This window comes from Channa argus, chromosome 18 (genome assembly GCF_033026475.1).
Source record: "Channa argus isolate prfri chromosome 18, Channa argus male v1.0, whole genome shotgun sequence".
NCBI classification, from domain to species: domain Eukaryota; kingdom Metazoa; phylum Chordata; class Actinopteri; order Anabantiformes; family Channidae; genus Channa; species Channa argus.
In genome coordinates this window covers 21,495,701-21,556,648 of record NC_090214.1, presented here as the reverse complement: position 1 = coordinate 21,556,648, position 60,948 = coordinate 21,495,701, and the positions used below count along the sequence as shown (strand labels likewise).

The 60,948-nt window shown below is 39.8% G+C and overlaps 3 protein-coding genes across 7 annotated transcripts in view; 1 reads left to right on the top strand and 2 right to left on the bottom strand.

The window, feature by feature from the left end:
* Positions 1–927: 927 nt before the first annotated feature.
* Positions 928–37,443, bottom strand: ajm1 (apical junction component 1 homolog). Its single transcript, XM_067484901.1, has 2 exons — positions 37,185–37,443; positions 928–8,337 (listed from the first exon to the last, which is right to left on the bottom strand). The coding sequence occupies exon 2, from the start codon at positions 8,282–8,284 to the stop codon at positions 5,006–5,008; it is 3,279 nt and encodes a 1,092-aa protein (XP_067341002.1). The 5' UTR covers positions 8,285–8,337; positions 37,185–37,443; the 3' UTR covers positions 928–5,005.
* A 6,050-nt stretch (positions 37,444–43,493) lies between these two features.
* LOC137103138 (major intrinsically disordered NOTCH2-binding receptor 1-like) lies at positions 43,494–48,521 on the top strand. Its single transcript, XM_067483159.1, has 3 exons — positions 43,494–43,654; positions 44,193–44,441; positions 46,522–48,521. The coding sequence occupies exons 1-3, from the start codon at positions 43,508–43,510 to the stop codon at positions 46,717–46,719; spliced, it is 594 nt and encodes a 197-aa protein (XP_067339260.1). The 5' UTR covers positions 43,494–43,507; the 3' UTR covers positions 46,720–48,521.
* Positions 48,522–48,714: 193 nt separating this feature from the next.
* Positions 48,715–60,948, bottom strand: part of LOC137103530 (solute carrier family 12 member 2-like) — a 69,076-nt gene continuing 56,842 nt past the window's right edge. For 4 of the 5 annotated variants that reach the window (XM_067483974.1, XM_067483975.1, XM_067483973.1 and 1 more), the window contains 5 exons: positions 60,716–60,827; positions 56,271–56,357; positions 55,182–55,317; positions 54,938–55,005; positions 48,715–54,235 (listed from right to left, as the gene is read on the bottom strand). In XM_067483974.1, the coding sequence (XP_067340075.1) occupies positions 54,100–54,235; positions 54,938–55,005; positions 55,182–55,317; positions 56,271–56,357; positions 60,716–60,827 (539 nt within the window). In that variant the 3' untranslated portion in view covers positions 48,715–54,099. Of the gene's footprint in view, positions 54,236–54,937; positions 55,006–55,181; positions 55,318–56,270; positions 56,358–60,715; positions 60,872–60,948 lie in introns of those variants that run through there. The other variant, XM_067483976.1, reaches the window with a different exon arrangement.

Below are 60,948 nucleotides of genomic sequence, written 5' to 3'. Positions count from 1 at the left end.
TTGTCTGCCATATGCTTGGACCATATGCTTCTGCTACGAGCATCATGAACAGACTAAGTAAAACTGTGTGCTGCTGGTGTTTGCAAATAGCTGAAAAAAGGATTAAAAAAAATCAGTAAAATAAAAATCACTGACTCTGGGCAGAAATCCTATTTTTTCTTTTTTACTGGGCAAACAATTCCCTAAACTATGAGATTAAAGCTACTTCACAATGCAAGGTTAAAATCTCACAGGCTGTAAACCTGTTACATGATCATTTTAATTGAGCTACATGAGCAATCAGGAGAAAGCTTCAAACTGCCACCATTCACATGGCGGGTTTTTTACTCTTATATGTAGTTTTGAATGCATTTCAAAGATTGGATATACCTGTTAAAATCAGAAATGCTTATGATTTCTCACAAACTAGATCAACAATATCTGCCTTTATAATAAAACCATCACTGTGTTTTTGTGGTCAGGTACTAAATTCACATTTCTTTCATTTGTCGCCCATCTATATATGATAAACTATGGGGTTTTAGTCTTTATTAAACTGTTTTACCACTATTTGTCTTAGAACCAAACAGAATAAGTATTACTTGAACATTTTATAATGCTAAGCTAAGTTCTCTTTGTATAAACAACATTTCCAGAAAAGCTGGGACAGTGTGTGTGAAAGTTCAAAAGATAAAAATATAATAGATCATTTGAAGCCTATTTTAGATTGTAGTATTAGTACAAAACAGTAGTACAAAGACGGCAGATCTGCTTATGATGAATTTGATGTTGGTGATACTTCTGATGCACAAGCAGTACACATCTGACAGTGCCCGGTTTAGAATCTCACTTCCTGTTCTCGCCACTTTGAAGAATATTTAACATCTGACTGTTTGATGTGTTTAGACACATTTCACGAGAACAGACAGACAGACAGACAATAAAATCCAGAGTTCCCATTCCATTTATTAGATATGGTTTATAAATAGACACACTCAGACACATAGGTTGAAAGTATAAAAAAATACAAGATTACAGGAATTTCTAGACATTTTAGTGAGGTCTCCTCTTCGTTGCCTTTGACACATTATTTTACGTTGAATAACTGACAAAAATGGAAAATTCATTTGTTATTTTCTTACACAGCATAGAGATTTTCACTTTCATCCATTCATTGAGCAAGTTAATATCATCAATGTGTTAAATGAGAGCATAGAAAACAGAATCACATGCAGCCACCAACCTTTCACCAACTCTGTACATAATATGCCGTCAGCCAAACCAGTGGAACTCAGGGATTTCAAATATATTTATATATGTGCTTCAAGTTTCATTGTACTTTGTCTTACAAACTCTATGGAAAGCTGAAATCCTGAAGGGACATCTTTAATGGGGAGAGATGATTAATGTCTTGGATAAAACTGCTTATTCAACTTCTTAAGGGATCAGATTGACAAAAACACGTGCACATCATTCAAATATGTTTAATCAGTTGTCATATGGAATCACTCAAACCCTTTGAAACATTTTGGCTAGACTGCGGATTTTTTTTTACCTCAACTGTGAGCTTTAAATCATGACAGGTTTGCTGGTAGGAAATGTGGGATTAAGTAGGCTAGAGAAACCAAAAATGCCCTGTATCTTAAAAAAAAGTTGAGGAAACATCGCTAAGTTGCTTTGATACATTTAAGCTTCTGCAACCGATGAGCAACGGTTCTGCAATGGACGGTATAAATCACATGTAATAAACCTAGTGCAGCACAAATACATACCTAATGTCTTCAAGCATTTACAGTGACTAGGAAGTATTTTGACCCCTTCTCTTTTAAAATACCTTGTGGATTTAATCCTATTTTAGCATTAACCTACACTCACTAACCCATAATAACAAGTTTTTTTCAGGATTTTTGAAGATTCTTGGGGGAGTAAGTTATTGTAAGTATTCAGACCCTTTGCTGTAGCAGTCTACATCGTTTAAGGGTGAATTCTTTTTGCGTTAATTTTAATTCAAACATTTCAACACCTTTTCCACGAGTGGTAAATGAACACTGACTATTATTATACAGTACTCACCAAAAGTATTGAAACAGCAAGACGAATTACTGCTGTACACTGAAGACATTTGAATTTCAGGTTGAAATATGGATATCAGATGAAAGTTCTGAATGTCATCTTATATTTAATGGTTTGCATGGTTTGTGATGAAGGTACAATATAGAAAACACTAATAACAATTTAGTGATGTCAATAAATCACAGGCTTCATGCCGTTATTGCAAACAATTTTTCCTTTTTTTAAACTTACGTAAGTACTTTTGCTAAAAACCATTCGGGTCATTTGATCCAAAAAGTGCTATTTTCTATGTTGTTCAGTGTATCAATGTGTAAATACCATTGAATAAAAGCTGGAATTCACCTTAAATGTCTTCAGTCTAGTAATAACAAATGAATTGGTGGTGTCATTCAGATACTTTGGTAAGAGACTGTATATGTATACAGTCACAAAGCTTTCCCCCGTATTGATGGTTTCACAGTTCACAGTTAATGCCAAGACAAAGATTAAGCCAGCTTCTGTTGACCTTTGGAACACGCATTTTGATGAGGCATAGATGAAGGCAAGGGTGGAAACACAACTCTAAAGCCCTGAGCACTTTCCAGGAGCACGGGGGCCACACTGATTGAGAAAAAGAATACAGTAAGCTGGGAACCACCAGGACAAGAAAGGTTTTGTTCAGGTGGAGGTGACCGGGAACCCAATAGTCCTTCTAATAGAGCTTCAGAAGTTCTCTGCAGGGACAGGGACGCTGATCTGTACTGACGAATGAATACAGGCAAATGCTAAGATCGTGTAAGAAAAACTGCTACTGATAGCATGTGATCTGAGACTATGCCAAGAGTTCATCTTTAAGCACAGGTACTATGACCTGAAGCACATACCTAAGACAATCCTGAGTGTCCTTCAGTTCCCCTCTAAAGCCCTCTTTCAACCCCAAAGAGACCAGAAGAAAAACAGTTCCCAGAGAAGTTCGAGAGGATCAGTGATAAAAAAATGGATTAAACTGCCCAAATACAGGTGCGGGAAGCTGTAAAGACTTAACTAAAAAGACTCAAAGGGCTTCTTACAGTACTGAATGAGTGATTACCTTTATACAGATTGAAGTTTTTGTTGTATAATCAATTTGCAAAAGCAAAAGCAAATAATCTAAAAACATGTTTCACTGTGTTATTACTGTGTAGAGAGTATAGATACTTTCAGAAAGGTAACATATCAATCCTCAGTATTATGCAGACAACAAAAGGGTCTCAATACTTTCTAAAGTCCATATAGCTACTGTGCCAAATGTGGCTCACCATGTTCTAAAGACAATAACTCCTGCTGCTGATTTATATATTTTCATTTGTATATCTAAAAATACAACTCATCAACTTCAGTGTTATAGGACATTGCATGATTTCTTGGCATCATACCAAGTTTTGTTTTTTTTTATTAGACAACTCTCACTATTCACAGTGTTTAGAACTGAACAGTACACGCCAACACCTACTGTGTGGCTGGTAAACTGGCACCATTTTACTATTCAGTGGGGAGGCTTCAATAAGAACTCCAGCACTCTAATAATTCTGCATCACAAAATAAAATACAAAATTAAAAGACTACTCAATTTCCTTTCTCCAAAGTATTTCATTATTCAGTAAAGCGGAAATTTTACCTGCACCATAGAACTCTTATAATAATGACATTTTGTACCTGTATAGATGTTTTAATTAGCAGAACTGTCTGATTTTTCTTTATAATTTTTTTATGATAAGGATTTATGTTGCCACCAAAAGTTATAACATTTACTTTTACTTACTTTACACATGTCTATAATAATATAATATAATACAATATAATATAATATAGTTCTGGTACAACTCCTTGTATGTGAATCTGGTACTTCACCCAGCAACTTTGCATAGACAGTATACGTAACTAATAAAATAATGGTTCATATTTTCCGCACAATATACCATTAAAGTCACATATGAAAAATAGTTATGTTATACTATTTCCAGAAATGGATGCCTCCGTTGCTAATCATTTGAAAAATCAAAACACCAGAATGTCAGCTTAAGTAATCCCTATCAAAGGGAATGTGTAACAGTACATGACCAAGATCCAGATAAATGATTTGTGGTGGATAAAAAGTAGGTACTTTTTTTACTTAAAAAAAATTGAAATACATAATGTACTTACTGTATTTATATTCTTATTCTGCACCTGATAGGAAGTATTCTGATGAAGAATAATACTGACCAAGCAGACATGAATATAGATATATAGATATATCTATCTTTTTGATAACAAAATACTTATCTACAAATGTTTGTAATTGGATTGATCTATAAATATGTGTAACAATATATATGTATTTCTATATATGCAATATACAACAAAACTGAGTACACCCCTGTGCAATATCACTAAAGTGATAAATGGCTCAAAGTAGTATCACCTCATAATAACTGTACAGTACAATAACAGTGGTGCAGTGTGTAGATGACTGACATAAATTAGTTTGGATCAGATGTGGTCCATCGTGCTGGTTGTGGACCTGACCAGGACTATCATAGCGGCTACATATTCTCAGCAGTAGATACATGGAGGTGGAAGTATGCCGATGTAGGGTTGCATGAGTGCAAAATGTGAAGGGGAGATGATATTCACAGATGCACTTTGAAAACAAGTTGAAAACCCCAATTACTAAATGAAAAGATGAATCAGTTTCAAGATGTCTGGCAGGAGAAACATTCTCCAATGTGACAGTGATCCTAAACATAATTGTGCAAAAAATAAAAAATAAAAATTAAGAGAAAAGATTTTTGTTATTCAAAGTAACTATCTTCATTCCTCTAGAAATTAATCTAAAAATAAAACATATTATATGAAATGGACAGAATTTGTAATTACTTAATATTTATTGATATTGCTCGGGTGTGTACTTTGTTTTGCTGTGTACTGCATATATTTACAACAAAAGTTGCACTTAAATAATGTCATCAAGGAGATGAGGAGTTCCTACCCAGTCCAAGGTTCTAGGCTCAGAGGCAGCCATAATCATGCACATAAACTGTTTGCCGGTCCTTTTGTCAATTGGATAGATTGTTGTGGGGGTGAACCTCCTGTTACTTTCTACAAATTCACAGAGCTGCTGATACACCTGTGGGTATTCGTGGCGTAGAAAAACCCCTCGAATCCTTAATTCACGTTGTATATTGATGAAGCAGATTTCCCTAGCCTTTCTGCCTTCCTCTCCCTCTTTGTCAATATCTGCCGTTCCTGGCGGCGGAGTGAGGATCAGTGTTTCCATGTCTCTCTCTTTCTTGTGAACCTTTCTCTCGGGGCTGAATGAAGCCAGTGCCACCTTTGCATATTTTCGGACAGTTGGAGCTTGGTTCCTTGGTGACGGCCCGTCTGGCAATTGCTCACCGACAGCAATGGAGACATTCAAGATGAAACATTCGTTTGGGTCATACTCTTTACCAGCTTCCTGCAGCTCCTTACAGTACTCCCCTAGGTTGTCCTTGAAGCTTTCAAGCTCTCGAAGGGACAGATATGTAGGGGACATAAGTAGACTATCAAGGCCATACTGCAGGAATTTACTGGATGATGCTGGGTTTGGAAAACCAAGGAACAGAACTCCTCTGCCTCGAGAAAGGTAGCCAACTTTGGCAATACGGGAGAAAGCTTTGTGGACTTCAACAGTCTCCCGACAGTGTTTGATAATATGGCGGCATGTGCTGCCAATTCTTCCATACAGGCAGCTTTCTTTGTGAATATCCCAGTCCTCCCTGCGACAATTGCGAGAGCAGTAGTAAGTGTAGCAGCTGTGGCAGGATTTAAAATATAGACAAGCATTAAACAGGGTTTCTGTTCTCCGACATTTGTTGTTAGAGCACATCATTGTATCATCCTCATCTGGGCTCTGATCTGGGGAGCACTCGTCTGCACTCTTCATTGTCTCACTGGTCCCGTCCATGTCTCGAAAAGCATCAGGATTAATTCTTATTGAGGTTGGCTGCTTGTCGAGAGGAGGTGGTTCTTCTGTACCAGCCTTTGAGCTCTTTCTGGATAGAGATACTGCTTCTTCCTCATCAATTAACTTTTTTAGTTGATCCAGAATGTCCTCACTTGCCCTTCTACTGGGGGGCTTGTAGTCAGTCACAAGGTCTGCCAGAAGCTCATCAAGTTGTTCAAGGCTTTGCTGTAGTGAGGCGTTGTCATGTGTTTTCTCTTTGGTTGAGCTTTCAAAGTCACGCTGAGACAATTCTAGACCCTCAGTGCTTCTGGAATCAAGAATGTCCCAACTGGCAGACCGTCCTTCAGCCTTATTAAGGCTCCCTGGTCTAATGTCATTATCAGTGATTGTTATCTCCGGAGTCACATACCAGAGTTTACTGGCAGTGCTCTTTGATGTCTCTGTTGGGCTTTTGTCAATCAGTGAGTTGTCAGACATCGACAAGGCTGCATAACGTCTTGGTGAACTGGAGAGATTGACTACCACCGGTTGCGGTTTGTCGCCTCTGGCCCCTGCAGGCTTCCTGCAGTCAAGAAGATCATCATAGCTCTGACCCCGCTGCACGGGAAGAGGTTGTTCCCTCTCTACACGAGAGTTGAGAATATTGTCCCAAGACCTTGAGTAAGATTTGGAGTCAGTGCCAATTCTTTGAGGCTCCACACATGGATTAGCATACCAAGGCGTTAACACAGGCTCTTGCCGAACTCTGGTTGGAGTAACTTGAGATGCATAAGAGGCGGGATTAGTGGAATAACCAGATGCATCTGAGCCATACCAATCATCCTGTTGTGCCTGAATGACCCTAGCATGTCTTCGACCTTCTGTGTAATATGCCCTTGCTGGGATGTGATGTTCTGGTGGCATTGCATACATGTCACTGGAATAATAAAACCTTGGGGGAGCAGTCTGGACTTGGTAAGATCTTGGATCATCTCCATAAAACATTCTTGTTGGTGGTGTCTGTATGATGTATGGTCCCGGTTCATTTGCTGCATAGGGTTTGGGATATCCTGTCTGCACGGAGTATGGATAATGTTCTATCTCAGGATAATAAGGTCTTGTAGCAACAGCATGCACCATTCGAGTCCTTGGATCTTGCACATATTGCACTTTTGGAGTATATGTTTGTACTGGTGTGTAACGTTCATCATGAAAGTAAGAACTTGGCTGTGGAGGAGTGGTAGTTACATATCTCCCTGGGTCATCTGCATAAAAGAACTTAGTTGGCACATTAGGACTGGAATGAGCTCGACGTTCTCTACCATAGTAATCACCTGATGAAGGCATTTTTTGCAATGGAATCTCCATGGGTTGTAAGTAACTATTTGGCATGCTGCGGGAATATTGATAAGCTTGCCTGCTCTCTGTACCCAGTGAGTCAGTGGGAGTTGATGTTCTTGAATAGGAGAAATGACGTGGCACAGTCAGACTTCTACTCCCACCACTGTGGTGCTTCTGCCAAGGTATTTCCACTTGAGGTGTATCCTGTTTCCGTCCTGAACTATGTAATGCTGCATCATCAGGTTTGATGTCCACCCTACACCTGACATGAGGGCTAGTTGCTGGTTTATCTAACCCTCCATCCTCAGAATTTTCAGCAGCATAGTGTGGTGAATACCTGCTGCTGTCTCCGATCTGAGGCTGCAACTTAATAGGATGTACTTCAGGCATATGAGCCCTAGTTGCTGCATAGGATGACTCCCTACGCGGTGACACTTCAGGTCTCCAGCGAGACTCTCTTGAAGCCCTTTGGCTCTCCCTGCCCTTTCTCCCTGAAGATGAGGACCCTTCAAAAGACACAGGGGTAAGACTCGTCTGGACCCGAGGGGCACTTTTTGACCTGGTCCTTCTTTTTTGTTCTGGGGCAGTTACTTCACTGGCCATATCTGCAGCTATCATTTGAGGAGTTAACCTATGGCTAAAAATGTCTGGAGCAGAGAAGCGGTATCTCTGCTGGTGGCCCAAGGCATTCCAGGCAACATCTGGGTTGGCCGCATGCCTATCGGCCTTCTTGTACGGGGACTCCATTGAGTATTTGTGTGATTTGGGGTACTTCACTGACCTATAGTCAAATGTACGGCAGTGCCTCTTATTGACTTTGCTCTTACTTTCCTCCAGTGTGCTGTAATTTATAGAATCACATTGTTTGGAGGGTTGCAGGGACTTGTAGTGTGAAGAAATGGGGATCACTTTTATATCTCGACGCACAGTTGATACCAGTATGTCAGGTGGGTCTGTACGTGTCATCTTAAAGGGCCTCCTCAGTTTCCTCCATCAAGTTGCTTTATTGTTGATGTTGCCTGGAGAGATAACAAAGAATTTTAGCGAGGGGCATTTAAAAATATTCAACCAATTATGCAGAAGAAATTATGGAGAAGAAAAACAGTACAGCAAGATGTGTAAAGGTTAATGCAGGTAAGTTCATTCGTTTTAATTCAGTTTTTGAAAGAGTGCTTTCTGGGGACCTCTGCTGCTACATCAGAAACTATCAAAGGTTTAGTTGTCTGTAAGTGTAATTTCGAGATACTGTGTCAATTATGATCACTAGTTCTTACGTGTATTTTGAGGACTATGCACAAACATTTTTTTAGCTGCGCATAATCTTGTGACATGGCGATTTCCTTGTGGTATAACCCATCGTCAGTGTTGTGGCGACTCATTTCATTTCAAATTGTGATATGAAGAAATGTGAGAACCATGTAAAAATAATCCTCCTTTACCTACAACTGACCTAAGTCAAAGCAGATGTTCTGAGCTTCTTTGGTCTTTGGGTCACTCAATGGAATAAACTATTCTGAGCTCCCTCTCATATATAGACATAATATTTCATTTGAGGTTTAAAATAAGTTCCTTTAAAGTTCTGACATCTATTAGCTTTAATGATGTCAATGGCATAAATAAAGTTGGCCCAAATAAAAAGGCCTGAGTCTAAAACTGTGTTATTATCCATATTATCCATGATCAATTCAACTTCTGCAAGTCGAGTAAATGCAATAAGGGTTTTGCAGATTCACAACTGTACCTAAAACTCAAGGAGTTGAACAAGAGATGTTAAGATTTGAATACTATTTCCGCTTAATTAAAACTCTTGCACCCAAGTGGATCATTTAATTACTGCAGTATTAACTCACCTCCTTATATTAAATTGTGGTATCTTGTGCAAAATGTGATGTGATGCTTGCTAAACCATGGCTGACAAGGGTGGCAGGGGTTATGGCACATCTTTACAAACTGTTACAACTATTCCCTCAACAACAGTTGTATTGATTTTAATCATTTTACAGAATGTGAAAAAGAAAAGACTGACAGAGATGTGCCTGTTTAGTTTTATTTAAGCATCTGATAACATCACAAAGGTGGTCAGAGTCATTCAGGTCAGTTGTAAAGACACAGAAATCTGCCATGTAACACTGACCACATACTGCAATTTACTACGGAAGCTGAGAGACTTGGGGTCCAATATAAAACACGTTGGATATTTACAACTTAAAATTCTATAATGTAAAAGGAGCAGTGATGGAGGATTTAACAAAACCTGCAAACTGACCAGGAAGTGTAAACAACTGGATGATGATGACTTTACTTGTATGATTTTAACAATAACTCATGCTTTCTTTCACCAGCTCATGCTGTAAAATGTATCCTCCATGCTGATTCCATTTTCTCAGCTATGCACATTTCTATAGGATCCTAGTTCCCTGGAATTGCCGCTCTAAAATCTTTTGAATGCTGATTGTGTGGTGCTGCCTCTGGACTGAGTTATCCAGTGCTTTGTTATGACACAAACACTCAAGACATTGGTTTAATCTGTTGGTCTCTTATGATTTTTAAATCTGTTAAGATCAGAAAATCCTCCAGCATGAACCAGGCACAAAGAGGGGGTTGTTGTTCTCGATTGATCTTTTAATTCATTCAACCTCCTTACTAGCATTTTCTACTGAGTTTGTGTTTAGATCTAGATCTCCAGTCTGATGCCAAAAAGACCCATCACATTTGCTCTAATAATACCTTTACTGTGTATACACTGTATGGCATTGGACTGCTACACGCAAGTCAGATACCATGCAAATCAACTACATGGAGCTCATGCCAGTCATCTGACAAAAAAACATAAATTACATGTTGAAGACAATGTGTGAGCAGCTATACTGACATTTTCAAAGGATGTGTGCAGGCTTATCACTGATCAATCCTTAATGAATATTAATTCATGTAGTGATCCAACTGAGTCCATCCACAACAAACTTAACACAGTAAAAACAACAGCTGAAATATGTGTCCATTATTAAAAGATTGTTTTACGCTTTGAGTACAAGAATCCTGGTGATTCCCTATGCAAAACAATAATTAAGAAAATATACAGTAAAGATATTATTCCACAAAATGTGGTCCAGAAAAGAAAAGACTGCTTACTTAATAAAAATGCCTACAAGATGCTGCAACCTGTGTGAGAGCACCACAGGAGATGAGTAAGTGGTCGAGCAGACGCTCGCAGCAGAGCAGATGGAGGATGATTATGAGCTGAGATGCCTGATGTCGTCCTAAACTCCTGTGGCAAGTGCACATTTGTAAATAGCCTTTTAAAAGAACCCAACTGTCAGAGGGAAGTAACAGTTCAGTGGGGTCATATTCAAATTTAATGGCCACAAAAACTCAAAGTCTTGTTCTTATCCACAACATACAGTGTTTGCAGTAAAATGGGTATATTTGGAAATAGGCTCAGTTCCAGCTTTCAACCAACAAATCTCATCACTGTGTTAAATAAATATAACAGGATGTTAAGTAAAACACAATTGTGTGGCTTCACTCAGCTCTCGAGGTTATTTACAGCATCCTCCATCAAATATGAACAAAGGACACGTCCTTATAATTAAAGAATAAAATACATGTAGCAGAATGAGATACATTTGCTGTCATTTCTAAAACTGACTCAGTAGTCAGAGAAAACAAGGAGAGAAATAACCAATGGGCTACTGTGTTAAAGTCAAATGTTTTGTCATCCACCCCTACCAGCTCTCTTTGTAAGACAGGTTCAGCTGCAGACCTCAGGCATGGGGACCCTCATGTTTGCAAGTCAACAGGAACAGTAGGTTGTGGGTCCCATGCGTTAGGTGCATCACTTCCTTTTTGACTGTAGTATTAAAGCATAGACAGCTTTTAAGGTTAGTTTTCTTTTTCTTGGGTATATACTACACATAGACAACAGTGTCATCAGCATCATTGTTTAGATAAAGAATTTAAAAACTTTGTCCTCATTATCCCTAACTGACAACAGAAGTTCTTCCACAGTATAAACCGAAGTCATGGGGACAGTGGAAGAGGTTCATGTTGAGATCAAAACAGCGAAAACAACATCAACATAAATGGTAGGTATCCAGATGTTATGCAGTTTTTCTGCAGTAGTGTGGGTACCAGATTGGCTAGGCCTGCCAGATCAGCTTAGGGTCCTGCATTAACAGATGATGTCACACATTATGATTGGCTGAACTAAAGAAAGCATGTAATTATTGGCTGAACATTTGTGATGTAACTCTGATTGATTGTTTGTGTAGAGAATGAGACTTGAAAACCTTGAGACCTGAATGTCCTATACCTTTTATTCCAAGTAATACTATGAGTACAACTTATCTGTCTATAAAGTAGTTATTATTTTTTCAGCTGTTAATGGGCTTGCAGTGTTAGCACAGATGCTTGTCTTTGAGGAGGCCATGTCCAAGACTGCAGCAGGAACTTTATTACCAGCACAGAATAAGTTTAAGACAGATTTAAAGGCAAGAAACAGGTTCTACATACAGAGGCATGAAATGACAGCATCCATCCATTATCTGCTTTTGGCTAAAGTCAACATGGGGTGAGAGGTTGGGTCCACCCTGGACAGGTCTCCAGTCTATCTCAGGGTCAACAGAGAGAGACAAACACAGACAAACATTCACACTTACAGGCAATTTAGAGCGACCAATTAATCTAATATACATGTGTCTGTGGACGGAAACCCAAACATTCCAGCTGTGAGGCAGTAGCACTAACCACTCAACCACTGTGCCGCCTGGAGTTGAGTTTCTCTCATTTTTCTTTAGTCTGCTGATTTAGTCTGTTTTTAAGTTGTTAAGAACTGTAGCCAGAAAGTTGTGCTCTTCTAGTGAGGTTGATATTTGGTCTGTTGTTAGTTTCGGCACAATAATCACTGAGCAGACACATTTGACCAGCCAACTGCAGCCAATTGACAATGTATTAAAGCCACCTGTTGGCCTTTTGGCCTTTACAGTAGTGTTCTGACCACCTTGTGTGAAGACCTACCTATGCAAAGACCTGCAAGTCTACCTGTGGACATCATAATAAACCTTCTTGATATAATTTTTGTACTTCCTCTATTATTTTTGCTCTGACTACTTTACCTTCCTTCACCTGCTTCATTTCCTTTCTCTCTTTAGGCCTATTTTCCTCCAAAAGAAAACATTTTACAATATTACTGTATTTGTTTTAAAGAGATCACTCTTCCTTTCAAAAAACAAAGGACATGTTGGTATCACAGAAGCTGACACAAACATTACAGTAACACAGGGGGGCATGGTGGCTCAATGTCTAGGGCATCGGGTTGGGATACAGAAGGCCACGAGATCATATCCCACCCAGCCACCAAGGGCCACCCTGGTACTGGTCCCAAGCCCAGATAAAAAATAGGAGGGTTGCGGCAGGAAGGACATCTAGCGTAAATATTAAGGCCAAATCTACATGCGGAACATGTATCACTGTGGCAACCCCTGAAGGGACAAGGCAAAAGCCATTGATCTTTTGAAACATTACATTAACACAACTTACAGGGTAAAAAGCAATTATTATAACCAGCAATTAATATGTTTTAACAGAGCAACAATTACATAGGGGGATGACCATTGTCTTAAACTACCCCATACTACCACCAAATTTTGATTCATCTGATTACAGAACAGTTTTCTATTTTGCCTAAGACTATTTTAAATGAGCTTTGGCCCCGAGAACATGGCAGCATTTCTGGATCGTGTTCACACTTCTTCTTTGCATGATACAGTTTTAACTTTTATTTGTGGATTGCACAGTGAACTGTGTCCCTGAGCCCATGCAGTGATGTCAAGTAGAGAATCATTCCTATTCTTATTGCAGTGCTGCAATATGGGCTGATGAGTTTTGCAAATCATTGCATTGAGTTTTTTGTCCCAACTTTTATGGAATTGGGGTTGTAATAAACCTCACACATCTCATCCCATTTTCATAACTGATTCTGTGCAATTGGCCTTTACTGTATGTGGCTACTGCAGAGATTCATGAAGATGTTACATTACTCTCAGGTCATATAGTATTACGTCAGATTAGATTCTGCTCTGTGTCAGAACTTCAGCACGTAGAAAGAACTGATCGAAACCGACCCGTGTCCTCTTGGTGACTCCTCACACGCATCATAAGCACATGTAGCTAAGCTCATTTAAGCTGGAAAAACAGTTTAAAAATGTACAAAAAAGGTCTCTGAGATGCCAGAACAACATATTATTCATCATTACTAGAAGAAAACAAGAACAACCCCCGGTCTCTGTTCAGCACTGTAGCCAGGCTGACTAAGAACCATAGTTCTGTTGAGCCTACTATTCCCTTAACTTTGAGCAGCAATGACTTCCTGACTTTCTTTATGAATAAAATTGTAGCTATTAGAGAAAGAATTCACCAGATCCTCCCCCCAAATATTACAGATAGATCTTCATGTACAGCAGTGCTAGAATCATCATCCAATCCCTGTTAGACTGCTTTTTACCCATAGATCTCTCTGAGCTAACTTCAATTATTACCTCATCTAAACCAACAACCTGTTTGCTAGACCCTATTCCAACTAAGCTGCTCAAGGAAGCTTTACCCTTAATAGATACGTTCATATTAGATATCATAAATCTATCTTTAGAAACAGGCTATGTACCACAGGCCTATAAGGTAGCTGTAATTAAACCATTACTTAAAAAACCCTGTCTTGACCCAGGTGTTTTAGCCAATTACAGACCAATATCTAATCTCCCCTTTATTTCTAAAATAATTGAAAAAGTAGTCGCAAAACAATTTTGTGATCACCTTCATAGGAATAATTTGTATGAAGACTTTCAGTCGGGATTTAGAGTTTATCATAGTACAGAAACAGCACTGGTAAAAGTCACCAACGATCTTCTCATGGCCTCAGATACTGGACTCATCTCTATACTTGTTCTGTTAGATCTTAGTGCCGCATTTGATACCATTGATCATAACATTTTATTACAGAGACTGGAACATGAAATTGGAATTACAGGAACTGCACTAGGTTGGTTTAAATCTTATCTGTCTGATAGATTTCAATTTTTTCATGTTAATGATGAATCCTCCATGCACGCAAAGCTTATTTATGGAGTTCCACAAGGCTCTGTGTTAGGACCAATGCTTTTTACTTTATATATGTCTCCTTTAGGCAACATAATTAGAAAACACTCCATACATTTCCACTGCTATGCTGATGATACCCAGCTATATTTATCTATGGAACCAGATGGAAAAAAAAAAGTTAATCAAGCTTCAAGCCTACAAGACATAAAGCATGTTGATTTGGCACAGTTTTTACGCCGGATGCCCTTTCTGACGCAACCCTTCCCAATTTCTACCGGGCTTGGACCAGCACTGCACAGCTGGGGAGGGAAAAGGGCTGTTAGGGGTTCAGTGTATTGCCCAGAGACACTTTTACATATGGCCATATAGTGATTGAACCACTAACCCTGTGGTCAGACAGTTGTCTTACCAACTGAGCTACAGCTGCCCCCGTGTATTAATTCGCCAGTACTCAGTAAAATTCAAACTAAATCTAGTGACAACAGACACATAAGTGACTAACTGCCCAGACTAACTACATCTCAAAAATACACTGCAACAGGATCAGGAAAACCCTCTTTCATGATTAAACAAAACATAGATTAACTACTAATTTGTGTGTTTGATTTGCTAAAAGGTATTTTTGAATATTGAGCTTTCAAAACTCAGTCAGTATGACAGCAGTCAGTGTGGACTAAACTGTGGATCACATTGCTGTGAAACAAAATGTAGTGAAAGACCACAACTTTTAAATATTCACAAATAGTTTTCCCACTCAGACTGCAGCAGTAAGAGAAGCCCCACTAAAGCTCAGTGTACTTCTAACATGTTCAAGTGCATGTTTATATATTTCCAAAACTGTTAAGCGGATGTCATTGGCTATATTTGGTAAATCTAAAAAGAAATTTTATGATATCATAACTTGTCCATAAACTGCTGAACATCCATTTTAATTCCTCTATGGCTTCTGTGAAAGATATGAAACAAAGTCAAGCTTTGTTGGGAGAAGAGTTATCTGTGTTCTGGTATCAGAGTTAATTCTGAGGAGAGAAACTTTGAGTATATCTTGGACCTTGATAATGATCTTGATCATTTGACTCATTGATAAACATTCACATTTCATTATATGACATTTAATAGCCTAATGTGAAATAGCACCTAATAGACTAAATAAAAGACACATACACTTTCCAACATAGTTTTGATTGTCTTTTTCTCTATTCAAATGATTTTTGCTGCCATCACCAGCTGCAGTAAAGTCTGCAATTCCACAGTGCTGCAAAATGTCTCAGCAATAAATGATTTGCAAATCATTTACATCCCGTGTTTGACTGTAAACAGTACAAAGACAAATCAACTGTTAAAACTGAGAAATTTGATTGTGTTTTGGAAAAAATGTGCTCATTTTCAATTTGATGCCAGCAACACATTTAAAAAAAATGGGTAGTGTCCAACAATAGACAATAAATTTGTGTAATGCTAAAAAAACACATGGTGGAATGGTGATAGCTAATGAGGTTAACAGTTTTGTATAAAAAGCTTGGCTGCACATACAGTAGCTCTTCTCATAACGATAAGTCATAAGCATAAAAAAACTAACCTTTCCTCTGATAACATCACCGACTCAAAACAGCTACAAAATGCAACCACAATCCAACAACAGATTTTTAAAAAGAGTCAAAAATAACAAATCATTATGTTTATGAAGCCATAGCTGCACATGTCAGCTTGCGGTGTGTGATGGAAAATTGCTGACATGATCAACTTTTAATGTGTTTGTGCTGCATATGAAAGGTTTTTGCCCTTTGACATATGTACACCATGACCCTTATAAAACCTTTAAGCTGTTGAGTTTAGCATCAGCAACACTGTGTGCAGACGGTTCAAGTTCCTGTTTCCACAGTTCTCACTTATTTTGTGGTTGAGCCTATGTCTGGAAAAAACTGTATTAAACATCTATCACATTTAGCTATACAAGGTGACAGAAGTGAAATAAAGTTCAACCAATAGCAATAAAGCTTGGTATAAGTCGAAGTTTACGTTACATTTTGAGTTGAGCTTAGAGCATATGAGCCTTGAAGCCAGCCGTTGCTTTTCTCTATGTGCTGTGTAGCTCCTTACTTGCAAGAAATATAATACACAAAGACATTGGGATCGATCCAGCCTCTTTATTGATTCCACTCACGGTGTCTGTGACCAGAAGTTGTCGGTTTGGACACGACACAGTATGTGTTACTCTGCATTCCCACTCTGTCTGCCAGTTCTTCTGCAAGTGGCCTGTAGGCATGTGTGCATCACAGACAGAGGAATCGTTGCTGAAACTAATATGTACATCCATGTAAGATCAATGTGTACTAAAGTGCAGGTCATTGATCCAGTAACATGTGGCATGGACTCACCGCAGTATGAAGGCCTGTTTAATTCCTCTAACTGGTCCCTGACTTCTGGGTGGCAGTGATACTTCTGGCCAGTGAGCATACGGAGCCGAGTTTTCACGATGCATTTTGGGTTTTTTCTTCGGAGCACTGCATCACTGCACCATTGGCATTGAACACCCTAAGAAATGCCTGACTTCCCAGGGAGAACTTGTTCATCCTCTCTAGACTTACCCTCCCCCACCATAAACATGAACTGTTAGACACTGACTCACCCACATATATGCACATGTAACATGTCCACATCATGCATTTAATTTTGCTATTCTGAACTACCCTCATTTGTGTGCGGTCTCCCACTCTGCAAACCTCACTGACCTAAAGCTGAGGCTGAACTCATGTTTTTATTACTGGAACATCCAGTGTTCTGGAGAATTAGAGTGGATGTGGGGGGCAGAAAAATGTTCTGCTGATGGTTTTATTGTAATTGCCAACCCTGATATTTCAAGAGAACGTCACTATCTGCTACAAAATCCATAGCAAGGTATAAGTCTCAGTTTTGGAGTCTTTATTATGGGATGATGTACAGTAGGGAAAACAAAGAAAAGGAGGTAGAAAAGCTCCAAGTGAGCAAATGTTCATATCTCATCACCACACTTAGCTATAGTGCACTCACAGCCTAATCACAAGTTCTTATCGACATCACACCTTCTGTCTTCATCTTAACACCTATGAATCTATTTTCCACCTGATTATGATGAAAAATCTTCAGCAGATACATCCAAACAGCTGGGATTAATTGTGTCCCTGAGAGACCAGAGAGTCATAAACCTTCCACCTCCACGAGGAAAATAACTTCTCTATGGGGTTGAGAAATGAAGAGTAAGGTGGTGGGAGGTGATGCCATCCTGGACTAGGTTGTAAACCTCACCGTGACTGAGTGAGAGGGGTGAAAGAAGAGCATGATTTCATTAGAAAAGTCATTCATGAATGAAGATAGTTCGGTAAGTGTTGTGTAGTCAGGTAAGTGACTGGATTTGTTCTCATTTCACTTTCAGGAATTGTTTTACCGTTCACATGATCATGTTTGTGTGGAATTCGAGCAATTGTCATGAAATCCACATTCAAGGAAACAGTTGTTTTTTCATTTCCAAGTTTGCAAAGCAGGAAAATGTGTAAAAAGTGAAGGGGTGTGGAAACCAAAGCTCCTGTAGATAGAGTAGAATCTGCAGCATTAAGAAATCAGTTCCTAAACCAGTTATGTGCTAAAAAGTGCTGATTTAATGTTGGGATTTAATGTTGGAATTTTAATGTTGGGATTTAATGTTGGGATTTTAATGTTGGGTTTTTCCCTGTTTTAAAATTGTGCTCAAATCAAAGAAGTTAAAATATATCAAAAGAACAAAAACAATTGTTTCCAAACATTACTGTAAATGTAATTGCTCAATTGTACTGACGCAGCAACAAAATATTACACTGTTATAACAACTGCATATAAAGCGTTTGGAATGACAACAATGTTTTGCACACATGCAAATAACACAATTTCAAAATAGCGATATCAGTATGAGGGTTTCACACTCTTACTGCTCAATGTTGTCAGCATTGCTGGTGCTGGCTCAGAGCAACTTGGCTCTCGAGGCAGTGCTTCACTAGCTGCAAGTGAATTAAAAAAACATGCCACCACATCTCCAACCAAAATTTGGGGATTTACTGTATAAAATAATAGGTGAGCTGCAGCTGCTTAGGATACAAACACCATCTAACCCGACCCATCATACAGACAGTGTACTGGACAGATTCCATGAGTGTCCTTAACTGGTTGATTCCACTCAAAAGCCGGCTGATGACCTTACCAGAGGGAACCGAACACAACCCACATTGGTGAACCCAAAGGCCTCCTTCCTGCAGCAATGTCCTAGCTGCTGGCCAGTCGAACCATACAATGAATCGAGAAAAACTGTGAACTGTGGAATCACCACTGTGGAACCCAAACCAGAGTTTGCAGACCCTGAAAAATTCAAGACGTGGCCTGAAATAGTGGATGCAACTGCACAGCAGCTGCACAAGGCAGCAGGTAATGATGTCTGTATCGGCAAAGCTAAGATGTTTCTACTCTGAACTGGTAAACCTATGCCACTCTAAACTTTGACAGCCTGGCCCAAAGAGAGTACATGAAGCACTGTGCTGCTCATTTTGGATTCTGCAAGCAAGGGCAGCTATTAGACATCATACCTGCTTTGAATGCAGATGTTGGAAGCCAAACCCCATACTTCCCAAAATGGCTCAGACTACTTAGACCCTTCTTTTAGGTTTTTAGAAGTCACTTCCAATTATATGATGAATGACTGAAAAAAGAATCAAAATTATCACTGAGCCCAGCTAATCTAACCTCTGTGAGGTTTTACAAGTAGCACTGCGAGTTCTATCTGACATGTCTGAAGTGTTAAAGTGTGTGTGGTTATTTGTGTTAGTGTGTTTCACTCACACACAGTTTTATAAAAATGGTGTGTGGCTGCCTTTAACTGCGCTTTGGCAAACGGATTTGGGAAATCAGAAGCTGTGCTGTGTTCAACTGCAGGTATTTAGTTAACTGGAAACTTTTTAATACAGGATAAAATGGCTGTGGACAACAGATCATTTGACATTTAAATTCATGTCATTTTTACAGACTGCTGTGAGTGTGGGTATGTTTTGTCCAAGACAACAATGATAACCTGGATGGTTTATAGTGCCACAGTTCAGTGACACATCATTCTCCAGACTGTTAAACTAAGAAACACTTGATCCCAATAGCAAATGCAAATAATACAGCAGCCCTGGATACAGCCCATGAATCCATCTGTCTGCGCTGCTAAAAAACAACAATTTATGGGAGACTCCCTGATTGCTTTTTTATTAATAGTAATACCGTTTTTACTGTTGTGTGTACCTTAAACCCCCCTGTTGTGGTGTGATGGTTAGAGTTATTAAATTAAGTAAGGGGAAAGAACAACTAAAGGCAACCAACACAACTTTGGCTATTAAAACAGTGGAGAGGAGGCATGTGCAGAGGACTATTGTTGAGGCTCAAACCCTGTCCTGTTAACAATGTCTAATGATGGACATATTTGTTATTTTTAATCATTTGAATATTGGTGGATTGTTCTATACTGAACTGATTATTCACTGAACATACGGAGTTATGCGGCTGCTGGTGAACTTTATCACATCAAGTTTGGATTTTATCTACTGTAACGCTTGAGCAGAAAACTTGAACATTGAATATTTTCTTTTCAAATGAAACACAAAGCTTTCAGTGTAATTTGAATTGGTTTGCATGAGTAGAGGCAGGGAGGTTTAAACATTAGTCAGCTCTGATACAGTAGCTCAGACTGAAAGTTTAAACAGATTTTTTTCCCAGACTGTTGGATATTTCAATTTAAAAATGAAGTAAAATATCATGAAAGAGGAAAAAACAAATAAAGAACAGCCCCATCCAAACAGTCCAGCAGGCAGACAGCCACTACGTTTGAAAGACAAACTGTTTCACCTTTGTCACATGTAGTAATGCCAGACACTGCAGGTAAAAATCTGGGTAAAATGAGTTAAAATAGTGTATGTGGTTATGACATTATTAGTATTCCAATAACTATGATAATCTGGCCTAAACAAATAATCACAGTTTGCAGTGTCTACAGTACAGTTACACCTACAGCTGATGCTTTGTTTTAGTGTTTATTTTTTCCTGGCGGTGCCCTGAAATTCAATGAATGGGGTTTAAATTGATGTGGTTATTGTGCAGTGTGGACACCTTCTGGTAGGCAACAGGAGAAGGGGGGCAGTTGGAAACTGGCTGGAAACCAGCTGCAAAGGGGCTGGGACTGTTTATGTTGCTCCAAAGCCTGTACACTGTATATAATGAAGCATTATTGAAGCCTTTACAGACGTACAAGTTATAATGCCGTGTGCATTAATGCTCCTCCACTAGCCAAGAGTGTATTCATGTTTTTCAACTCTGTGCTGAGAGCAAGTCAGTTGTTTCCTCTGTTTAGCACAGAGGGCACAGCAGCCATGATTTTCCTAAAAAGAATTTCAAAGTTGGACTCATCAGACCACAGAACCGATTTTATTCTTCACCTCAGTCCATTTTAAATGAGCTAAGGCTCAAAGGAGGAAGTATTCTACAGCCCAGCAGTGATTTCCTTTATATAATGAGGTACAAGCAGAAATGGAGAAAGATGTTCCACCACGTGGGACCACTGAGCTGAACAGATTTTGACTGTGTGGTCTCTATTGGACCATCAGATTCCATTCATTGAGATATTGCAGTGGATGGAAGGGATTGTAGATATGTAGAGGTGTCCAGTTAGGAAGCTGCTGTTGAGTTGACCACACTTTAGCTGAGTCAGAGCTTTGAACCCGATGCGAGCAAACAGTGGCACATGGCATAATAGTTATTCATATTTATTTCATTGCAACATGTTGCAAACAATATGTGGTCTCTGGGAAAAGAGACCACATATTGTTTGCAACATGTTTTACCACAAAGGTTTCATTACAGCCAAGGCTTTAACAATCTGAGCCTATTATTAAAAGAAAAACAGAACCTACCTTTTGAGTACAAGACGCTAATTAACATGTTGGTCACACATCAACTGCAATGTTACTCAAATTACCACAATTTGCACCTTTATCTTTTTCCAATATCTCATCCTAGAACTTGTAACACGGAGCCATTTCAGCCGTTGCATCAGAAAACAATTGAAATATTAATGAATGAATTTGCAAACCAACAAAGTTGGATTTAAGCCCACAAACAGTAAACTACTAACAAAGAATTTAACCAACCGTCGCGTAAAGATGACATTCCTTTGCTAGTCTGTACAGAATGAATTATGTTTGGATGCAGCATCGTTTATGAACGAATGAAGCAAGTCACAAGAACGGTTAAACCCCCAACAGCCCATCACCATCCCAAGAACCACAGGGCTGGTCCCAAGCCTGGTAGAAATTGGGGAGGGTTGCGTCAGGAAGGGCATCCAGCATAAAAACCGTTCCAAATCAACATGTGGACAAATTATCTGCAGTGGCGATCCTGATCCTGAAAGATTCTCTTTCTCTTGTTCATACAGCTGCTATAATAACTAAGACACGCAACTGTACACTTATACATTGTGTCTAAAAGCAAGACGAGAATAGCTCGCAAGCTTCTTTATAATTTAGTCATTGAGCTGTGCTTTGTTAGTGCCTCATGACCTATTGAGCTGCAAAAAAAGAAGCTGTTAGTTTAAGGTCAAAGCATAAAGGCTGGTAGGATGTGTAATTCTGTTATTATTCAGATCCCTCTAAAATTTGATCGGTAGTTTCCCTTCAACATTTGTCTATAAATCCTGTGCATCCTAAAAGAAAGCGTCAGGACAAATCAGCCTCCCATTGTCTAGAGCTGCGTTTTACACATGTAACACACAGTGTGAGATCGAGACACAACATGATAGAAAACTTAGGCTGTGGGAAACAGTGTTTAGTTTACGGCACATCAGAGCCATGCAGCTATCCACCCTCTACTACATGGCAGTCCAGTGGTAGAAACTTGCCTAATCTTTCTCCCTCCCATTGGCCACACAAAATGCTGAACCACCTAGTCCAAAATATCCAGCATGATCCATTGTGGGGGCCACTAACTGGAAAGGCCAAAAAAAGCCTATTTATCAAAATGTTATAGTCTCTTGAAGAAACAATCAATACAGTGTTGGTTAGAGTTGATCTGTGTGTGTGTGTGTGTGTGTGTGTGTGTTTGATGTATAATGCTTAATATTGATATTATGGTTTCCTGGTGCATATTTCCGTTCAGCAAGTAACAATCTGGCCCTGATTTAAACCCCTGTCCAGTTAATAAGATCCACATTTTATAAACAGCTAAAGCAAACACACAGTCCCCAGTCTCCTCGGTGTCTAATGGAAGATTCAATTCAATTCAACTTTATTTATATAGCGCCAATTCACAACAAAGTCATCTCAGGGCACTTTACAGATAGGGCAAAAGCTAAAACACCATTGTTTAATAGGGTAATATGTCTAAACAGCATTTAGACAGACACAATCTGTTTGAAACATTTCAATCCGGTTTCCGCCCCTCCCATAGCACAGAGACAGCCCTGGTCAGGGTCACTAACGACCTCCTAATGGCTGCTGACCAGGGCTTCCCATCTCTTCTCATTCTTCTGGACCTCACTGCCACTTTTGATACAGTTGACCACAAAGGTTTCCTCCATCGTCTGCAGCATACCGTTGGTTTTTCTGGTACTGGTTTAGGGTGGTTCAGTTCCTATCTCACAAATAGAGCTGAGTGTGTGGCCCTAAGGGACGCCAAATCTCAGTTACACTTGGTCACCTGTGGGGTGCCACAGGGGTCGGTTCTTGGGCCAACCCTTTTCAACATCTACATGCTCCCACTGGGACACGTCATTGGCAAGCACGGAGTCTCCTTCCACTGCTATGCTGATGATACTCAGCTCTACATGAGACTGAGCCCGACCCCACCGACACTTCCGACACTAACTCTGTTAGCAACCTGGGGGTCAAGTTTGACCCCCACCTGCCATTCGAAACACATGTCCAAAACCTCTGCAAAATTGGATTTTTTCATCTGAGAAACATAGCCAAACTCCGCCCCTCTCTGTCCCTCTGTGATGCTGAAAGGCTGGTCCGTGCTTTTGTCTCCTCCAGGCTGGACTACTGCAATGCACTTCTCATTGGAATCCCCGGCAGGAGCCTTCAAAAGCTCCAATATGTTCAAAACAGCGCCGCCAGGATCCTTATGAGAGTGCGGAAACACCAACACATCACTTCTGTCCTCCGGACACTTCACTGGCTTCCCACCCACCTTTGCATTGATTATAAAGTCTGTCTACTCACCCACCAGTGCATCCATGGAAATGCCCCACAGTATCTAAAGGAACTCCTCACACCGCAATCTACAACTAGACACCTCCGTTCCACCAACACCTATCGCCTCTAGCCCCCCAGACCCAAACTCCATACAATGGGGGACCGAGCCTTCTCAGCAGCTGCTCCACGGCTATGGAACGCTCCGCCTGAGAACCTGAGGGCACCACAGACTGTGAACTGTTTCAAAAAACAGTTAAAGATTTTTTTGTTTAGAAAAACATTTTAAAGTGATCATTACTTTTTACTTTAATGCTGTGTTATTCTATGTTTTATATGTTTATTATGTTTTATTCCTGGTCTTAATCCATTTGTGTAGCACTTTGAGATTTGTTAGCAAATGTAAAGTGCTTTATAAATAAAATGAATTATTATTATTATTATTATTATTATTATTATTATTATTATTATTATTTAGAAAATACAGAAAATACGTATTTCCAGAAACATTGTAATAATTTTTCCAGAAGGATAAACAAAACATTAATGTATTTTTATTCACACAAAGACCAGGGTTATTCATTCTTTCTAACCAAAGCAGCACTGGACATCCCGGTGTCGCATCTCTTAGCTTTTGAATCATGATTGTTTCAAATTCCACTGGAGTAATCTCATGTATCACGTGTCTCAGCCTCTTCACTGAAGTATGCCGTTACATGTGACTCTTCTTCAGCAACTCTTCAGCTCAATAAATGCTGTTTCCCGCATCCATTTGCAGGACTGTCTCATGAGTCTCTTCAATGCCTTTGATGTATCGGCCACATTAGGCTTAAATCTGCCTCTAGCCCCCAGGCACTTCAAGCTTACAATACGTGTTTTTTCACTCTTTCACTCTTTTATTTTGTTGATCAAATGTAGCTTGTCCCATAACTCGGGCCTTAAACACAAGTTCAGTCTTAAAGACACTTAGTGCTATTGTCACACAGTGTCAGCTGCCCTTCATGTAGTATTTATGCTGCTGTATTGGAAATGGTGTTAGATCTTTGAAAGACCTATAAAAATGTCAAGTGACGTGTTTATTGTACAGTAACTGTGCAGACACTGTAAGAGTCAAACATTGTATGAGCCAACCAGGGTTTCCTCAGTTTAGTTTTTTGTTTTATGTAGTATGTAGTGTGTATTGTGAACTGTACTGGGATGTGTGTTGTGTTATGTTTCTGTGTACTTATGATGTCATTTGTGACATCATACAGCTTTGATAGTTTGCCTTTGTAGTTTACCTTTTAATTTTGTTGTGCGGTTGTCAAGGGAACAATGCAGCGCAAAGGGTTTGTGGCAAGAGGGGGGAAGCTCAGCTACTGAAGGGTGCAGACGTGACACGGTAGCCTGAGCAGAGGAACTGACTACAAGGTGGTGTGGACGGCAACAAGGTAGAAGAAAAAGGTTCAGTGTGTAGCTGTGGAGGCACACGGTTTCTTACCGAGTTCTGCGAGTTCAGTGAGTTCAGCCAAACTTTGAGAAAGTTGTTTGATGAAGCTGTTTGCAAACGTGCTTGTGAGATTACTGTACTTAAACTTGTATGTACAATTACCCGTCATCTGCTAAATTGAGAAGCAAGTACAATAAATGTTCAATGTTCGTCAAACAACGATATCTGGAGTGAAGTTTTTGCTGGAGTGTCAGATTCATCAGATTTGAGTAAGACCACCTCTACATTAGTAAGAAACCAACTCTACACGGGCTAAGCACTACTCAGTGATCCAGACAGCATGGAGGAAAGACAGGCAAGGCCAAGCCGCAAGGCTAGGGAGGGTGCTTTGCAAAGTCTGTTAGACAAAAGAAAGGCTGCCTTGGACCAGCTGACAACACAAGAGACCAGGATGCGCTGTCTCATGGATGAGGACTTCTACAGGGTGGTGGAAACCAAGCTGTACCCGGAGTTCAACAAGTTGTTTGGTGAAGTTTGTGGCATAAATACCTCATTAAGAGAAGCATTTCATGAGCTTAATCTCAAGGAGCAATGAAAAATGATCAGAGACTGGTTCGAGCTGAGGTTAAATACATTCAGACAACTAAGGGAAGAGGTTGCACACTGGTTAACAGAGACACGTCAACGTCGTGAGGATGCACAAGGCAGATGAGAGTGTTGCTCCTGAGGACAGGCGGCTTGAGGTCCAACTAGAAAGAGCTAATCTAGGGCAGAAGCGTTAAGGCAGGGGTGCCCACACTTTTTTGGCTTGTACTTATGAAATGACCAAGTCAAAATGATCTACCTACTATAAAAATACAAAACATATATTTATTAATATATTGAGAATTCTTTATATGCACAATATGTGTTGGTGTGGCTTGCATAACTACATGAACCCATATTGCACAATACAAGTCTCTACGTTTTTTTTTCATTACCTTACTCTGATTACTTGCACTGAGTAAAATCAGCTAGGGATGCATAGTCCGGACAGTAGCAGCTGATAGCCAGCCTCAAACTGAGATTTTAGTTCATTCACCCTTCTTCTCAGTTTGCGTTTCAGAGGGAAGTCAGTGTCGTATTTTTTATAAACAGTCCCAAAATGCTGCTCCACATTTCCCTTCTTCAGTATAGCGATGACCGACTGGCAGATGAGGCAAACGCACTTCGAAAATGACATATTTTTTTGTAAAAGTCCACCTCCAACTCTGTATGGAAGTGTCCAGCTCCCCCACTCATTTTTATACCCTTTATTAAGTTTAAAAGAAATAAATTCAAGGCTATCTCGCTAGCTTTCTAGAGTTTTGCAGCGCTTGGCGCCGTTGTATGTATGCGCATGCGTATGCAACCTTTTCTGACCCATGTGTCATAAAAGGTCAGATGTCAGACTGGCTGCCCTGTACGTCCATTAAGTGACAAATTTCATAGTGAGGACGAATGATGGGTTGACATCTACATTGTTAATTCCGTGCGATCTACCCACACTACCTTTTCCGATCAACCGGTCGATCTGGATCGACTTATTGGGCACCCCTGAGTTAAGGCAACAACACGCCCTACAGTAGCGAGAGGCTAAGCTTAAGGTATGGTATATGTTCTGCACTTATATAGCACTTTTCTACCTATTGGCACTCAAAGCACTGCTTCTTAATTACCCATTCACACTCACAATCACACACACACTCATACACCAGTGGGTGAGCTGCTATGCAGCTGGCTAACACTCACTGGGGTTCAGTGTCTTGCTCAAGGACACTTCGACATGTGAACGGAGGAGCCAGGGATTGAACGGAATGCAGGCCTACTTGTTACCAGAATTTCCAAAGGTAGAATGGGAGGCAGAGCCTTTAGCTATCAAGTTCCTCTCCTGTGGAACCAGCTCCCAGTTCAGATTCGGGAAGCAGACACCCTCTCTACTTTTAAGTCTAGGCTCAAAACCTTCCTCTTTAATAAAGTATATAGTTAGTTATAGTTATGCTGCCATAGGCTTAGACTGCTGGGGGACCCACCCCCTGATGCACTGAGCTCCTTTCCTCCTCTTGACCATCTCTCCTCTCCTCTCACCCCGTAATTGTCACCACTCTATGTCATTAACTCTGTGTGTTCTCTCCCGTAGTTGTCTTTGTCCTTCTCTGTCTTCCTCTCTCTGTCCCTTTCTGCAGGTGTCCCCCGGCTTTGAAGCTGTGTGTCTTCCAGCGTGCAGCTACTGGTCCTACCAATGTGCCCGATGTTTTGTTGTTGCTTTTTGTTGCTCTGTTCTTTTCTCTCTCCCCTTTCCACTCACCCCAACCGGTCGAGGCAGATGGCCGTCCACCCTGAGCCTGGTTCTGCTGGAGGTTTCTTCCACTAAAGGGAGTTTTTCCTCTCCACTGTTGCCTATGGCTTATTCCAGAGGGAATTGTTGGGTTCTCTTTATACATCTTTATAATCTTGACTTTATTCTGTAAAGTGCCCTGAGATGACTTTGTTGTGAATTGGCGCTATATAAATAAAGTTGAATTGAATTGAAAAATTTAAATAATTCCTGTTCGAGTGAAGGCAAAAAAGGGCAACAAAGTGATTACTTTGTATGCATTTTTGGATACTATGAGCACAGCCACATTTTGCACAGATAAGCTTCTTGACGAGCTGAATCTGCATGGGAAAAAGGTTAAGCTTCTTCTTACAACCATGGGGGAAAACAAAGTTGTGACTAGTAATATGGTGTCAGATTTGCTAAATGAGGTGTTTTCACAGAAAGGAATTCCAGTGAGCAAGAATAACATTCAACAACAGGAGGATGTGGATAAGTGGCCACATCTTGAAGGAGTGCAGATACCTCTCATTGATGTGGGTATAGGATTGTTGATTGGAACTAATTTCGCCAGGGAGGTGGAACCAGAGGAAGTCATTCCTTGTGTCAACAATGGGCCTTATGCAGTCAGGACCATACTAGGTTGGACAGTCAATGGGCCACTGAAAGAGGGTGGTTGCAACAGAGCCAGGAATGAAATAATGCAAGTTGTGTCAAATCATATATCCTCTGCCAAGCTGGAAGACCTGTGGAATCAGCATGACTTTCCTGAGGGCGATCAAGAGGAGGAGAATGAGCTAAGGCAGATCGTCTGTTCATGGAAAGTGTCACAATCTGCTAAGTTGGTAGATGGACACTACTGCTTTAATCTCCCATTAAAGTATTTGGACATTAAAATGCCAAACATCCGGGCCGTAGCAGAACAGCGTGCTACAGCTCTGAAGAGAAAGTTTCTCAGGAATCCCTCATTTAGGATGGATTATATTGCCTTCGTGAATGATACGATATGTAGTATATATATATAAATATGCAGTGAGGGTTCCGGATAAGGGCCTTGGCCGCAATGATGGAAAGGTTTGGTATGTTCCACATCATGTACCATCCTAAAAAGCTTAAGCTTCGGGTGGTGTTTGACTGTGGCGCATCTTATCAGGGAACCTCACTGAATGAGCAGCTCCTTCAAGGACCAAACCTTACTAGTACAATAATTGGAGTTCTGACTAAGTTTCATCAAGAGCCTGTGGCATTAGTGGCAGATGTGGAGGCTATGTTCCACCAGGTAAAGGTTTCATCAGCTGACGATGACTACTCAGGTTCCTGTGGTGGCCAGATGGTGACGTTAGTCAGCCTATGGCAGAGTACAGGATGGAGGTGCACCTGTTTGGTGCCACTTCATCGCCCAGTTGTGCTAGCTATGCAATCAGGCGACGTGCAGAAGACAACACACATCTGTTTGACGCCTGTACAGTAAATACGGTGCAGTCAAACTTTTATGTAGACGACTGTTTAAAATTGGTTGAGAGTGTTGAAAAGGCTGAGTCTCTTAAACATAGATCGTTGTATGTCGGATGGGTGGCTTCAGGTTAAACAAGTGGATCAGCAACGATCAGATGGTGTTAGCAGCCATTCCAGAGGAGGAGAAGGTGATAGAAATAATGGAACTGGATTTGGATCAAAATGCACTTCCAATGGAAAGGGTGCATTCAGTCAGATCAATTCAAGTTCAGGGTCATTATACAAAGTAAGCCCCCCACCAGAAGAGGGATTTTATCCATGTTGAGCTCAGTGTATGATCCATTGGGAATCTTTGTACCTTTGAACTTATATGCTAGGAACATTATGCAGGAGCTTTGTAGGATGAAGCTGGGATGGGATGAGACGGTCCCTGAACATCTTGCCCAAATGTGGTCCCATTGGGTGCAAAGTCTAGAGCAGCTAAATTACTTTGGAATTGAGAGATGTTTCAAGCCAAAAGGCTTTGGTCAGACCGTGTCTGCTCAACTGCATCACTTTGCAGATTCTAGTGAGGATGGCTATGGGACAGTAACATACTTAGTCCAGCAAAACATCAGCAACGAGGGTCACAGTGCCTTTGTGTTGGGAAAGGCGAGATTTGCCCCTAAAGCCCATGGCTATCCCTCGTTTGGAGCTTACTGCAGCAACCATAGCAGTTCGTGTGGACAAACTGCTAAGGAAGGAGTTGGAGCTTCCACTGGAGGACTGTGTATTGGACTGACATTACAGCGTTGCTAAAATACATCAACAATGAGACATCAAGTTTTCGCACGTTTATGGCTAATAGGGTGTCGACGATTCAGCAGTTTCAGCACTGACGTCAGCAGTTTTACAGTGGCACTTAATCCGGCAGATGGTGCATCAAGGGGACAGAACGTGAAAGCCTTTTCTGCGAAATAAGCTGTGGGTTTCTGGACTTGACTTCCTTACACAAGCGGTCGAGAAGTGACCAAGAAATCCAGACTTGCAAGACGTTGATGTAGCCGATCCTGAGGTGAAAAGAAAGGTCACAGTGAATGTCCTCGCAGTTGAAGAAAGCCATGATATAATGCAAAGCTTGATAGAGTACTACTCATCATGGTTACGCTTAAAGCGGCCTGTGGCGTGGCTTCAGAGGTTGAAGGATATGTTTCTAACATCGTCCAGAAGGAGGAGGGAGCTGTTAGGAAATGTCGTTCAAGATATTGAGCTTCAAGGATAAATGCCAAACTATAAAACAAGAAAGAAGAACCTAACTGTGGATGAGCTCCAGGAAGCAGAGGTTGAAATAATTCCTCACTGCCAGCGGAAGAGCTTTCTGGATCAAATTTCAGCTCTGCTAAAAAAGGAACCGGTGAAACGGAGCAGCCACATACATAGACTTAATCCAATGATTCAGGATGGAATTCCTCGTGTAGGCGGACGGACCAGCCAAGCTGCCATGCCTGAGGAATCCAAGCAACCTGCTATTCTGGCTAAAGATCATCGGGTATCTCAGTTTATACTGCAGGACATCCATGAGCGGATAGGCCATGGTGGTCGCAACCAAATGCAATCTCAGCAATCAAAGAGATTCTATCCAGGTGGTCTATCGCACCTGTCAAAGATTACATGGAGCAACCGGGCGGCAACAAATGACAGACCTCTCACATAGTAGAGTCTTACCTGATGAACCACTGTTTACTAGAGCAGGTATCGTTTTTTTTGGTCACTTTATTGTTAAACGGAGAAGAACAACTGCAAAAAGGTATGGTGTCATATTCACATGTATGACTACCAGAGCTGTTTACATAGAGGTGGCAGCATCATTGGACATGGATTCATTCATTAATGCACTTCAACGCTTTATTGAAAGAAGAGGTCAGGTTGTAGAAATACACTCAGATAATGGAACAAACTTTGTTGGTGCTGAGCGAGAGCTCGGGAGGTCTCCAAAAGAATGGAACACGTCCAAAATAGAAAGTACGATGACTCAGCGTTGCATCAGGTGGATGTTTAATCCCCCATCTGCTTCTCATTATGGAGGGGTATGGGAGTGTTTAATATGATCCATTAGAAAGGTGCTTGGAGCTACATTGAAGCATCAACGTTTGGATGAAGAGGGTTTGCAGACATTGCTCTCCGAGGTGGAAGCCATTCTAAATAGTCGGCCAATAACTACACCCTCTGATGATCCAAATGACTTTGAGGCTTTGACACCAAATCCCCTTCTCTTAAAAACCCAGCCTTCAATACCTTTGGGAATTTTCCAGAAGGATGATCTTTACGGCCGGCATAGATGGAGACAGGTCCAGTATATGGCAGATCTATTTTGAAACGTTGGGCTAAACCTACCAGAGCTCCAAAGGCAGCAAAAATTGACGAATGCAAACCGCAGTTTTGTTCCTGGGGACATTGTGTTGATTGTTGATGAGTCAGCTCCTCGTAAATCCTGGGTGATTGGCAGGATCATCCACACAATAAAGGATGAACGAGGTCTAGTTAAGTGCTGGTAACCTCTGGCACCAGAAGAAAGAAGAGAGAACACCATAGAAGAATAGTCATGATGTTTGTGGGTTATTGCATGATTTGTTTTTGTGTTTGTACAGTAATTTAGCAATTGTTTCAAACATTAAATGTTTCTAATACTGGAGTACAATTAGGGCCCAGGTATGTATGAGCCAACCATAGTTTCCTCAGTTTAGTTTTTTGTTTTATGTAGTATGTAGTGTGTATTGTGAACTGTACTGTGATGTGTGTTGTGTTGTTTCTGCGAACTGATGATGTCATTAGTGACATCATACAGCTTTGACGGTTGCCTTTGTAGTTTACCTTTTAAGTTTGTTGTGTGGTTGTCAAGGGAACAATTCAGCGCAAAGGGTTTGTGGCAAGAGACGCAGTTCAGCTCTGCTACTGAAGGGAGCAGACGTGACACGGTAGCCTGAGCAGGTAGCGGTGTGGACTCGCAACAAGGTAGAAGAAAAAGGTTCAGTGTGTAGCTGTGGAGACACACGGTTTCTTACTGAGTTCTGCGAGTTCAGTGAATTCAGCCATACGTTGAGAAACTCTTAATTTATAATTGACCCGTCATCTGCTATGTTGAGAAGCAAGTATTATAAATGTTCAATGTTCGTCATACAATGATCTCTGGCCACCAAGGACCACCTCGGTGCCAGTCCCGAGCCCAGATAATATGGTAGGGTTGAGGAAGTAAGGACATCCGGCGTAAAAACTCATGCCAAATAAACAGAACACGTTCCACTGTGGCGAAACCCGAAAGGGACAAGCAGTTGTTGATCATTTAGTAATACATAATTTACTACCATAGTAACTGCTGTTTAAATCAGTTAGATATCTGGACTGATCTTTTTTAGGCCTCGATGAAGTTGAGGTTTGTTAGATAAACATTTTAAAGCAAGCTCTACAGTTACAGTTGTTCATTGTAAATGATTGACAATTGCATAATAAAACATATTCTGCATAACTGCCCAGAGATCATTGAAAGGTTGAGCTGATACAGAGTTGAAGAATAGTAATATGGTAAATGTTCTGCACTTAAATAGCACTTTTCTAACTATTGGCACTCAAAGCACTTTACACTGTTTCTTATTCACCCATTCACACTCACAAACACACTCATACACTGATGGGGGAGCTGCTATTCACCTGGCCAACACTCAATGGGAGCAACTAAGTTGGGGTTCAGCATCTTACTCAAGGACACTTTGACATGTGACCGGAGGAGGTGGGGATTGAACCAACAACTGTGAGATTGGTGGACAACCGCTCTACCTTCCTGCCCCACAGTCGCAGGTGGATTGTGACAAACAACAGCTTAGAAAATGTTAAATACGTTCACTTTACTGCTTTGTTAGTTCTGCAGACAAAAGAGGAAATGAGAAATCAATTTTGTACCTAACGTCTAATTTACTGCAGGTGAATGAGATGGTTGCTTTTAAATAAGTTTGGTTCTGACCTTCATGAAGAAACTGCCTGGTTTTGACAGTGAGCGCTGCAGCTAAGTGTCTGTCTGTCTACATAGATCTATGTTTAAGGCAGTGCTAGTTTTTAACAGAGTGTGTCACTTGCAGTCAAAGGAGCCAGGACCACTGGCAGTTCCTCACTACATGTAGTTACAGGTGACACATTAATGTGTTGAGTGGCAAATACACTTAAACCAATATAGCAAGGACAAATTTCCAATAAACCAGAGACCACTATTCCATGTAAACAGAATCAGGTCAAGGGTGTTCCCACTACAGTTTGTAGGTTCATGTACAAAACATTCTGAAACAGCAACAGAGATTTAAAGATTCCCCAAAATAAAGATGACAAATCCATTTTAATATCTCACTGTAGATGACAGAATTTAGAGGCACAACAGCATACACATTAGACTAGATTCATAAAATCCAACCACCAAAGCCAAAGAGCTCGTAATTATGAGATCAGGAACTGTGGTGGTGAAAAAGGTGCTGCTGCCTCACAGCTAGCTGCACTTATATAGCTCTTTTCTACCTATTGGTACTTAATGTGCTTTACACTGTTTCTCATTCACCCTCACACTCATACACCGATGGGGGAGCTGCTATGCAGCTGGCCAACACACCGGGAAGAACTAAGTTGGGGTTCAGTGTCTTGCTCAAGGAAACTTCAACATGTTACCGGAGGAGCCTGGGATTGAACCATCAACTGCAGGATTGGTGGGTGACCGCTCTACCTTCCTGCACCACAGTTGTATGCTTTATAGACCCCCTTTGCATACGAACCCAACAGGTCCACAGAATTTTGGACTTTAAGAGGACAAAGAGCACAGACAGGCCTTATCAGAAACCTTTGAGGAGAAGTAACAGTTTCTCAGGGTCCATATAAAGACTTGATGTGGACAATCCACATTGAGTCAGTGGGTAAGACTGGAAAACTGCAAATTCTCTCGGAGACAGAGGAGGTCTGGCATGGAAAGGACACTTAGTGCAACTTCTATAGATAAACTAGCGAGAGTGTTCTCTCTGGCTGCATCACAGCCTGGTATGGGAACAGCTCCAAGCAAAGTCATTAAAGCAGCCCAGCACACCACCTGAACTGAACTATACCCAGAGGAGCATGAGAGTAGTACAAAAAATCATCAAGGTCCCCAACCACCCCAGTCACAGCACTGCCATCAAGGAAACGCTACAGAAGCATCAGAACCAGATCCATCAGATTCAGAGACAGCAGGTCATCAGACTGGGGAACTACCCGAAAACACACAAACCTAAAACCTTACATCGTCATCTTTTCACCTAGACAGATGTGGCTTAGATATTCTTCCATCATACATACTATGTCCTCTGCTCCTCTAGAACGATAAATCCATCTGTGCAAAGTCCCTGCAAAAGTATAGTTGCAGGAATGGACAGAAAATGGCAGATGCTAATGAATCTGGTTTTAGATCAGTTTGGAGGAGGAGTTTTCACAAATCACAATGTATCTTATCTGTTCTGCATCCACTCGATCTTTTGCTGTGATGATGATGTGCAATCTGTCTGAAAATGTTTGTATGTGAATATACATAGTAAGGACCATAGATGGGATGAATAGTCTGCCCTTCTACTATGCTCACGCCTGATTGTTGCATTTACAAGCACCTACTGTAAGTGTCTGCAAACCTGAAGGCCACGTTTGATCAATTAGTTCAGAAGTGTGTTTTTTCGCAGTGAAGTAAAACGGCAAAGAAGTGACATGGTGTTAGATTTCTATCTATTGTAGAGATCTGTTTCATGTTTTGCAAAACACCATCAGTAGTGTTTTACAAAAGAATGTGTTATTTTTAATTTTAGCAGGTCACAAACCCTTAAACACAGTATTGTCATTTTACCAGATACTGTATTAATACTCTGTTACTGTTAATACAGTCAATATGTGAGTGGCTAAAGCTTTTAATCTGCAGGAATATAAATCATATATTTATTTTAAATATAGTATTCATAACGAAATTAAAACCAAAGCAGCCATCAGCAAATTAAAATACTTCATTTTAGAATGTAGTTTGACAATTTTCATTAATCATCATTAATAGCACTATAGTGTGAATAAACTGAGCTGGGATGTATTTTTCCTTTAATGGCCTATATGCATATACTTTCAATAATTATTTTATAATATGCATGCAGAATAAACACATAAACCCATTCTGTTGGTTATCTGTGCAGGAGGATTGATGATAGTGTAACTTACATTTCTATTTTCTGGCCAAATTCACCATAACTATCAAACACAGATTCTGCAAAATGTGCCTTCTGATGTGAGAGTGAATTGTCAGCAGTCTGCTTCTTACTTATCATAAAACTGAGCCTTTCTGACAGATACCAGTACTTCTGAGAAATCATTGTGTAATTTCTAAACGTGTAACAGAGAAGAGGCTTTGTGCTGTACATGATCTTAGCTTCTCTATTGATCAGCACCTTTAGGACCAAGATCATCTTTCCTCCCTACAAAATAAGTATATCCATGCATTTGGTTTCATCATGGTTATAAGCCATGAAGGCTGATGTGAGGCCAAGTGCTACAAAGGTTATGATTTATTTATTTTTTGGCCAATATGCCAATTTGTTGATTGGGGGAGGAAAGTTACTTTTAACTATGAACTCAGCAGAGAAGGCAAAGCTCAGGTTAATGTAAACTTACTGCCAGACAGAAGATTTCTATTGGACAGTGCTTAGTTTAAACAATATGCGTTCAAATAAACTCACAGGATAAGGTCAGGCAACTAAAACACTGGGACAAAGTGGAAAGATCTTGGTTACAATTTAATAAAACATTAAGCTAAAATGTTGGATTAGCACAGGACATGGACGGGGGGGAGGACCCTCCATAAAAGGCACAGGAAAACCGTCTGACTCAAAAACATGAGTCTACAGAAAAAATACACATTTATCAGAAACATTAAAAGATTAAATGCAACGTTGAGGCATAAAAATAACCAGATTTCTCTGTTCCTGGAGAACAAATTGGATCAAAGGCTGGAAAGCGTGTGCACGTTCATGTGCTCACACTGTGGCACAGCACAGTACACTGAGCTTAGGGGTGTGATATAGACTACAAACTATGTGATGTGTGCTAATGCGAACGCACCTTTATGCAGCTGTATCATCTTTTCCTCCTTAACAACAGGATGAAATTCTCATATTATAGAAAAAAATGACAATGCAGCCACTGGTTTAATTTATTGATGTGGCTGCCAGTTTTGGACCATTTGACACAAGTTTGTTAGTTACTATCCAATTATTTAATCATTTATGTTGCCATTTTATTAAAACACTTAAATAGGGCCAAATTGGGATGGTACCATTTTTGGTACCAAAAAAAATTACTGACAGTAGAACAACTTAAACGAATCTCATGATTGAAGGCATTAGATGTGTGATGGGTTTGGCCTCAGCTGGATCACTGTCCTCAGAGACATAATGCTTCTACACTGCAGTTTGCTGAATTCGTATATTTTCACATCAAAATGTGAAAACTTGGGCTACGGTGTGGCTGAAATTTGTTAGTATTTTGTGATACAAATTTCTGGATATTTTTTTTATGCAGTTATTAGACATGAAAATGTCTAAATGAAAAGAGTAGAGTTTCATTAATGCACAGTTCATCCATCCATCCACCTCCATATGTATGTATGTGTGTGCACACACAGGCCCACTGTGGCCTATGTACAGCTCTGTAACATCTGGTTAAGTTAGACTGATCAGAGCAGCCCATGCTACTTCTGTAACACTGCAACAGCGCAGTGCTCAAAGCCAAATTGAAATTAAATTAACTTTGCGGAGCAATGCATCAACTCGGACAAAAACGTCGCATTGACGCTGAGCTAGCAAACACTGCGTAGCAGGCTGCCTGGACCCTGACTGCTGCTGCTGCGGCTCCATGAAAAGCTGCTGCCTGGAGCCACAGTCCTGATGAGCATGATGTCAGTGTTCAGGGGTGGGAGAAGCCTACACGAGTTCAACATCAGCCAGCAGGAAAATGACTGCACCGGCCAGTAACGAGCAGGACGGAGAACCTGCTGCATCCCTCTGTGCTCACAACATGCGATCACTAACACGTTGCAAGTCCGAAATGTTCAATGCAGTTTGATCTGTGCACTGATCTGAACATATGCACAATCCGTAACAACCTGGATGACCGCTGCAATAATGTGACATCAGACAGAAATCGAGAGAAGATTCCCATGATGCGTTGCAGCTAGTGGATGTAAATGCATCGTCTGCTGCGTGTACAGAGCGCGATAACACGGTCACTGTAACTGTGCATATCAAAAGCTCCATGTCTTACCGCATCAGTCCGGACTCGCTGTCTGTGCTTATCCATTTTTGTCAAGGATGCGATACGAGGCAGGACGATAGTGGTTTCCCAATGACGACATCGGACATGTGCACACGGTAAAACTGCAATATCCGCCTTATTGGTCAGAATCCTCGGATTTTTTTTCACTCCTCCTCCTCCCTAACGTTTCATCGCTGGAGGATTGCTGCGCAACCCCGATGCACCAACCGTAACTCCCCTCCCCCTCCACCCCCACCCCTCCTTCCATCGCGCCTGCAGCACTAACAGTCGCACGCTTGAAACCTCGGCCAAGGAGGCTGTGATTGCCTCTATCCTCCATCTGTTTGCCTGTACCGAACATATTTCCAATTAAAAAAAACAAAAAAATCTGTTGTGTACATTCTTGCTCCTATCAGCCATTAGATTCCAACCCTCGACAGTAGAAAGAAACACATCTGGTCCAGGGTAAAGCTCTGGTCAGGTTAACATTATAACCATTATATCATATCATTACATCATTATATCATAAGGTTTAAATTATAATAACACAATCTTACCAGGCTAACTAGCTGTATCATGGAAAGTCATAAAAACAGGATTTGAAATTCTTTAACTCAGAGAAAGTGCACAAATGTGAGAATGGGAGGGATGTGATGTTTGGTAAAAGCACATGGTAGAATTGTGGTTGAGCTGCCACCAACCAGGAAATAAAGCCACTGATTATTTTGTGGAGTTCTAAAGAAATTACCAAATATTTCAATGAAGACTTTGGCTTAGGAGGTAGAGCCTGAGCTCGTCCATCCCAGGCTCCTCCGGTCACATGTCGAAGTGTCCTTGAGCAAGACACTGAACCCAAACTTAGTTGCTCCCGGTGAGTGTTGGCCAGCTGCATAGCAGCTCCACCATCAGTGTATGAGTGTGTGTGTGAGTGGGTGAATGAGAAGCAATGTAAAGTGCTTTGAGTGCCAATAGGTAGAAAAGAGCTATATAAGTGCAGAACATTTATTATTTACCATTTACAATATTATGCTAAATTGATAGAAACAGGATTGTACAACCCTGATGCTTCTTAAATGGTGGATTTTAGTCAAATACTTTATAGTGAACATGTATCATAGAAGCTGATCATTATATATTAACCAGGGAAAATGGAGAGCTGATCAACAGGCCTCTGGTAAGGCCTGTCAGAACTGGATGGCTCAGGTGAGGCTGAGAGGGGAGGAATGTGCAAATGTGGGGGACAGGAGAAGTAGGTGAATGTGGGATTTGGAAAATCACTGCTTATGGTCAGATGGAGGTAAATTGATAAATTATAGTGAGCTTGGCGATGTCCCTGATGCAAGGATAGATTAACTGGAAATACAAATTCAAATAGAAGAAATAGGGAAGTAGGCATGGATTTCAAATTCTATTATACTGTATGTGGGTACAGTAAGAAAGATACTTTCAGAAAGGTTTAATTGAGGGGGTCTCACAAAGTCAAGAATAATCCTAAAGTGCTAACAAATTCAGATAAATTCATTAAAATGTTAAATATAAAAATTCTAAGAAAGTTTGACAAACTTAAAAAGATTCAACAGAGATATAAAGAATATGAGAGAAGGAGAAGGATGTGTGTTCACAGTGTGGAGCAGGCAGTGATTTAACCACTTTATCTAATACTGACAGCTGCTTGATCCACAATATGAAATCAGCATTTACTTGTTCATTTTAGTCTGTTTTAAGAATCTAAACTAAACCACTATACTGAGTTTCGATTAGTTGACCAGAAAGACTTCAACACATAAAAAAATACTTCCATATAAGTGTTAAAATAATAACCCAGTGGGGTGCTGTAAAAAAACAGAAAAGGAAATTCAATTCAATTCAATTCAACTTTATTTATATAGCGCCAATTCACAACAAAGTCATCTCAAGGCACTTTACAGAATTAAGTCAAGATTATAAAGATGTATAAAGAGAACCCAACAATTCCCCCAATGTTAATGCACAATGCGTGTGAAATAACATTAAAACAACACAGTAACTAGCAACCAGACATTTGTCAGAAAGATATTCAGAAGCTAATAGGTAAATTCAGATGATTTGGTCACTGTTAGTGTTGTTACACACATTAGTAATATATTATATGGCCAGTCGCTGTGTTACAGCCTGGTGATGGGTCCTGTTCAATCACCATCTAATACAGTTTGTTTCATCCTGTATGGATTAAAAAGCATGAGGGATACAATAGGTAGTGAGCCCTCTCTATGCAAAATAATTGTAATTATTAGAAATCCAAAATGTGAAAATCTTAAGAAATCCACTATATTTTATCAAAATGTGTTTATAGCCCTTTAGTTTGGGTTAACTTCAGTTTGTATAAAGGAAGATAATCACTGGATTAGCCTATGATCACATAATGCAGAGAAGAGACAGAAAATTGAAGACAGTACAAAAGGGACCACTTTATCGTCATAATGCAGATCTGCAGAAGGCAGCTAGAGTCAGATGTTTCATGAAAAGACTGGATCCAAACCTGCAAATGCAAATTTGAAGATAAAACATGTACATTTGATTTAGCTATTACCAGTTTAGTGGCATGACCAGTAAACCTGACCATGTTTAAATGTTTCAAACATGTATCCTGCCATCCTCCATGCACAGTGGTATAAAAGAAAACCTTTTGATTGCTTCATTTGATTTGCATTGTTAAAATCATGCAGGGTTCTGGGCAACAAACAGCAGCCTGGGAATTTGCTGCTCCAATTTCACACATCACACGCGATGTGGCTCAATGGTTCAAAATCAGTGTGATCCATCATGGAACAGAGTCCTTCAAAGTGAGATGATGAAAAGCGGAAGGATGAAGAAAAGATATATAAGGTTGCCAGTGACTTATCTCTAGGCAAAAAATCAATCAGTTGTTTGTAACATTGCGAAAATACAAATATTACTGATTTCACCTTCAATGTTTAAATTTGAGCTTCTCACAAGATTTTCAATGGCATTTTACTATTTAAATTGGAAACTGAATGATCTGATCAACTGATAAAATAATAAACAGATGCACCGATGACGAAAAGAGTTGTTATGTGAAGCCTTGTTCCATTTACTGCAAGTCACTAATTCTTGTTTATATTTTTTTGTGTAAAATGCAATTGTAAAAAGCATTATGACGTTAAAATAGTCAATAAATAATTTACCAATACTTAAGTTAATAGCCATTAAAACAAATCTGTTGTTGCTAAGTGTGTTTTTATCACTCTTTTAAAAAACAGTTCCATAAAAGTTGGAACAGTGTATAAAATGTAATGCAGTGATTTACAAAACATTTAAAACCAGTTTTTTATTTTAAATAGTAGAAAGACAAATATCAAATGTTAAACCTGAGACTTTTTTAAATTTATTTTTTGATGCTTGCAACACAAAAAAAGCTGGGACAGGATCATATTTAATTCAATTCAACTTTCAATTCAACTTTATTTATATAGCTCCAATTCACAACAAAGTGATCTCAAGGCACTTTACAGAATAAAGTCAAGATTATAAAAATGTATAGAGAGAACCCAACAATTCCCCCTTGACAGGAAAAACTCCCTTTAACGGAAGAAACCTCCAGCAGAACCAGGCTCAGGGTGGATGGACATCTGCCTTGAGGGGGGAGTGGAAAGTGAAGAGAGAAAAGAAAAGAGCAGAAGAAGCAACAACAAAACATGGGGCAGGTTGGTTGGACCAGTAGCTGCACGCTGGAAGACACACAGCTTCAAAGCCGGGGACACCTGCAGAAAGGGACCAGCTCCTCGATAGCTAAAGGCTCTGCCTCCCATTCTACCTTTGGAAATTCTGGGAACCACAAGTAGGCCTGCATTCTGAGATCGAAGTGGATGGTGTGGTGCTATGAGGTCTTCTATATATGATGGAGCCTGACCATTCAGAGCTTTATATGTAAGAAGCAGGGTTTTAAATTCTATTCTAAATTCTTACCACTAAGCTACATCACCTCTTTTTTTATCAATACTGTTTCGCTATTTTTACTTGATATAGGATTTCAGCTGCTCAGCAGTTCAATGCTTATCCATTATCATATTTTTTGGCTCTTAGTGCATCAAGTGTTTTCAGTTGGTGACAGGTCTGGACCACAGGCACGTTTATTCAGCACCTGGACTCTTTTTCTACTACGTTATGCTCTTATAATACATGTAGAATGGGGTTGAACTTTGTTTTGCCGAAAAAAGCAAAACCTTGCCTGAAAAGACATCATCATCCAGGCAGTGTATGTTGCTCCACGAACTGTGTATATCATTTAGCATTAATGAAGCCTTCACGTATGAGCTAGTTAACCACAGTGTGTGTTCATGCTGTCCAACAGCATCACAGATGGTTTTGAACTGTGCAATGATAAAAAGTCAGATGGCCCCTCTCTTCTTTAGCATGGAGAACATAGCTTCCATGATTTAAAAAAAAAAAGCCAGATTTTTTCAGATAGTTTTTTTTATTTCCCTTCAGTCCATGTTTCTGATTCTTTTTTGCTTAATAAAGTTTTAACTTGCATTTGTTGATGCAGCATCAATAGCATAATAGCCCGATTATGGATTGTTCAGTGAAGATTATTAATTAAAATAGCTCAAACATAAAAGCTTCAGTTTGTACCTTTTTCCCTTATAGTCTTTGACACTTTTAAATTAGTAGAGAAATCCACCACAGACTGAGATACAGAGAAAACAGAGAGTTTAGTTCCATGACCAGGTCAAGATTTTTGTACTGTCTGTACTGTGTACAGTACTGTCAAGTTTCCCGAGATTTTCAGCCTCCACATCTGCTTAAAGTTGAAAAAGATCCAAATAAATTGCAAGTGATGGATGGGTAAAATTCATAAAGCTCTATCCTAGGGGTACTGGTAGCTATAGCTCAGTTAGTAAAGCAATTGTCCATTGACCACACGGTCGGTTGTTCAATTCCCAATCCCTGCTGGCTATGTGTCAAACTAACCTTGGGGAAGACACTTAACCCCAAGTTGCTCCCGGTGGGTTAGATGAGCACATTGCAAGGCAGCCACTGTCATTGGTGTGTGCATGAGGACATTGTAAAGCGCTTTGGATAAAGTGCTACATTTATCATTTTAGCCTTTAGTTATAGTAAACCACACAGGACAAAACACAATATTGTTGCAGATCACCTGACACTATTTTAGCCGTTTAATGTGCACAAACTTACTGACTATACAGCCCCAAAGCACATATTCAATTAGCTAAATAACTTGCTATTTAAACACAGCAATTAAACATATTTCAACAAAAGTTATGCAATACCTGTGGCATCCCTGTGCTTAAACAGTTTTACTTGAAGAAATTTGTTTTTTTGTTTCCTGTCCTCTTCCCATAATCTGATCTGTGTTCTTTCTTCATGTTACCATCATTAAAAAGCACTTCTCACTTTTATTGGCAAGTCAGCCGATCACAAGCCTCCGGAACAATGGAATTAGTGTTGGTTCTGTTTACTTTCCAGCACAATCTTCTATATGCAGATATATGTGCTGGGTAAATGGTTTGAACTGGGCGCTGTGGCCAGACCCATAACTGCATAGAATCGGACCGGTTCACACCTAAGATGCAAACTTCGAATATTTGAAGGGTATTTCTGGCTCCCCAAAATACTGGTAGGGACATGTCCCAAACCATCCACACACAAAACTACACCATTGATTTTAGTATCAGTAAAAAAGTTGCAGTACTTTAACATCACAACAAAATAATAGGAGTTGTTTTACACTGGACTTAAACCCTGGTTTTACTGTGTGAACGTTGTGATCCACCCCTCCAGCATCCTCCACATAAAGATTTTAGCATTGAAATAATGCTGATCTTACAGTAGCCACTGTAGATGTTGCCATACACTAATACATCTGTTGACTGTTTTGGTCAGCTGGTACAAACCAAGTACTCAAGATTACTGTGTGGATGATGATGGTGCTGTTTAAAAGGACAGGGTGTCACTAGGAGGGATAGCAGCTGTCAGAGCTATAGTATCTGTCCAAGTGTCTCATTCTTGACTCACATCACCGCTGCACAAATGACATTAGACATCAGATCAGGAACAGGCCTCTCACAGTGAAGTGTAATTCATCTTAGTACTCAGCTAAGTCACTGGGCCTCCACCTCTCTTTGACTCCACTGACACTTTTGGCTCTCAGCATCAGGCTTTAATGGTCAGGTTGGGTTACGCACACCTGCAAGTGATACAGGTTCATAAATATCTTGCTCCTAATGAATAATTAAAGAGCTTGCAAGCTGTAGTGAGCATACGCATCCATCCAGGCATCCGGGCAGCGTGTGAGGATTAGCAGAACCAGAATGGACATCTCGGCTCTGCCAAACAACAACCACCCAGAGAAGTTCCTCCAACTGGACGTTGGGATCCTGCCGGTTATGCACGGCATGTTCCAGGTCGGCGCAGTCATGTCCACTCAGAGACACTGGCACAACAGGCTCTACTCTCAGGTATGGACTGTGGCACAGCCACTGTTACTGTTGTATGTTCATCTCTGTGTGTCCAGTTGCTGCACTTTAATGTGGAAAACTGCATTTGATTGTCTAAATGTTTTTCCTCATTACAGATCAACACAAATGTATTATTTATACAGTGCATTCAGAGATCACCATCATCATTACAGCCTGGTGCTGTGTGGACATAATAATTTGAAACAGGAGATCAGGACAGTGCAGCATCCAGTATTATTATCAGCCATCATATCTGCAGAGCCGGAGGAGGGTCTAGACATTGATTACTATTCTGAGTATGTGTGAATGTATGTTAAATAATTCAAAATTAGCTACAGATGGATGAATGTTGAAATAACGTAGAATTATAAAATTATTTTCAGCATCGGTCACTTAAACATTCAAAAGGGGAAGATCCCACAGTAGTGAGAAAGCAGAGGTGACATTTAGGTCCATTTTATCACAGAAGCTGTGTGAATGTGTTTTGTTTTTGAAGACAATATAACGATTATAATTCAAATCCTCACTGTCCCCACAGAAGGAGCAAAGGCTAACAACTGAAAACCGGCCGCCTCCATCTCCAGAGGGCAGTCCTGTGCTGTTTGTGGACAGGTACCTGGAGAGGCATATCACTCCGGTCACACTGAAGTCCAACATTAAAAGGAACCCACTGTACATGGACATAAGAGCGATGGAAGCAGTGGACAACGAGAAGTCCAAGCCTTCCTGGACTGTCAAGGAATATGATGCACAATCAATCCATGGCAACCTCACAAATTTCCTAAAGGTAATCTAAGGGGAGAGAAAGAGAGGCTGTTGCTGACGAAGAGGACAAATGGAAGAAACGGTGTAAAGCCAACAGAGAGAGACAGATGGACAGATATAGGGACCCACAGATGTAGACTGAGCAGATTGTTGGTTTGGTTCGCCTCCTCTGATAGTTTGGCTCTGGGTGTGGTCAGAGGTGGCACAGACAAACCTTTAAATTTCATTTGTCTCCTCTGTTCCCTCCTTACACACCAGATTTTACACTAGGCCACATTTATGCATAAAACCGAAAATTCTAAAGGGAACACAGATTTTTCAGCACCACTGTTCAGAAATGTGTACAAAAATGAACATTTCCTTTAGCAAAGGTAAAGACCCTGCCTTTTGGACACACTAGAGTATCCGTTACTCTACTTGTCTCTGGAATAGAACAAAATATGAAGTCATTATCAATCTGGGTTTGATCACAAAACCTGCATAGAGGACAGTAAATAGGCACCGTGTGAATGTAACACCCACACATTCACAAGCTTTAAATGTTTGCGCACTCATACATACAGTACATGGTAAATAGTAAATGGTCTGCACCTATACAGCACTTTTCTACCTATCGTCACTCAAAGCGCTTTACACTGCTTCTTATTCACCAATTCACACTCACAATCACACACACATTCATACACTGATGGGGAAGCTGCTATGCAGCTGGCCAACACTTCACCGGGAGCAACTAAGTTGGGGTTCAGGCTCTTGCTCAAGGACACTTTGACATGTGACTGGAGGAGCCGGGGTTTGAACCAACAACTGTGAGATTGGTGGACAACTGCTCTACCTTCCTGCACCACAGTCGCCCCCTCATCCACATACTCACACGTTCATGCCAAATAATGAAAAGATAAAGGACAAGTGTTGGCTGTTAAATTCCCCCCTCAGACTTTCTGTAATGTTCTTGTGAACTTAATGTAAGCAGGTAAAGTTTATTCATTGTTTAGAAGTTAATACAACTATACTTTTAAATTTTCAGGTCACTTTAGAATTTGCAAACTTGATGTGACTTGAGGTTTTGACTTCAATTATGAGAGCTGAGAGTTGACCCAACTGAGTAAATGAGGACACAAAATTGGCTACTTAATGTTTGTATGTTCAACAAACATTTTATGATAGAAATTATTGCTTTTACTCTTTCAAAACAAATAAACCACATCAAACTATTGTATCTTCATTATTAACTTCCACCTGAAGTAAGTTAACTCACATTTTCAAGGCAGAAGAGGAACGTTCAAGTTGAACCAGCTTAAAATGATTTACAATGTTAGAGACATTTAGTTCTGGTACTGTGTGCAGGTTCTGTGATCAGATCCAGTTTATTAATGATCTCATGTGGAAAACCTTGTGCTGCTGCCTTCTCCTTCTTCTGTTCTGATTGGTCTTGTCTGAGTGGGAGGGTATGTACTGTAGGGTTTTCAGTTTTTTCCACTGTGCCACAGGTTTTTTGTCGTTGTTGTTTCTGATTACTGACGTGGGGTGTGTTGCTCTGTATGGTCATACATTGCCTGAATAAGTGAGAAAGCAGTTTGTTAGGCTTTATAAAGGCCAGAGAGGACAGTAGTCACTGAACAAAGGCTGAAACACAGTTGTGGCTCGGGTTAGGTGCATTTGGAGGAGCCAAAATTGAGAAACACAGGAGTCAGTGATTGTAACTTGGAATAATCTGTGGAAAATTAGTGCTCGAGTGGTCACAAAAGGCACCAAACTGCAAGACTACACTTTACCGAAGTACATGAAGAGAAGCCTGGTGAGTATTGGAGGGACATTCTTTGGTCAGTTGAAACCAAAAGAAATGAGCTTGGAATAATTGGAAACAAGCTTCAGGGAGCATCATGATTTTGAACTTTGCCACATTTTTGTGTTTCTTCAGAATAATGTCAGGGTAGCTGTTCACCGGCTGAAGCTTAGCAGCAAAACAACGAAGGACTCAAACTAAAAAAGTCTTTGTCTGGGCCCATAAGCACATGAGCCTGCTTGAGTCCAACTAGAGTGTGATCATATCTGCATGGAGATATTTGATAGTTGAGTGCATTTTCTTTTTTTGCTTGCAGGAGGAAGAGAAGACTGCTAAGGATCTGGACTTTTGGCTTGAGGATCTCTACACACCAGGATTTGACTCTTTACTGAAGAAGAAAGAAGCTCAACAGTCAAGAAAACGACTTTGTAAAATCCTTTTGTCAATCACTTTGTCTCTCTGTGTGGTACTTGTTGTAATAGTGCCAGTTGTGGTTGTGAAACTAAAAAACTGACATTTTTATTGTAACGTCTTGGTGGCTGCTACTCGCTCGCTGTATCATGAATATCTGCCTCTGCACAAAATTATTGCGAGGGAATACAAATTTAAAATGGAGCTTCTTAGCCTGGCTCCCATGTCAGATAAAAAAGTGGATGTAGCTCTGGAGACCAGCCCTGCGTCACTTTTTATGAGGGGCTTTCAGAGTCAGACTCTCGTTACCTATTGTAGGTAAAACTATATGAGTCACTAATCACCTGTCCTTTGACAGAACCTCTGTCATATCTGGGAAGCTTAGATAGCAATGCAATGCAAAGATACAGGTTACAGGCTGATGCCAAAGACGACCATCTGCGATGACTATCGTAGTGTAATGTTTCATCGTAGCATGAGGTCATCAAATTGGTTACTAGACTACAAAAGAAAACATCCCCGTGTGATTACAATTGTCACAGGACACTTAAATCACACACTCGTTTCCCCAACTCTTGAATTGAATAGTACTTTTTACATACACTGTTTAAAAAGACACATAACCTTTTTTGTCACTGTCTGACATCAAATCCGACTAAACTTTTCCCTGTTTTGGTCAGTTAGAATGAGAGGGGAACTTTTTTTATTACTTTCTTGAAAGTCTGAAGTTTACATACACTTCTTTAGTATTTGGGAGCATTGCCTTTGAACTGTATGACTTGGGTCAAACATTTGAAATATCCTTCCACAAGATTCTTACAATAGTTTGCTGAAATATTTGCTCATTCCTCTTGATAGAACTCGTGTAACCGAGTCATGTTTGTAAGCTGATTGCTCACACATGCCTTTTCTGCTCTGTCCACAAATCTTCTCTAGGATTAAGATCAGGGATTTGTGATGGCCAGTCCAAAACATTGACTTTGTTGTCCTTAAGACACTTTGCAACTAATTTGGCAGTATGCTTAGGGTCATTGTCCATTCGAAAGACCCACTTGTGAAGTGCACCAGTCCTTCCTGCAGCAAAACAACCCCACAACATAAAACTGCCACCGACATACTTCCCAGTTGGGATGGTGTTCTCAGGCTCCCAAGCTTTCCCCTTTTTCCTCCAAATGTAATGATGTCATTATGGCCAGTTAACATTTTAGTTTCATCAGACTACAGGATATGTCTCAAAAATGATGGTATTTGTCCCATTGTGCATTTGCAAACTGTAATCTGGCTTTTTTCTGATGCTTTTGGAGTAATGGCTGCTTCCTCGCCGAGTGGGCTTTCAGCCCATTTCTGTACAGGACTTGTTTCACTGTTGATAATAACACTCCTACCAGCTGCACAAGTTGATTTGCTTTTGTTCTCCAATTATTCTGGCATTTAGCAAATAAATAAAAAATTCTAACAGACCTAAAACAGGAAATGTTTAGTCTGATTTAATGTCCGTGAGAGAGAAAAAAAAAAAAGGTTGGGTCTTATTATACAGTGTATGTAAACATCTGGTTTTAGCTGTATAGACAACATCCAGTGGGATCCCTTTAGTGGAAGGTGCAGCATATGCTTTTAGGATATCTCCAAAATGTTGTATTAATGTATTGTGTATTAATATTATCCTCTACAAAGCTAAAATGTTTCAGTACACAAATGCTCAATTATTTTTGAAGATGATGTTCAATAAGTTTTGAAAGGAGTCTTCTAAACAAAATCCTAATTATAGTTGTAGACCATAACCTCCCTTTAGAGCCTTGGGAATCCCAGTGACTCGAGCTTTCAAGTCACTGAAACGTTTAACAGGGTCAACAGGTCTCTAAGAGCAGCCTTTTTTCTAGAGGTCAGATGGCGCACAAGTTGGTATCAGACATATAATGTATCATATGTATCAAAATAATGTATCATGTATTTGGTATAGAAAACATTTTTTTCTCAGAATAAAAAGCAGTTGTCCTAATATTGATCCCAGAGGAACATCATCAACCTGTGAATTGTAAAAAAGAGTTCAACCTCTACCAGAGAGTTACAGAGAACAAAAGGAGACTTCAAAAGCAAGTGATTTAATTTCATTTATTTATTGCAATAAAGATGTACAAAGTATTGGTAATCATAAATGTTAAAATGTTAGAAAAAGCATATCTGTGACAGTTAACAGTACAGTGTATCAAAACGTTACTGCTTCAATCGGCTGGGTCTATTCCATTGACGTTTGTGTGAAAGTCAGAAAACAGGTTTGATCTGCTTTTGTTATCACACCTTTTCTCCAAAAGACAATGGAAAAGATTTGTAAAAAATAAACACTCAAAAAAAACAAAAAAACAAAACAAAACAAACAAACAAAAAAACAAAACAAAAGGCAAATTAGCTTCTAACTAAAATAAAAATAGTATTAAAGAAAAAAAATGCTATCTGGACTAAAATAAATAGCTTCTCCATTATAAAATTTAACAAATATTCCACTCCCAGATTTTAGGCCATTGAACAGTGTAGTTTATTTACAGGTTAGTTTAGGTTTGTAGTGTTGTGACACAGATGGCGAATGGAGAGGAAAGGGGCCTTTGGCAGGAAATACAAACTTTAATTACATGGTGATTGAGTACAGGTGACATTTGGTATTTTCAGTAGAACATACTGGTATTTTTAGACAAACTCCAAAATCTATCAGGATATAAACAAGGAAAACAACACTCACTCTATTATTTGATTGTAAAATGTTGACAATGTGACATAAACACACTCACAGTAAAAAAGAAAAAAAGTTTGCATCCCCTTATTTTGAAATAGCAAAACAAATAAATAAATAATAATAACACAAAGAATGTCTTTTTTAAAATAATATTTAATGCACATTCAGCTAGTACAAATGACTTATCAGAAATTAATTGAATTTTTGTTTACATTTCTCGATAGGGATGCAAACTTTTCCACATTAGCAATTTTCATTATTTGATCATAACTTTATATACTCCTTAACCGTTTTTGTTACTTCTGAAATTGTTATTATGTCAGATTTAGGGTAAAGTTTTCATTCAATGTGAAGGGTTGTAGATTCAATCCTAACACAATAACAATGGACCAACAGCTACTACACATGTTTCATTAGAAGAAGGAAAACTGATCAAGGAGTCTATATAAAAAAAATTATAATAAAATTAGGAAAATTACAGGTCTGTATGCATATCTGTGTCTCTGTGTGTATATATATTTCTGCTTTAATATACAAATATAGAGTAAGCTGTGTTCTTGTTGTTGCTCTGTAACAGCAAGGGACAGTGAGTGCTTCACAGCACAACAATGAATGAAGTGTAAATAGCCAACTCTTGACGTTATAGTGCACAATAGTGCCCCCAAGTGTCAGACTCTCCTTGTGGCTCGAAAATATTCGGAAACCTTTTTGGTTTCAAACATTACAGACAACTGACACAAAGTAAAGTATGTGCTTGTGCTAATGAAGCAATATTTGCTTGACAGACATTAAACAATTGTGTAATGCAACTGCCAGACCCTGTTCGTTAAACGAGCACTTGAGGTATTTATTATTGCTCTTTTATAAATTTGAGGTGACTTGCAAAAACTGTACTGACTTTATGTGGACTTTAGTCCACTTTTGGGGTCAAGCACTTAGCTTTGTCATTACTTCGATTTAATCGCAACACACAGGTCTATAAGCCCGTTTCCACGACAGAACTAGAACAGAGTACAACTAGACAGAAAAGTCTAGAGACCTTTTTAGGAACCCAATTTCTCCATCTGCATTTATGAATCAGGTAGTAAATTTAGTTCTGGGACCCTAAATTCTAACCCCCAAAGATTATCTAATTGGGGTGTGGTTGTATTCTCTGCAGTGAGGCCTGCAGTGCTACTCATCACTGATTGGTCACATACAGTGCAGAATTTTACACACCCACCATCAGGAGTTTCTATTTTCATTTGCCATAAAAATCAAGACTGATGAAGCAGCCCAAGAGATTTCAGGAGCGATTCAGTGAGATAGTGTGTACATAGGGATGTTAAAGGCAACCACCTGTCATGCATTCGATAGGTCTGTGGACTTAATTTTACAGGGCTTTGGATCAACTGTTGAAATGCACATTAACCCCAAGGAATGTTCCTGGACTTTACCGTGGAAACATCTGTACATTTACAAATCTGTTTAGTTCTTAGAAACATGAATCAAAATTCAGTCTAACTGGTTACGGCAAGGTCCCAGACGTTATGTGAACATGTCCAACAAATAAATGGGTCTGCAGGTTATCAGATTTTGGAACAGATCTAAACTTTACTTTAGAAAAAAAAGCATTTCTCCATTGCTTTTTAGGGAATTGCTATAGCTGGGCATGTGGACGTTTTTGGGGAGGGGGCACTTTTGTGTGCTAGGACATAAACAGAGGTGGTCTTTGATTGTACCTTCATAGTTTAAAAAAAAAAAAAAAAAAAGGTTTATAGTTCCTCACACAGTACATATCTGGAAAGTACTCAGGTTATATTTAAAACACAGATGAGCGCGAGTATGTATAGAATTAATGTGTATGTACTGGATGCATATATACACTTGCAGCAATGCCCCGCAACATCACACACACATATTAGGTGTATATACCAAATGCTTGGCCTGCACATTCTGTGGATGATGCACAAAATGATGAGCGATGGGATGGAGTTGTACATTTTCTAACAGCACAATCAAGCGGACACACAGTACACTGCACTGTGCCAACTACAGTCTATCCAGGAAACTGTTCGTATACAAGAGAATGAGAAACAAATGAGACTATGTATACTACCTCCTAGAAATCATGTTAATTATTATACAGTACATTCAACTAACCTCAGAATTGTCTCACATTCCTCTTAAGATTGCATACAGTAAATAACAGGATACACGAAAGTAAAAAGCAAAATGCTAAAACTGTTTCTGGGGGAAACAGAAAAATAAGTCTGCACTGCACAGTAGAGAGAACCCTGTTTTCTTCCATTAGTTTTGTGGCAGTTTCTGATCTACAGTATAACCATGATCTCCAGCAGCCATATTGGAACTTTTGTTCTGGATTCTGTTATGTTTCAGTCACCTTTTGTTAACCATTGACACCAACAGTGGAAGTACGGGAAAACCCACAATGACATTTAAAGTTATTTTTAATAAACGGCACAACAAGCAAAACATGGTCCTACCTACACAGCGATCCCCTTACATTACCTACTATTCAAATGGCATTGTTTTCAGGGTGATACAGTACATTTAGAGACAGGACTTCAACCAAGATTAAGGTGTGTTCAGACTGAAATTCTTGCCTTACTCACAAGGTCTTTACGACTCCCTATACTTTAAATACCCAGGTAACAAGTAAGTGAGAATTTATTCCTTTTGGATTAAAGTTCTTGAATGTCCAGCAATTCCAACTGCCACCGAACAGCATGTTTTGGATGCTTGAGAAGCTCCTCCAGATTTGTGCTGCACAGGGTGACTGCATCCATTTCTAAGGTCTTAGTGGCGTTTGGAAAACTTATTTTGTATCCAGTCTGAAATGACCTTAAAAACTGATGTAACTATATAACTCCAGGAAGTAGCAGATGTAGCTTAGTAACAAAAGCAACCATTTTTTGTTTAGTGCAGTTCGGCTATCTGGCAATAATCTACACTCTGTAGCCACATCAATACTTTCTCTGACCATAATAGAACAGGAAATATATTTGACTTATTGTTTATAACTGCATCTATATGGCTTTTTTTTTTTTGGACCATGGTATCCTTAAAAAGGCTACAAGCCAAGGTTCTTTAGAGAAATCTCTGGAGTAAAGGAAGAGTTGCCTAAAAAGGCTCTTAAATGAACTGAGTTGAGTAATATCCTTTCACATGAATTAGTGATGGACTTTTATTACAAGTACTTACGCAGCACAAGCTCATATGCATAGAGGTATCTCGTTACTCTGCCTTGACACATTCTAATGTCACATTCTTCCTGCCAGCAAGTCTCCCACTGTAAAGCCTGCAGGTCACTTATTCTCTCCACTCAACCCCAGGCTTTGAGGGAACCAGAGACCAGCAGTCCATTATACTGCCAAGCGGCAATGAAGCGGCCAGAGATGTGCATGAGTGCAAAACTCGAGTCTACCGTGGTACTAAAAGTGTTACACTTCACCAGCTACCTGCAGGCCTACAGTAACTTATGTAACTAATGTAGGTGAACTATGTGAAGAAAATAAAGATGCAATACAGTACAAAAGACAACTGTACTGAAACACTAATGAATAACTATCTGCATTTACCAACAGATCATCCAGCCAGTATGGCTTATAAGAAAAAAAGGAATCATGACAATCGTTAGTTCTAGCATTAAGGCAAGGTTTTAACTAGCTTGTTGGGTAAAGAAGTTACTTTACACACACAAAAACATATTCAAAGAAATACTTAATTTAGTCTCACAGCAGCTACATAGGAGAGATGGTCTTTCTAATGAAAAACTAGGTTCACATCTTTTCTGGAAAAAAAAAAGAAAAGAAAAAAAAAAAAGAAGATCTTCAAGACCCATACACATTTTTAGGCAGAGCGCCTAAGAGATACATTGTGTCTTGTGTCGAGTAGCTGAGGCTATCGAAAATATCAGCTTTATAAGGAAGACTCAAAAGTGAATAAGAACCTAAGTGCTATGGCCCAAAAATAAACATGTTGAAGAGGATAAAAGAGAGAGAGATAAATGAGAGAAAGTCTTCATGCAATCAAGTGGACAACCTTCATTAAATTCATGCAATTCACTAGTATAAATACAGGGCTCCAACTAATAAAAAGTCAATAAAACTAACTGCTATCCACCACCTAATAAATCATATTCTCAATCTGGGTAGAGATTATACTTAGTTCATCTGATTCAACTGGAAGGCACATCCATAAGGCTTTAGAAGGTGTTGCAAAGCTTTCTGCATGGTTCTCTCCCAATATTTAAGGAAAACAACAGAGTGATTATTGCTGCATCACAAACACAACTGGTCCAAGTAACTTATGGATGACATCAGTAATAATTCATAATATGAGAACAACAACATGAGCACTGTGTGCATGGCTGCTATGGAGCCTGAGAAGAAAAAAAAAAACTAACAAAAATTAGATTTATATGAAGAAAACCAAAGAAACTAGAGCTACAAGAGAATAACTCAGACATCTTGGAATAAATAAAGGAGCAGCGTGGCCAACCTTCCAACCACCCCCACCATTCCTCCATCACCTGTAGAGCAATATAACCTACTTTGTCTTTATTCACATTAACCAGCATTATTTCCATTTCCAATGGCTGTGTTCTTTACTATATCTGGAGTGTATTTGCTGCACCTTAGGTTTGGACTGGAGTTGTGTGTGTTTGTGTGTGTGTGCGCATGTTTGTCTGTATGTGCTCCCAGTCTCTGATAGGGTTGTGAGAGTTAAAAACTTTTTCTCTTCCGTGAGTGTTTAAGAGTAGAAAGTGAGGACGCTCTGGTGGTTGCCACGCACCAGGAGGATGGGTGGCAGGTCCTTGGACAAAGCCTCCAGCCAGGCCATGTACAGAGCACTGGATACTGCACTCTTCCTGGCCAATGGCAGGCTCCTGTACAGTCAAACAGAAAGAAAAGCCCAGTCAGCAACAAGGCTGCTGTCACTTACAACTGAAACTCGTAGCTGTAGCTACCACTCAGTACTCTTAAACCAACAGGCAACAGGTTTAGCATCCAGGACACAGACATCAAGTGGTTTGATTCATACCTTTTTCTAGACAACCTGAAGACTATTACCACTACTTTAATCTTCTCAAAGCTGGACTACAGTAATTTACTGTATTTGGGTATCACTTAGTCTTCTTTGGTTTTCTCTTGCTTGCATCTCTTAATGCATCCTTTGACTTGCTCTCCGGTAAAGTTATCATGATTTGGATTAGCAGTATGTCTTGGTTTTGCACTTTAAATGAAGCTTTCACCCACCTGTTGACACTTTTAGGGTAAATCACAAAACCTACATTTTCAAAGCTTTGGGCCCTTGAGGACCTTAGCTATTATTTATTATCCTCTCTTTATGAGTTTGTTATAATCAACAGCTTATTTGTTTCTCTCTTTACATTTTTTTGTTTTTATACTAGTACTTTGTTTTCTATTAATACCTTTAGGGTTTATCGCTTTAAATGCACCTTTGTGTCATTTTAATTTGTAAAGTGGTTTTGGCAATTTTTTCTATTTTTAAATGAGCTCTATACCATCAATGTAATTTAATTTGATAAAATCACTCTCTCACACACACACACAGAGCAGCAGCTTACATGACGATGAGGTTGGCTGTGCTCGAGTGCTCCTTCAGCAGTTCGTTGAGTCTGATCTGACGACAAGTCTGAAAACAAATCAAACACAGGTATAAATTTAGCTGAAAATGATCTGTGAGTGTACACTGCAGTCTTGTGCTGAACTATGTCCTGGTTTAAAAGTGTTTAATTATATAGAACTTAGCTCAACAATATAAAAACATACAGCATAACAATGACTTTTATTGAGGAGGAGCATACTGACCTTAGTGCGATACAGCTCCAGCTCGTTGTCCGTTATCCTCCAGGGTTCACTGTTCTTCAGCCTCTCAGCAGCTTCCTGCTCCATGTCGTCTTCCTTCAGCCGATACGGTTCAATCATCTCCTCAAAGGCTGCCATGCTAAATAACAACACAAAAGAGCAGGGTTATTACAGGGCAACCTACTGTTTTATTCATTTCCCCAGCTCCATATTCAGCCCAATTTGATTACCATTTAATACAGGACTCCAGCACTGTGTACATGAATATACTTTTCAATAGAATGTACTAATATGAATGTTCTTTTCATAGACATTGACAGTTATATTCTGTTTCACTTGTTTCACAATTTCAGAGGATGAAAACTGTTAAGATTCAATTAAGATTTTGCAATTACCTTTTTTTTTTTAAATCAAGAATGGGTTCAAACAAAGATCTGAATCAGCCTCAAATCGAGTGAGTGATGTTTTCTGTAGCTAGTACTCAAAAGTACGTACAGACCACATGAGGGCAGCGCTGATTCATTCTGGACACAGACTTCTCTATCAGTGTTTGTTCATGACTGAGGTAAAATGTTGCTATGAGACCAGAATCACTTGTCTACACAGAAATACTCTGTGCAAAAATGTGCTCTGCTTTCAGCTGCTTTAGGTTTGTTCATGTGATACTTAAATCACTTGCATGAAGACGATAATAATACGTGTTGAAACCATTTTAGCTATAACTAAATATTCTTCACCAACTTGGATTCAGTGTGTGAGGAAATTATTAGATTGGCCCATTGAATGAGTGGGGATCATCCTGAATCTACTGTGTAAACCATTTCAGTTCAGGTCATTCCATTTTCTAGTGTTTACTTACCTGTTCATTATTATTTTCTGACCTCTCTGTGTCTCTCTCTGTCTGTGTGTGTGTGTGTGTGTGTGTGTGTGTGTGTGTGTGTGTCTCTCTCTGTCTGTGTGTGTGTGTCTGTCTGTGTCTCTCTCTCCCTGTGTGTGTCTCTGTCTCTGTGTCTCTCTCTCTCTCTCTGTCGAATAGAAGCCATTTTAGATGCTACAAATAATAGTTAAAGGCTTTGCTTTTTGAAGACTTACTGCTCCTTCTTGGGTTTGGTGTTTATGTCTCCCAGCACAGTGATGTCTGAGAAGTCTATTCTGAACTTACTCAGAAGAGTGGCCATCCTACAGAGAAAAGCAAAGAGTTTTAGAATAAATGCTATAAACCAGCTGTAGAATACTTTCAGTCTAAGGAACTGCAGACAGAGATATCACCAGAGTCATCCTGAAGTCAGGGGAAGCTGCTTTAAATAGCTCTCTTTGAACATAGGAATTTCTGGTAGCACTATTGGTATGTTTTCTGTATATGAGAGTCATTTCCTTTAGCCTCAACTTCAAAGAAGCTGGGTGGTTGAAGGATTCTCTCTAATCCAAACAGCTGACCAACACAGATAAAAAGGTCACCAGTGAACAGAGTCAGAACTTAGCAGCTAAAGAGCCAGAGAGTTTTCTCAAGACTTGGTAGCGACCAAAACCAGAGCAAAAATGTACATAATTACATTTACATTTAGTCATTTACTAAACTAAAACATGTTATTTGAAACTTAAATTATTTTTTAAAGGACAAAAAACAGTCTGTATTCAGAGTTAGTGGAGAGACAAATTCTACCAGAGAAACACGAAACTACCTAAAGCAAGTTCTGAAAAAGGAAAATGTAAATTCATGGAGATTGTGGTTGAAGGTTTACCATGTGAACCTTTCCAGTCCAGAAACATGGAGAGTAAAAACGATTCATTCTAACAGAAATATATTACAATCTCCTTTGCCTTTTGATAGAACACTGTAATATGATTCAAGGCAGGGGAAACACTGAGGTGTCAGGTATCTGTTGAAATGGTGTGTAGTTTCCCCATAAACAAACACAAAGAGGGCTTCAAAGCGCACAAAGAGCCGTGTGCGCACACAGAGATGAAAGGCTCGGCTGGTAGCGGTAAGCTAATTTTATCCAACAAAAGGAGGCAGGAGGCAGCTGTAGGAGACAATAAGAGACAGAGGACGGATGAAACTAGAGTGGGTGTGCGTGTGTACATGTCTTTCAATAGAGGTGTTGAAAAACGGTAACTCCAAATCAATGGTGTAAGGTTATTCTGGTATTCTGAGGACATTAGGTTAGACCAGGTTTAGGTTCGTCCTCACAACCATAGTAATGGTCTGCACTTAAATGGTCTGCACTTATATAGCGCTTTTCTACCTATTGGCACTCAAAGCGCTTTACACTGCTTCTTATTTACCCATTCACACTCACAATCACACACATTCATACACCGATGGGGGAGCTGCTATGCAGCTGGCCAACACTCACCGGGAGCAACTAAGTTGGGGTTCAGTGTCTTGCTCAAGGACACTTCGACATGTGACTGGAGGAGCCGGGGATTGAACCAACAACTGTGAGATTGGTGGACAACCGCTCTACCTTCCTGCGCCACAGTCGCCCAGTAAGATCATCCTGTGTGTGTGGGTGTGGCGATAGGACACAGGTTTCAGTGGACTATGCTGAAATCTGATTCTGCGATGAAGACTTAAGTTTACATACAGACGCACGTGAAATTGTATCAGACAGCAACGCATAAGGAAAATATTCTAAAAGCAAACTCTACACGGCAAACAGAAAAAGACTTAAGGGATTTAAAGAGTAAAAAAGAACAACGTTTTATAATTAATAGAGAGTAATGAGCTGAGAAAACAATGAGAACAGCTTCTTCCCACAAAAACAAAGTAATGACCACTTCTGGTCATGGATCTGATAAAGATCTGTTCAGACACAGATGACTCCACTATTTAGTCCAATTTGCGGTGCAGTTTCCTTTAAATGACCATATTGGTGGTTTTTGTATTTTCGCACATTAATCACCAAATGTAATTGACATTACCAATGACTGCATTCAACAAGGCTCCAGGTCCAAACACTGCACAGTAGATTTATTTCCTCTCTTCCATACAGACTATTTCTGGTTACTTCACCATGCTATAATAATCTGACATGACCCCCCCACTTTTTTAAGTCCAAGTGACATTATGATTCAGGACATCCTTGATATAACAGGGGTTATTTTAAAACAGATCTAAGAAGCAAATATACATAAATTCATAACCACATACAGCAGCATTTTTAAAAGTTTGAGAATCCTTTAGCATTTTCCTTAATTCTGCCTAAATATGAGCAGCCCAAAAGTAATACACTTATTTATAAATATTTGTTTGTGGCAAAAGTATAACCTCTATCGGTAGCAATAACTAACTAAACATTACCAGTAACCTTTGGATCAGCATTGGCTTGGAGGAATTTTATTGCACTTTCCTTCTTACAGAACAGCTGAACTTCACGGATGCCGGTCACATTTCTGCACACACTGCTTGCTTTAAATTTAAATATACATGTTTATTAGTATTAGTATCAACAAGTCTTCTAAGACCTGTGGAAATCATTATTGTTCAAGCTGAAACACTTTTAGAAACCTATGTTGGCAAGATCAGCCTTTGATAGTGTAGACCAAGATTGTTCTACTTGAAAGAAGTTTCTCTTCTTGAAATAAACCAGGACGTCCAAGACTCACAGCTGATCGTCATCCAATCAGTGTGTTTACATGCACTTAAGTAACCTGGTTAGTTGGAGGAAAAAAAACCCCCCTGCTCTCTCAGGTAATTGGGGAACAGTTTATATGCGGGTTAAGAAACCTGGTTACTGGAAATCTTTATGTACACGTAGTACACAAGTAATCTATTTTTCCCCCCTCACCTCAGCCTTATTTTGGAAGCAGAGCTCACATGTTCTAACTGTGTAGCAACAGAAAACACTGCTTTATGTTTCACTGTGAATAAGAAGAAATAGTCAGTGGAATGCGACTTGTTTGGACATCTACGAGGACCTTTGTGTTAGTTTAGTTTTCAGTTGGACTTAAGCCATTTCTCAATATGCGTTTTCCGGGCTTTGGAAATGTCATCAGTCAAAGCTGAAGTACTTTTCAAAGTCAAAGTTCGTATCTAACCAATTACAGATCAAATACCCAGAAGGGTTCTCGCTCCGGCCGTTTTATTAAGGATGCTTTGGGAGCTGACGTGTGGATCTGAGCGTATAACGTCCACCATCATCCCTACCACCCTGTGCTAGTCTTACTACTAGCTCTGTTGTCAGTAACATTTTTATGTATATTATCATTTACGTTGGAAGGAGAAACGCACCTTGAAATATGTTGCTGCCAGTTTGAGGGAAAATTTACTTTTTTTTAATCAGACATTACAAATTACCTGGGCTCACACTAATCAATATAGAAATACATGTACAATAGTGCAGTTTAAATTGCGTTGTTTTGATTAAGGGCCTACTTACAGCCTACAAGTTTATTCTTTATCACAATCACCGTCATTTGGTTTTGCCTTTCCTGAAACTTCTCTTTGTGACAGCTAAGATTATTTTGTCACCGTACTTCAACTACTGTCCAGTTGTGTTTATTGTAACCATCAGTGCTAAGATAAGCTGCCGCTGTCACTAAGACTTGGTGTACTGAGAAACACCCTTGGATCAAAAAAACAAGGTGGTGTTATTATCTCTCTATTATCTCTCTTTTCATTACACTCAGCTGCTCGCCCTTTGGGAACCTTTTGTTATGCACATGTGCTGTCACAGAAAGCTGATTTGAACACTTCTGTTTCATTCCTTTGTGACTGCCAGTGACAGTAAACACTGTGAATATGTCCCCTCACCCTTTGTGCATGTCGAGATGTAATATATACAAAGTCACATGTGTGAAATGTAGGTTATGTTGGCATCAAGCAGGTGACAGCCTCCCTTCAGCCTCTTTGACCTCCCTACTGTTGTCCTGGTGTTCATTGCTGCGATTTTGCTCAGTAAAGATCCAGGTTTTGGTTTGCATGTCAATTGAAAGTCCAGAAAGAGGTCACTCTTCCCCCCCCCCCCCCCCCCTTCTTTTCCCTTAAGTATCCCTGTCTTTGTGCTGGCCTGCTCACCAACTAAATACTGTCTAATGTCCTAAAAAGTTAATTGTGCTTTCAAAATTCCCCCAATGCTGATGATTGAGCCTCAGCCTTGGTTTACCTCCATTGATCGAATGGATGCCCACTTCCAGGTTCCTATCAATCCAGTCATTCTGGTTACTCAGATCCTTGGGAGTGAGAAGACTTCAAAAGGCTGAAGGTAGGCTATCAAGTGCTGTTTATAGCAGATGTGCACGTAGCCTAAACATCACACACATTACTTTGTTTATAATAGATTTCAACACATGCAGAACATGAGGGGATGTATCCACATTGTTTACTGCCACTAGCAGTCATGCAGGAATTCACAGAACCATAGTTACCTCTGTAACTTCCATTATGTGTATACATTGAGAAATTGGTGGACTTCTCCAGAAGAAAAAATACATAAATATACCTGTGGAAATGAGTTTGTTCTTATCTGCAGCAGATGTTGTTCAGGTGGGACAACTAACCCAACACTTCTTCCCATTAGTAAATGAGTACTCACGCTCGGCGGTCATGATCGATTCTGTTGATCTTGCCTCCTATGAACACGCGAATCTTGCATTCTTTCCACCTCTTCTTGTTGGTCAGTAGGTAGGGGATCAGCAGGGTCAGACCTGGATGGGAAGAGGAGGTCCAGCAGGTTCTCAACAAAGAGTTTCTATGACATAAAATATCCACGTTTCAGTATTTCTATAGACTCTTAAATTAATGCACAGACTTGTGGGCAGTTTTGTT

Excerpts from the sequence above, each read along its gene's own strand:
- LOC137103138 (XM_067483159.1), top strand. The coding sequence starts at position 43,508 with ATGGACATCTCGGCTCTGCCAAACAACAACCACCCAGAGAAGTTCCTC. Across the intron at positions 43,655-44,192 it reads ACAACAGGCTCTACTCTCAG|AAGGAGCAAAGGCTAACAAC; the intron begins GTATGGACTGTG and ends CTGTCCCCACAG. Across the intron at positions 44,442-46,521 it reads ACCTCACAAATTTCCTAAAG|GAGGAAGAGAAGACTGCTAA; the intron begins GTAATCTAAGGG and ends TTTTGCTTGCAG.
- ajm1 (XM_067484901.1), bottom strand. The coding sequence starts at position 8,284 with ATGACACGTACAGACCCACCTGACATACTGGTATCAACTGTGCGTCGA.